Here is a 60,948-nt window from a genome sequence, read left to right as displayed (position 1 = left end):
ATGCATCTCATTCTCCTCCCAGATCCTTGTTTTGCATGTTGATATCTCCCTCATAATAGACCAGGCCCATTCCCACTTGGACTGATCCCCAATTAGATCCCTTTATATGAACAGAAGACCACCTAATGAATAGCACGCTGCTACTAGCCTGTTGTTCTCTCTTAAGAGGGGTGCGTATTGTGTGTGTTAGGGGGGCTGATGCCTGTTAATTGGCTGGTCTGTCCTGCTGTGAGCCACACCGCATTCCAACAGCTTGGGTAATGGAGCCCCTTCCTTTACAACTCCATAGTGAGGACCGTTGGGGCAGAGGGTGGCTGAATGTGTTTTTCTATTTAAACATTCGTTATTGTACCCAAGGTTGAGAACTTCTTTGAGGCTGTTGGAGTTGAGACGATGAGATGATTTGAGTTGGTGAATGGTCTTCATTGAACAGACCTAGCTACTATGACTGTGTTTTTAGTAAAGCTGCAGTACAATATATTTTTATTTCTTTTTTTATTTCACCTTTATTTAATAACCAGGTAGGCTAGCTGAGAACAAGTTCTCATTTACAACTGCGACCTGGCCAAGATAAAGCATAGCAGTATATGCTTCCCCTTCTCATCATCAAGAATCCATTTTTTTAGGGGAGAAAAAAAACACCAAACATGATGACATTACCTATGTTGTTATTTCATGTTAAATGTTCTTACTTCACTACCTGTATGGGTGACACTTTACTTGACGCCCAGTGCCATAACACGTTATGACACGGGCATAAGGATGTCATAATATGGTCATAACACTGTCATGACCCATATATTTACACCTGTTGTGACATATATTGTGTTATTTTACGGCTGGTTTTGACACCTACGTACAGTGAGAGTTTTTTCCTTTGCTAACAAGTTTCCTTTCGTTTGAAAGTTTGTTTCTTAAATGCTTTGTTGTTGTTGTGATGAATTCTTCACAGTGATGCTTTTTTCATCATATTTTAAATAGCTTGTAGAAAACACACTTTATGACACTGTCATGAAGCATTATGACTGTCCTGTGTCACTTTACTTTGACCAAGAAAATACACTTTATGACACTGTCATGAAGCATTATGACTGTCCTGTGTCACTTTACTTTGACCAAGAAAATACACTTTATGACACTGTCAAGAAGCATTATTATTTTGCCGTACATGGCCTTATGTCAATCAGTCTTCAGTCAAAAATCGTGTGTCTTGTCCTGCTCCTGATATTTGCTCCTGCATTCATCCCAGTCATCAGCAACAGAGCTTTGGGATACATGCATGTCTGACATCAATGTGTGTGCAATTACAATGATCATTTAACACCGTCAATTTAACATTATACAACATAAACATACTGTTGAAATGTAGGTTAGGGTTTAATGGAATGTTTTGCCTTGTGTGGTAGGTTTTGTGGGTTTTTGCACTCTTAATGTAGGTGTTATAACCAGACAATAATACAATATACAGTACTGTGCAAAAGTTTTAGGCAGGTGTGAAAAAATGCTGTAAAGTAAGAATGCTTTCAAAAATAGACATGTTAATAGTTTATATTTATCAATTAACAAAATGCAAAGTGAGTGAACAGGAGAAAAATCTAAATCAAATCCATATTTGGTGTGACCACCCCTTGCCTTCAAAACAGCATCAATTCTTCTAGGTTCACTTGCACACAGTTTTTGAAGGAACTCGGCAAGTAGGTTGTCCCAACATCTTGGAGAACTAATCATGGTTATTCTATGGATTTAGACAGCCTCAGATGCTTCTCTCTCTTCATGTAATCCCAGACAGACTTGATGATGTTGAGATCAGGGCTCTGTGGGGGCCATACCATCACTTCCAGGACTCTTTATTCTTCTTTACGCTGAGATAGTTCTTTATGACTTTCGCTGTATGTTTGGGGTCGTTGTCATGCTGCAGAATACATTTGGGGCCAATCAGATGCCTCCCTGATGGTATTGCATGATGGATAAGTATCTGCCTGTACTTCTCAGCATTGAGGATTAATTGACCATTAATTCTGACCAAATCCCCAACTCCATTTGCAGAAATGCAACCAAAACTTACAAGGAACCTCCCCCGTGCTTCAGTGTTGCCTGCCGACACTTATTTGTGTACCGCTCTCCAGCCCTTCAGTGAACAAACTGCCTTCTGCTAGAGCCAAATATTTCCAAATTTGACTCATCTGTCCAGAGCACCTGCTGCCATATTTCTGCAACCCAGTTCCTATGTTTTTGTGCATAGTTGAGTCGCTTGGCCTTGTTTCCATGTCGGAGGTATGGCTTTTTGGCCGCAAGTCTTCCATGAAGGCCACTTCTGACCAGACTTCTCTGGACAGTAGATGGGTGTACCAGGTTCCCACTGTTTTCTGCCAATTCTGAGCTGATGGCACTGCTGGACATCTCATGATTGCGAACGGAAGTAAGCATGATGTGTCTTTCATCTGCAGAAGTAAGTTTCCTTGGCCGACCACTGCGTTTACGATCCTCAACGTTGTCTGTTTCTTTGTGCCTCGATCCTGACTAGTCTCCCAGTCCCTGCCGCTGAAAAACATCCACACAGCATTATTCTGCCACCACCATGCTTCACCGTAGGGATGGTTCCAGGTTTCCTCCAGATGTGACGCTTGGCATTCAGGCCAAAGAGTTCAATCTTGGTTTCATCAGACCAGAGAATCTTGTTTCTCATGGTCTGAGAGTCCTTTAGGTGACTTTTGTCAAACTCCAGGCAGGCTGTCATGTGCCTTTTACTGAGGAGTGGCTTCAGTCTGGCCACTCTACCATAAAGGCCTGATTGGTGGAGTGCTGGAGAGATGGTTGTCCTTCTGGAAGGTTCTCCCATCTCCACAGAGGAACTCTAGAGTTCTGTCAGAGTGACCATCGAGTTCTTGGTCACCTCCCTGACCAAGGCCCTTCTCCCCCGATTGCTCAGTTTGGCCGGGCGGCCAGCTCTATGAAGAGTTTTGGTGGTTCCAAACTTCTTTCATTGAAGAATGATGGAAGCCACTGTGTTCTTGGGGACCTTCAAGGCTGCAGAAATGTGCTGGTACCTTTCCCCAGATCGATGTCTCGACACAATCCTGCCTCGGCGCTCTACCAACAATTCCTTTGATTGCTCTGACATGCTCTGTCAACTGTGGAACCTTAAATAGACAGGTGTATGCCTTTCCAAATCATGTATAATCAATTGAATTTACCACAGGTGGACTCCAATCAAGTTGTAGAAACATCTCTAGGATGATCCATGGAAACAGGCTGCACCTGAGCTCAATTTTGTATCTCATAGCAAGGGTCTGAATATTTATGTAAATAAGGTAATTTCTGTTTTTTACATTTTTAATACATTTGCATACATTTCTAAACCTGTTTTCGCTTTCTCATTATTGAGTATTGTGTGGAAATTGATGAGGAACATTTTTTATTTAATCATTTTTAGAATAAAGCTGTAACGTAATAAAATGTGGAAAAGTCAAGGGGTCTAAATACTTTCTGAATGCACTGTATATATATATTTTTTTTTACAGATGCTCACAATGTAATTTGGAAAGTGGTTACTGGAGTACCAGTAACATTGTCATTGCCAGCACCTCCACAACTGACAGCAATAACCACTATAACAGCATTAAAGTGTATGTATAGAGTTGTAGGTTGACAATATAATGATGATGACCTGCATATTAAGACAACATTTGGTTTTTGGAGCTTCTATATAGCAGGTCCCCTCAAGTGATGCTTTGGGGTGCAGAAGGGGCCACCCCTTTTGACTGGCCCCCATCCTGCCATTGGCTCGTTTACATGCCCCAGTCTCCGCTGGCCAGTTCTATTGTTGTATCAGTGTCCATTCATTGACCGGGATGTCAGCGGGGACAACAATACCTTACGCATAACTAATAGCCCCAGAACCCCGCGAGGGCCCTTCTACAATAGCAAACGGGACATTCTCAAAGCAGTCTTGAACGCGTCCAGAAGCCAGCCGTTCGCTGGACAGTGGAACTTAAACTGCGGAAATGATTTTTTGAGATTTTGTTGGGATTTTATTTAATACATTTTAAGGAGTGAAGCTCGCTATTAAAACGTTGCTATAATAGTTAGACCTCAAACTAAAAGGGATTAATACTAAAACATGTACCAGACGAGGATTTTTCTGCTTTCTCTATTGGTGGTCATATCTTCAGGTAATGCTTTGCATATTTAAACGGATAAGTGTTCGAGCTTTGAATGGGTAACGGTAGTAAACGTCAAGTAAATGTACTCAATGCGGAACCCACTGAATGTCTTGCTACTTGCATGTGACTTTGAAATGATTTTAGCATGCAGCCTCACTATCTCCTGTATTTGAGGTGAACGTGAAGCCATGCGTCTTTAGTGTGCACCCGACTCTCTAGCCTATTGCAGTGCGTAAAAGCTATTTTTCCTTTCTTGTCGACTCCTTCTCGTCTGTGTATGTCTTCCATAAAGTCATTGGTGTCGATTAGGGGACATGTGTAGTTTGCAGCCTCTGGGATACCATGGGTGTAATGAGAGAAATCAATGGGGGCTGTTAAGGCGCGCGTAAAGATGAATGGCCAAGTTGGAACCGTTAGGATATTTACAACTGTGTCTTTGGAGGGAAGCTTTTGAACTTCAACATACATGTCTATAGTGTTAATATTTATATTATGCGTGGAAATCAGAATGGAGAGCCTTCAAAAAATAAACGTTGTTATTGATTCGGGTAAGGTGAAATACAGGAGCATTAGGTACTTATTTTAAACGTTTTTCATTCCAATTTGTTTCATTAATTGTGTGTTATCAGCACAAAAGTTGACATGTTTGATCATAGATTTCAACGGTGTGCTAGTATGATGCACCATTCAGCCGATGCGTAAAGATACTAGCCTTTTCTCTCTCCTTTTACGCACAAGTTTACTTCTCTATAAGGCAATTTGGGGACAGGAACTCATGGTGCTTTATCATGTCAGGCTTCATGTTATTAACTTTAGTCAGCTCCCACACTATTTTCTCTGATTACACCACTTAATACCAATTAATGACCCGGAAGGTTGCAAGTTCAAACCCCCGAGCTGACAAGGTACAAATCTGTCGTTCTGCCCCTGAACAGGCAGTTAACCCACTGTTTCTAGGCCGTCATTGAAAATAAGAATTTGTTCTTAACTGACTTGCCTAGTTAAATAAAGGTTAAAAAATAAAATAAAAATGGCTATCCATCAAACAAACTTCACATAATCATCACAACAATAATCCAATACAACTTTTCAATACTAATCTTGAACATGCTAGTAAATTTGACTCATCCTCTGAACCTGACTATTGCCTCTCATGCATTTATTCCTTAATCAGGTATTGGCTGTTCAAGTCTCCATCTGATCCAAAACACTGTATCATCTTTAACCAAGATGTGCAGTTTGTAACTGTTTCCATAAGAACCATGTTTACACTTCTCATAAAATAGTGTTAAACTCAGGCAAAGAACATATCTGTAAATCCAATAACTATAGGATGGGAAATGGCAATGTTTTGGCTATCTCTTGTGTATTGAAATCTCAGGGATATTTGGTCAGGGATATTTGGTCAGATCAGACTCATCTACCCTTCATGGCCATGGTCAGACACAGGGCAGCCAGGTGGACTGAACACTGGGGTCAAACAATGATTGACGACCTCACACCTTAATTTACATAAAACAGACAGACCCTCTCTGTCTGCCTCCCACCCCACACCTCATTTGGGGTTATGGTGGTGTGTGGGATTGGGTGTTCAGTAATCCCCCTGCAGCCGCCTTACTAGACATCCCCTAAAACCTAGGCAAACACGCACACACACAAACATTCTCCCCCAGCCTGCACAGACAGTGTTCTCCTACTCTCAACCAGACACCCTTCTGACTGGGGGTGTTAATCCCAAAGATCTACAATGAGGTAGAATCAGGGCCAAGGCGCTACTCTGCCATGAGGCTCAAAAGCTTGGCCTTAGTTCCTTCAGACATATTTGCTCTCTGTGCCATAGCCTTCCCTGTTGGCCTCCCCACTTCTTCACCTCTTATGTGGCTGGACCCACCCTGGGTTCATATATAACAAATAAGACTGATGTTGGTGCATAGAAACAGTGCTGCTGGCTGTTATTGCTGTGTGTAAGAGGGATAAGAAAGTGGGTTAATTACATGCTTAGACCAAATAAGAAAAGCAGGTATTCAACCCTATTTGACAGCAGTTATGAATGACATATAGTTTTTAGGTATGCACTTCAATATGTATGACATTTTATAGGACTTTAAGCAAAAGACCTAAAGGCAACACTGGCCATTGTTTTGATGCAATATTGCAGAGCAATGTTGCCAGTAATGGTTACCGAAACTTTTTCCATTGTAAATGAGAATCGTTTTAATACCTGGGGAAATTTAATCGGCAGGGCCACCTAGTCAATAAGATTAATATTGCCAAAACAAATTGCCTGTGTATCATGGGCTTGGTGAAAGAACAATTTACACCACGAGTCTCATACATTGAGAGCATAATTCTCCCAAGGCCCTTTGAGGTGGGATGTATAGAGACTGAAAATAACATTGTGTTCACTATACAATGAAACCTTTTATAAGAGAAAGACACACTGAGGTTTATTAACCTCAAGAAAGAAAGTTATCAAGAAAGTGTGTAAAAGTGAATTTTAAGGACAGTATTGGAAAACATGTCCATCTCTATCTATCAGTTTAATTGAAACAATACCGATGCCACTTTTACTGAATAGAAACATGGAACAACCTTCGTTCTGGAATTGTTTTCGATTAAAGATAAACTAGACTTCCTGTTCTTAAAAGTGAAATCCATTCAATCAACTGCTGGTGGTCAATGAGACCTGATGTTGACTTCTTGACAGAAGCCACTTTCACAAGCAGCAGTACAAGATGACATAGGCCATTTCTGTCCAACAATGTCAATACATTTTGGTCATCCTGATTCGGTGTTGCAATTACTTTGACCAAATGCGCTCCACTGCATCTCTTTAACATGTTTCTGAGGAACTCAGGCTGAGGCAAAGGGAAAGCAAAGTTGGTTAGTTTAGGATCTGTCTTATTTTGATTGTGCTGTTTTTACATGGCCACAGAGTGCTGAACGAAGTATAGGCCTATCCCACTTACAGAAAACTGGGGCTGAGAAAAATTGAGGAAAGTGATTTTCGCTTTAATACAGACTCTGGCCAAAATATTTAAAAAATATGCTTGGAGCATATTCTAAGTAGTTAGTGTTAAAATACTTTTAACAAGTGTTAAAATACTGATGAATTCATTATCACAGTGTGTTGTCATTAGAATGTATTGTCATTAACTAGGCCATTAATGGTTGTTGAATGATGAATGACAGACAAGCTAAATATGTTATCTCAAAACGTTGCATAATGGATGCTTGGTCTGTTGCCAACATTGCCCACATTCCTACAATGCCACCCCTTGTAATTGGTCCTTAAATGCCCCCTACACTTGCTGAACGAACCCATGGGTGTGTATGGAAGTGCTTGTAGGCGGAAGTGAATTAATTCGCGCAATGGGAAAAGGGTCTCGTGTTCACACACACACTAATGCCAAATTGGCTGGCAATTAATGAAGAAGTGGCTGTTTAAACAATAGGAGAGGAGCTATGCTGGGAGCAGATCTGCTGGTGCACCATCACCAGCCATAAAGAAGAGCGTGCCACGCAGCTAGTCAAGGTTGGGGCTGGGAGAGGGGTAGAGAGGGGAGTTTAACTCCTATTAGTGGGACAATAGGCCCAGCCCAGCCCAGCGACGTCAGACCCCAAATCCACAGCCCCTGCCCCAGCACCCCCAATCCTCAATCCCAGCTGGGCCTAGGAGTCAGACCCCAATACTTATACAGGCCTTTCTACCCCCCTCCCTTCCATCCGTTATGCCTGCCTGCATGGGCCTAATTCAGTAGACATCATCTGTGCCTATCCCTCTGCTGTGATGAAGAGTGAAGGAGGCTAGTGAAGGAAAAGGTGAAAGGAGAGAGGGAGAGCTGCTGGCTATAGCAATATCCACTGGTAATAAGACATGTTTAAGCCTATACCAGAGGGTCTGCCTGTGGTGTGACTTGAGCTGATAATACAACTAAGCCTGTAGAATTCTATGCTTATTATAGCATGGTCATTGATCTTATCCATTTCACCTAATGGAGCTTATCAACACTGTAAACATTCAGGAAAGCACATAAAGTGAAGAGCACATAAAAGACGTTCATTTTCACTATGGCATCCTTCTATCTCCAAAGTCGGCCTCTCCCCTTCATACAGGGGTTCCCAGGGTCAGGGAGAGGGGATAGTATGGGACGAGTCAATTAAGGATTCAGCGACAGACTTGCAACTTGCAACTCACTAGCAGCCCCCCCCCCCTCCACTCACACACACACAAAAAACATACAAACCCACACAGGGAAAAATATAGAGGACGCAACCAATGAAGGGATTTACTTGTGTTTGCCTTCTCTGCCTCGACCCTGAACCCCCTTTTCATGGTCCTGGGGGGCTTAGCCACCTTCACGCCACAGAGTCACAATGGAAACTGTGAAGTTCACTGCCAAGTCTGAGGCGACAATAAACAATGAAGGGACTGGGGTAGGGGGCTGCTTTGGTGACCGAATGCAAGCTGTCCTCCACCCGGCCCCCTCAGTCCCCTCAGCCAACTCTCTCATGACCTTTTAGGGTTCTGGGGTCACAGTCTGGGGCTGAGGGGTGGAGATTTGGGATTTTGGTGGGGTGGAGTGTGAGGGAAAGCTGGGGGATGGGGCCGGGGGACCCTGTCCTCAGTGTTCTGGATAGCCCCCCTTCTGCTTATTATGAGCACCCAGATGGGTGGCGAATTTATCCCTAAACTTAACACTTAATCACACTCCGTGGCACAGGGGCGAATGCAGGGCTGCAGTGGTAAAGATGGGCTTTGCATTTTGACTGTGTGGAATACGGCTGGGAAGTTATAAGGCAGCTAGGCTGCTTTTATATGACATACATACATGTAGATGATAAATAATATCATAATTCGCTTTATGCCTCTGATTTCAAGTACAAATGAATGATTAAGGTTTCCTTATTGAGCAACCCAAAAATAATGGACTGATTACAGCGCTCTCACCCCTCAAAGCCTCAATCAACACAATTTGACATCAGTCTTAACTGTGCACTTAACTGTTTCCCTCATAGTCCCTTCTTGCATTACACTCTCCCTCTATCCCCAGCATGGAAGTCCCCAGATATCTCTAATCCAATATGTCCCCACAGAAGATTTGACATGCAGCTAATCCTTAGTTACCGTGACCGACATCTCACTCTCTTTACATCCCCAGCATAGCATCCCAGGTATTCCATTATCCACTGCTACCCCTTACATCAGATGTTAAGCTTGACTGAGTGTCTCTGGGTAGTGCAAGCAGTCGTTCTGAACTACAAAGACCTGGGGCCCAAGCTTCCCAGCTGTGTCAGGCAGTGTGACTTGGGGCCTGTTCTAAGACTCCATGCCAGAGTGACTTGGGGCCTGTTCTAAGACGCCAGGCCAGAGTGACTTGGGGCCTGTTCTAAAACGCCAGGCCAGAGTGACTTGGGGCCTGTTCTAAGACTCCAGGCCAGAGTGACTTGGGGCTTGTTCTAAGACGCCAGGCCAGAGTGACTTGGGGCCTGTTCTAAAACGCCAGGCCAGAGTGACTTGGGGCCTGTTCTAAGAGTCCAGGCCAGAGTGACTTGGGGCCTGTTCTAAGACTCCAGGCCAGAGTGACTTAAGCTTCGACCTGGTCCTGGGTCATAGTATTGAAATCCAGAATTTATATATTTTGCAGAGCAGATATGAAGGAGATTGTAAAATAAGTTTGAAGGGTTTAAGATTCCTTGTACTGTGGCTGCTTGTTTGGCAGCATCCATGTGTGCATTGATTGCGTAAATTATGGAGTTTTACCCTGAATGGCCCAAGCACTCATATAATATATAGTTGTTGGAAGGTGCAGGGGATTGAGAATAATTGTATATCAGTGATTGAAAGGTGTATAACCCGAATCTAAATGTAATGATCAGGTATCTACTGGAGCGAGAAGATATCTTCATTTAGATTAAGATGCTTTAAGGATCAGTCCTGTGGATGTGCAGCTATGCTGTGAATAGACTGTAGTTTCTGGTTAGTTGTTATTTGTTACAGAGGGAGTCAATGGAGGTGGATTAATGGGAAAAGGGGGAGGGATTAAATGGAGTAAAGGGAGGCTAATTGGACAAACAAAAAAACAACTGGAGGCAGTGGAGATTACACAGCATGTGTTGGAGCAGAGCCAAGAGCTGGAGTTTAGACTGGGTCTCCCAGAATGGGCTGATGTGGGGGAGAGGGGGCTATGGGAGAGGACTATGGCGAGGATGGGAAGACTATGGATGGATGGGGGGAAGGAGTTGGGAAAGAAAGAGCAGCTGTCTGGCGTGTTTTTGGTGGGATGTTTGACGGTTGCAGAGGTTTGCTGTGGTCGGCCGTGTTGATGTAGGAGGGGGTTTGTTGTGTCTGGGTAGTGTGTATTGTTGTTCTTCAGAAGGGTCACAGGGTCAGGGGATCCAGACGTCACACGCTACAATTCCACAGCTCGCCATATAAACATAAGAGACCGAAAATGAATTGAACCTTTTCTTCTTCTCAGCATCTCTCCTTTTTTTAAATCTTGAACATCTGGGAAAGGTGGATTGGACTTTAGAATGGGCCAGGGGAAAGGGAGAGGGTTAAAAATCAGGGGGAACAGAAGGGGTATCGCCAAATGGTGCGTATAATGGGGCGACGGGCGTGTCGACGGAATCGGTGACGGGGTTCGGCGAAGTGTGAGCGATGGGGGTGGCATGGGAAAGTCACCTCCAAGTTCAAGTTAAAAAGGGGAGAGGGGGACAGGGGGGTGCAGTAGAGTGGCTGGCGAGAGGGGGGCAGATGTTCTCATCTGAGTGGGCGATGACTAAAGGGGACAGAGGGGAAAAGGGGAAAGGGGGTGTGTGGGGGGCTCTCACTAGTCACCCACCCAGACTTCATTGAAGTCATCCAAACTTGACCCCTAACCCCTCTCCCTCTCCCCCCTTCTTCCCCACTTCTTGCATTGTTCAGGCCCTCTCTTGCTTCAATGGCTCCATGGCATTCGGCACTATTGTAAGGCAGTTTTGGGAATTAATTGTGTTTGCGTGTGGGGGAAGGAGTGGGGGGGCACTGTGAAAGGCAGAATAGGATGGGGGGTGGAGGTGACTAACAGAGCTATCAATCAGGCTGGAGGAAAGTCAAGTGCAAGTTCACCCTTCTGAAAACTACCCAAACAGACTCCTCTGAAGACATTATCTTTGCTCCCCTCCCTCTGCGCTGTTGTTTCTCACTTTTTCAGTCCAATACCCCCCCCCCCTCTCTCTCTCTCACACTCACACTCACACTCACACACACCCCCGTCTGGAGAATGAAGCTGTCACCAGTGCACACTGTGTGTGGGGCACACCACTGAGAGAGGCAGTCTCACTTTTCACAGGGTCTCATTGTGGGGAAAGAGTTAGGGCTTCAGGCTGTCTGCTCTTGCTCAATGAAACTGGCCATTTATCAGTGTGTGATTCCCAGCCTAGCGCTATAAACCCAGCCAAGGAGTAATCCAGCGTCCTCTTTTTCCCCTATTAATCTCTCATTAACAACCCTGTTATTCAGCGGTAATTAAGGTGTTATTAAGAACACAAGGGCCTGGATTATGTCCAACATCTAGTTGGGCAGAGATTGGTTTACATAGAGCCCTGGAAAAGTTTTAACAGACACACGGTTTATTTGTTATAAATCAATCCACCAAGAAAGGTGCTTCAATATATTTCCCCAGAACCACATGGCCATATATTGTCGGTATTGGAAGCTCCTAAACTTGCTAACTATATAGGAGCTATATTTTACAATGGTGATATAACACAGTGTGATATGTGCTTAAGGCACTACACGAAACCAATAGATAGGTCGTTAACAGAGAATCATTTACGAAAAAAGTCCACTTAGATCGATGACATCAGCACTTGGATGGCTTCATCAGCCATCTTTCAGTGGAGAGTTTCAACCTCTGGCCCTCTGATGGCTCTGTACTGGAATCACTGATTGATTGGTGTAGTAGTGTAATAGTAGGTGATAGGTCATATTCCTGATGTCAGTTCAGCTTTAAGTGTCTTTTGCGTGTGTGTGTGTCCGTGTGTGTGTGTGTGTGTGTGTGTCATCATTATTATCATCCTCATTCTCATCTTCATCATTGTCATTTTTCAACAGCCCTCTTACTTCCATCATTGTCCTCTTCTTCATCATCAACTCCACCACCACCATCATCATCATCAGATGCTCCATTCTGTCCTGAGGATGTCCCTTGTCATCTACATCAGCCCTCTTACATCCATCATCATCATCCTTATCATCATCTGAATGGAGGAGAACTTCAGCAGTACCTGATCTCCCATGCTCCTCTTCTCTCACCCAGTGTTGGGCAGAGCCTCTGAGCTGGCCTTCTTGAAGGAGCCCAATGATGTCATCGCCGTGCGTGATCGGCCCCTGATGCTGGACTGCCAGGTTGAAGGGGAGGGGCCTATCTCTGTGATGTGGCGGCGCAACGGAGTGTCCGTTCCCACCGGACTGAAGGCTAGCGTGTTGGCCAACGGAACTCTCCTGATCAAGAGCTTCCAGAAGAGGAAAGAGAGCAATGAGACGGACGCTGGGGAGTATGACTGTGCTGCCCAGAACCACTATGGCATGTTGATCAGCCGCAAGGCCAGGGTTCAGCTGGCATGTAAGTTACACACACCACAGACACGCGCAGGCACATATACATATTGGAGTGCTCACACACACATTAGTAGTCATACATAAGGCAGATGATACACATACTGTATACTGTAAGAGTCATGTGTGACACATTACATGGCATGCAGCAGTTATATGTAAACTCTTTGAATTGGCTAGCAAGCCATTGAAGTGAACATAACATCTCACATAAACCGGCTCCCATGCTGGTCAAGACATTCTTTATGTGTGTTCATTCATTTGATACTGCACATTGTGCCTTTAAATCATACCTGACTGCTTTAATCCTTCCTTCCCACCCCTTCCTCCATTATCTGTCCCCAGTTGGGACTGAACATTAATAACCACAGCACCTCCCCCCACTCTAAACGCCCCACTGAGTGGACAACCTTTCATTCACTCAATCCCCTGACCCCTCCCTCTGGCCAAATAAAACCAGAAGTGGGTGGTTGGGGGTTGGGAGGTGCAGGGGATTTTGGGTAAACCAGCAGAATTATGGCTATTGGAAGGATTGGTGGTTCTCCCCTTAGGGAAAGGGGTTACCATGGTGATTCACTTTCATTTAAGAAAAATGCAGTTGCTCTAAGCCTATCAGAAAGACCTGTCTCCAGGGACTTTGTTGTTTTTTGGGTTCTAGGACATTGAAAACCGTCTTGGACATGACTATTTTCTCTCACACACAGCTCTCCCTAAGTTCCACACACACCCGGAGTCCAAGTCGGTGGATGAGGGTGGCGTTGCCAGACTGACCTGCCAGGTGAACGGAATCCCAGAGGCCAGCATCTCCTGGGAGAAAAACAGAACCGCTGTGAATACTGATGATAACAGGTAACGCATGGGTACACACACACACACACACACACACACACACACACACACACACACACACACACACACACACACACACACACACACTATAATTCTCCTTTCCTGCATTCAGGTACACCATCCTGCCCACAGGGATCCTGCAGATAACTGGTGTAAGGTGGGCTGACAGTGGTGTGTATCGCTGCGTAGCCACCAACATCGCTAACACTCGCTACAGTCACGAGGCCCAGCTCACTGTCACTGGTAAGAGATAAGAGAAGCTGTCCTCTCTGAGTATGTATGTGTCAGAGATCATATCTGCTAATAACAAATATCTGTTTGTGTATTTACTGATATCTGTATTTTTACTTTGTCACCATTTCCTATCTTCTCTCTCTCTCTTTTTGTCTCTACAGTGGCAGCTCCACGGATCTACAAGGAGCCAGTGATTCTGTCGGGTCCTCAGAACCTGACCATCACTGTGCACCAGACTGCCATCTTGGAGTGCATCGCCACTGGCAACCCTCGACCCATCGTGTCCTGGAGTCGGCTGGGTAGGGTTCTGCTCCCTCTCACTCTACATCCCTCTCACACAACCTACATCACTGTCCAAACCCAAGACCAAATGATTCTACCACAGAGAGTATTGTCTCGTAACATCAATTTGTTATCGCTAACCGGCGCCGACAGAGATGGCCGCCTCGCTTCGCGTTCCTAGGAAACTATGCAGTTTTTTGTTTTTTTACGTGTTATTTCTTACATTAGTACCCCAGGTCATCTTAGGTTTCATTACATACAGTCGAGAAGAACTACTGAATATAAGATCAGCGTCAACTCACCATCAGTACGACCAAGAATATGTTTTCCGCGACGCGGATCCTGTGTTCTGCCTTACAAACAGGACAACGGAATGGATCGCATGCAGCGACCCAAGAAAACGACTCCGAAAAAGAGGGAAACGTAGCGGTCTTCTGGTCAGACTCCGGACAAGGGCACATCGCGCACCACTCCCCAGCATTCTTCTTGCCAATGTCCAGTCTCTTGACAACAAGGTTGATGAAATCCGAGCAAGGGTAGCATTCCAGAGGGACATCAGAGAGTGCAACGTTCTCTGCTTCACGGAAACATGGCTTACTGGGAAGACGCTATCCGATGCGGTGCAGCCAACGGGTTTCTCCACGCATCGCGCCGACAGAAACAAACATCTTTCTGGTAAGAAGAGTGGCGGGGGCGTATGCCTCATGACTAACGAGACATGGTGTGATGAAGGAAACATACAGGAACTCAAATCCTTCTGTTCACCTGATTTAGAATTCCTCACAATCAAATGTAGACCGCATTATCTTCCAAGAGAATTCACTTCAATTATAATCACAGCCGTATATATCCCCCCCCCAAGCAGACACATCGATGGCTCTGAACGAACTTTATTTAACTCTTTGAAAACTGGAAACCATTTATCCGGAGGCTGCATTCATTGTAGCTGGGGATTTTAACAAAGCTAATCTGAAAACAAGACTCCCTAAATTTTATCAGCATATCGATTGCGCAACCAGGGGTGGTAAAACCTTGGATCATTGTTACTCTAACTTCCGCGACGCATATAAGGCCCTGCCCCGCCCCCCTTTCGGAAAAGCTGACCACGACTCCATTTTGTTGATCCCTGCCTACAGGCAGAAACTTAAACAAGAGGCTCCCACGCTGAGGTCTGTCCAACGCTGGTCAGACCAAGCTGAGGAATACGCTGATTCGGTGTGCGAGTTCATTAGAACGTGCGTTGAAGATGTCGTTCCCATAGCAACGATAAAAACATTCCCTAACCAGAAACCGTGGATTGATGGCAGCATTCGCGTGAAACTGAAAGCGCGAACCACTGCTTTTAATCAGGGCAAGGTGTCTGGCAACATGACCGAATACAAACAGTGCAGCTATTCCCTCCGCAAGGCTATTAAACAAGCTAAGCGTCAGTACAGAGACAAAGTAGAATCTCAATTCAACGGCTCAGACACAAGAGGCATGTGGCAGGGTCTACAGTCAATCACGGACTACAAGAAGAAACCCAGCCCAGTCACGGACCAGGATGTCTTGCTCCCAGGCAGACTAAATAACTTTTTTGCCCGCTTTGAGGACAATACAGTGCCACTGACACGGCCTGCAATGAAAACATGCGGTCTCTCCTTCACTGCAGCCGAGGTGAGTAAGACATTTAAACGTGTTAACCCTCGCAAGGCTGCAGGCCCAGACGGCATCCCCAGCCGCGCCCTCAGAGCATGCGCAGACCAGCTGGCCGGTGTGTTTACGGACATATTCAATCAATCCCTATACCAGTCTGCTGTTCCCACATGCTTCAAGAGGGCCACCATTGTTCCTGTTCCCAAGAAAGCTAAGGTAACTGAGCTAAACGACTACCGCCCGTAGCACTCACTTCCGTCATCATGAAGTGCTTTGAGAGACTAGTCAAGGACCATATCACCTCCACCCTACCTGACACCCTAGACCCACTCCAATTTGCTTACCGCCCAAATAGGTCCACAGACGATGCAATCTCAACCACACTGCACACTGCCCTAACCCACCTGGACAAGAGGAATACCTATGTGAGAATGCTGTTCATCGACTACAGCTCGGCATTCAACACCATAGTACCCTCCAAGCTCGTCATCAAGCTCGAGACCCTGGGTCTCGACCCCGCCCTGTGCAACTGGGTACTGGACTTCCTGACGGGCCGCCCCCAGGTGGTGAGGGTAGGCAACAACATCTCCTCCCCGCTGATCCTCAACACGGGGCCCCACAAGGGTGCGTTCTGAGCCCTCTCCTGTACTCCCTGTTCACCCACGACTGCGTGGCCACGCACGCCTCCAACTCAATCATCAAGTTTGCGGACGACACAACAGTGGTAGGCTTGATTACCAACAACGACGAGACGGCCTACAGGGAGGAGGTGAGGGCCCTCGGAGTCACACTCAACGTCAACAAAACTAAGGAGATGATTGTGGACTTCAGGAAACAGCAGAGGGAACACCCCTATCCACATCGATGGAACAGTAGTGGAGAGGGTAGCAAGTTTTAAGTTCCTCGGCATACACATCACAGACAAACTGAATTGGTCCACTCACACTGACAGCGTTGTGAAGAAGGCGCAGCAGCGCCTCTTCAACCTCAGGAGGCTGAAGAAATTCGGCTTGTCACCAAAAGCACTCACAAACTTCTACAGATGCACAATCGAGAGCATCCTGGCGGGCTGTATCACCGCCTGGTACGGCAACTGCTCCGTCCTCAACCGTAAGGCTCTCCAGAGGGTAGTGAGGTCTGCACAACGCATCACCGGGGCAAACTACCTGCCCTCCAGGACACCTACACCACCCGATGTTACAGGAAGGCCATAAAGATCATCAAGGACATCAACCACCGAACCACTGCCTGTTCACCCCGCTATCATCCAGAAGGCGAGGTCAGTACAGGTGCATCAAAGCTGGGACCGAGAGACTGAAAAACAGCTTCTATCTCAAGGCCATCAGACTGTTAAACAGCCACCACTAACATTGAGTGGCTGTTGCCAACACACTGTCATTGACACTGACCCAACTCCAGCCACTTTAATAATGGGAATTGATGGGAAATGATGTAAATATATCACTAGCCACTTTAAACAATGCTACCTTATATAATGTTACTTACCCTACATTATTCATCTCATATGCATACGTATATCCTGTACTCTACATCATCGACTGAATCCTTATGTAATACATGTATCACTAGCCACTTTAACTATGCCACTTTGTTTACTTTGTCTACATACTCATCTCATATGTATATACTGTACTCGATACCATCTACTGTATGCTGCTCTGTACCATCACTCATTCATATATCCTTATGTACATATTCTTTATCCCCTTACACTGTGTATAAGACAGTAGTTTTGGAATTGTTAGTTAGATTACTTGTTGGTTATCACTGCATTGTCGGAACTAGAAGCACAAGCATTTCGCTACACTCGCATTAACATCTGCTAACCATGTGTATGTGACAAATAAAATTTGATTTGATTTGTTATTGTCACTTTTCTGACACCTATTCGGGTTACAGAAGTAACAGCAAACATACACATGATATAAGACGTGTGGCCTTGGTAGTTGAACATTGACTGAATGCTGCCTTAATGCTGCCTTAATATTGTTGAGTATTTCTGTGCTAAATAGATCATCCATGTTTGCTACAGATGAGACTTTCAGCTCTCTAACTCTCCCCTTTTTGCATTATCTCTCTCTTCTCCTCCAGACGGGCGCTCCATCGGGGTGGAGGGTATCCAGGTGCTGGGTACGGGGAACCTGATGATCTCAGATGCCAACCTGCAACACTCTGGGGTGTACGTGTGCTCTGCCAACCGCCCTGGGACCAGAATGAGGCGTACTGCGCTGGGCAGACTGGTGGTGCAGGGTGAGTCGTGGTACCCATCAATCTCACACCAAACACACTAGTATTAACCCTCAAACCCCAAATACACACAATGCAATATTGGCTTTGTTGATACAGCACTTTTCAGATCTCCCACCCACCATTACCAGCCTCCAGGAAACCACTCAACCATCACCTCAATAGACCGGTGCCTCCCAGGCCTATGCTAAATGCCCCCTAGCCCCTACCCAGAAAACACTTCTGTAGATCTGAAATGAGTGGATAGGTAGAAAAAACATGTCAGACATTCCACCCAGCCACTCAAGAGACAAGGTGATGCTATTAGCATATTTTTGAAACCTATGTGGTCTTTCCAGATCTACAGAAGAGCCTGAGGGAGTTGGGTCTGGGGGTCCATTTGGAAATTCATCTCAAGTCTCCCTCAGGGGAGCACCTGGCTCTCCCAGGTCTCTGTTTTTGGGGGTAAAGATAGAGGGGTGTGGGGGAGGGATGGGGAGATGGAGGGAGAGAGGTAATAAGCAGGATGGAGGATGGTGGGGATGCTGGGGTTATTTTAGGAAGGTTAGAATATATTAACCTTTGGTAGATTTGACCATGACCTTAAGGGTGAACTGACATCCCCCAACTCTTCTGGTCACCTTTGACCTCCTGGCACGGGGCCTTAGTGTTCTGCTGTTGGCCAACATGTTCTATTGGCATTGGGCTCCAGCTGGACAAAGATGAAGGAGGAGATACCGTTTATTGCTGAAATGACCCTCCCTCTACTTCAACGAGGCTTTATGTGTAATTCTACCTCTCTGCTCTACCTATTTTAGCTCATAATACCTTGTTTTATACTATAGCATCTTAATGGTGGTTCATCCCATGGATTAAACTCACAATTATGCCTACATAAATATAAACTCAGACTAACACTCAAACACAAACACACTCAAATTTGAGTTTCAGAGTGAGTGTGTGTATGTGTTCATAGTTGGAGTGTTTAGTCCGGTGATACTTTCCTGTACGTCAGTAATACACTGCCAAATGGCACGATAGTACACACATTTGTAAATGTATACTGGTAGCTGGTGTTAATGGCTGAGTTTGTCTGCTTGTCCTCGCCACCCAACTCAATCAATCAATATCTGCTTTCTGTGTCTTTCAAAATCAGTATCTGGCTAGCACCCTTATTGTGCTTGGTGAATGTATTCATTCATTTATCGATTGACGTTGGAAAAGGCACAAAGAGCATAGCTTCATTTGAAAATAAAGAGGTCAAACCATCAATAGGTTTGGAGGAGTACAACTGCAGTCAGCGTTCATATACAGATATGAATCGGTTTAGTTTCCCTTGCTTTTTCATGACTTGATCAACACATGTGTGTATGTTACAGTGTGGATAAACTTGCTGCTCTTTCTAAAACCACTCATACAGTTAATGTGGGGGGTAGATAACAAAAATCCAGTCCATAATGTTAACACCATCTATACCAAGGACTCAGGCTATACCCAAATCTAACATCAATAAAAATACTATATTAATTCTAGTTTACTCAATCCCTTGATATCTCATGTCAAATACCATATGCCTCAATGTGCCTGAAAATCTCCTAAGTTCACTGATTCTACTTGAACTTGACCAGCCTTTACCTTCTGCAGACCTTTTCGGTCTTATGAAGTCTGGTCTGGCTTTGCATATTATGGGATGCCTTTTCAGACCTCATCTCCCTGGTTGCATCTGCCTCCTGCCCCCCACCCCCAAACTAATTTGGGGTGCTGGCTGCTGGGGGTCATAAATTGGCTGCACCAGGGGACCACCTGACCAGGACAGATGCAGGCCACAGTCAGACAATGGCTGCATAATCACCATCTGTGGGGAAGAGAAAGAGACAGAGAGAGAGAGAAAGATGGAAAAATATAGAGATAGTGGGACATGTACACATACACTAAACACAAGAGATAAGGGAAACAAAGGTATACAGAAATGGAGTATTGCAGTATATTGTACACATTCATAGACAGCAAGGAGAGATATATTGTACACACTCATAGACAGCAAGGAGAGATATATTGTACACACTCATAGACAGCAAGGAGAGATATACTGTACACACTCATAGACAGCAAGGGGAGATATACTGTACACACTCATAGACAGCAAGGGGAGATATACTGTACACACTCATAGACAGCAAGGGGAGATATACTGTACACACTCATAGACAGCAAGGAGAGATATACTGTACACACTCATAGACAGCAAGGGGAGATATACTGTACACACTCATAGACAGCAAGAAGAGATATACTGTACACACTCATAGACAGCAAGGGAGATATACTGTACACACTCATAGACAGCAAGGGAGATATACTGTACACACTCATAGACAGCAAGGAGAGATATACTGTACACACTCATAGACAGCAAGGGAGATATACTGTACACACTCATAGACAGCAAGGAGAGATATACTGTACACACTCATAGACAGCAAGGAGAGATATACTGTACACACTCATAGACAGCAAGGAGAGATATACTGTACACACTCATAGACAGCAAGGAGAGATATACTGTACACACTCATAGACAGCACGGAGAGATATACTGTACACACTCATAGACAGCAAGGAGAGATATACTGTACACACTCATAGACAGCAAGGATAGATATACTGTACACACTCATAGACAGCAAGGAGAGATATACTGTACATACTCATAGACAGCAAGGAGAGATATACTGTACACACTCATAGACAGCAAGGAGAGATATACTGTACACACTCATAGACAGCAAGGAGAGATATACTGTACACACTCATAGACAGCAAGGAGAGATATACTGTACACACTCATAGACAGCAAGGAGAGATATACTGTACACACTCATAGACAGCAACGGAGAGAGATATACTGTACACACTCATAGACAGCAAGGAGAGATATACTGTACACACTCATAGACAGCAAGGAGAGATATACTGTACACACTCATAGACAGCAAGGGAGATATACTGTACACACTCATAGACAGCAAGGAGAGATATACTGTACACACTCATAGACAGCAAGGAGAGATATACTGTACACACTCATAGACAGCAAGGGAGATATACTGTACACACTCATAGACAGCAAGGAGAGATATACTGTACACACTCATAGACAGCAAGGAGAGATAACTGTACACACTCATAGACAGAGAGAGATATACACACTCATAGACAGCAAGGAGAGATATACTGTACACACTCATAGACAGCAAGGAGAGATATACTGTACACACTCATAGACAGCAAGGAGAGATATACTGTACACACTCATAGACAGCAAGGAGAGATATACTGTACACACTCATAGACAGCAAGGGGAGATATACTGTACACACTCATAGACAGCAAGGAGAGATATACTGTACACACTCATAGACAGCAAGGGGAGATATACTGTACACACTCATAGACAGAGATATACTGTACACACTCATAGACAGCAAGGAGAGATATACTGTACACACTCATAGACAGCAAGGAGAGATATACTGTACACACTCATAGACAGCAAGGAGAGATATACTGTACACACTCATAGACAGCAAGGAGAGATATACTGTACACACTCATAGACAGCAAGGAGAGATATACTGTACACACTCATAGACAGCAAGGAGAGATATACTGTACACACTCATAGACAGCACGGAGAGATATACTGTACACACTCATAGACAGCAAGGAGAGATATACTGTACACACTCATAGACACAGGAGAGATATACTGTACACACTCGGAGAGATATACTGTACACACTCATAGACAGCAAGGAGAGATATACTGTACACACTCATAGACAGCAAGGAGAGATATACTGTACACACTCATAGACAGCAAGGAGAGATATACTGTACACACTCATAGACAGCAAGGAGAGATATACTGTACACACTCATAGACAGCAAGGGGAGATATACTGTACACACTCATAGACAGCAAGGAGAGATATACTGTACACACTCATAGACAGCAAGGAGAGATATACTGTACCCACTCATAGACAGCAAATAGAGATATACTGTACACACTCATAGACAGCAAGGAGAGATATACTGTACACACTCATAGACAGCAAGGAGAGATATACTGTACACACTCATAGACAGCAAGGAGAGATATACTGTACCCACTCATAGACAGACAGCAAGGAGAGATATACTGTAACACTCATAGACAGCAAGGAGAGATATACTGTACACACTCATAGACAGCAAGGAGAGATATACTGTACACACTCATAGACAGCAAGGAGAGATATACTGTACACACTCATAGACAGCAAGGAGAGATATACTAGACAGCAAGGAGAGATATACTGTACACACTCATAGACAGCAAATAGAGATATACTGTACCCACTCATAGACAGCAAATAGAGATATACTGTACACACTCATAGACAGCAAGGAGAGATATACTGTACCCACTCAAGGGAGATATACTGACACTCATAGACATAGAGATATACTGTACACACTCATAGACAGCACGGAGAGATATACTGTACACACTCATAGACAGCAAGGGGAGATATACTGTACACACTCATAGACAGCACGGAGAGATATACTGTACACACTCATAGACAGTAAGGGGAGATATAATGTACAGGGAAGCAGAGAGAGGTAGAGTAAGGGACGATTAAAATAATAAATTAGAAAACAGACAGTGACAAATACAGATGTAGGATCTTAATTCGAGACAGTTTGCTACAGAAGGAAAATAATGCTTTAGCAACAAGAAATGTGAATTACTATGTGGATTAGAATTAATGGACATTTTTGCAGGGCTTGATAATAAAAAAGGGGGGGAAATCAAGTCTGAAATATTGAAGTGGAACTTCAATGCACTACAAGTGCATTTCAGGAAGGTTTTTGTGCAACATGGTGCTCATATTAAGATCCTAAGATTGACCAAGAGATTGAGGTTGACCGAGAGAAAAAGAGAGATATAGGGAGAACAGATTCAGAAGAAATTGTAAAACAGAGAACTGAAAAAAGATAACAAGATATAGAAACAGACAGTGCTAGCAAAGCCCAAGTGCAGGAGGAGGGGGAGGAGAGTAATCGTGCCAGAGTGAGGGATCACCTCTGATCTCTCACCCCTGACCCTCTCCCTGCAGGCCCTAAGGAAATTATGCGTGAGATGGTTGGGGGTGGGGTTTTAGTTTTCGTGGTAGGGGGTGGGGCTTTGATGGGGTTTTTGTCGTTATAGGCCTATGATTGGCAGGCCTTGATAGAGCAGCGAGACGGTCCTCGCTCCACCTCCCTGGCCTGTGGGGACACTTGTCTTTGTCACAGCTGCAGGCGACAGACACAGGCAAGGCCAAGTTCAGGGGACAGAGGCCACGAGTGCCAGTCAGACATACAGAAGGGCTCAGGACACAAAGGGACACGACAACCATTGTGTGTTTGCAAAACAGCTTATTCTAAGGGACATCTATGTGTATGCCTACACGCCATTCCCATGGCTTTTGGTTAGCATCCTCATGCATAGGGAAAGCTGAGAGTTACTTTTCATTCACACCTTCTGAAAATGTGCATAATATTCCAGGGAAGATAGGACAATTCACAATTGCCATGAGGTTTTTGATTGGGACCTATGTGTCGTGAACTTTGTCCTGATGGAAGTTGTGTTCGATTTTAGCCATGGTCATGGTCAACTCATTGTATTGCTCTGATGACACTGCAATCAGGTTTACAGAGAGGGAAGCACATTCAGTATATTTCTGGATAGTTCAATATATTTCGGTATAGTTCTGTATGAGAAATGATGTGAAACAGTTGAAAACCAATCTACGACCGTGATTGGTTTTCATGATTGAGGACCTAAATGTGTGTGTGACCAGAATGCTGAAGTCTGCTGTATACAATAAGAGTCACAGCAACGTACAGGAACACAGAAAACTCTAGATAGTCCAGCCACACCTTTGGTAGGCAAACACCTAGACTGAGGGACAGGCAGACCCAAAGAAAAGCATTCACTGCAGGTTTCTCCTCTAGTTCACTGAAACAAAAGGAACCACTAACCCTCATTGAAATAACAGGGCTTGGATGCATCTCTACTCTAAATAAATGGCCTCGCCCAAGTGTGAAGTGCACTCTAGCACAGGAGAGAGGGATGCTAGAGGGTAGATTCATTACCCGTCCTTCCCCCAAATGCAGTAGTATGGAGCAGCCCCCATTCACTCTCACAATGGGAGTCATCTTTTTTGCTCTCAAATGAGCAAACCAGCAAACCTGCACCCTAACCACAGTCTCCCTTTTCCACCTCTTCTCTACCCCCTCGGTCCCTTCTGCAGAGGGGCAGGCTGGGACAGCTGGGGAGCTCTCTCTGCAAACAGAATGACAATGACCCTGACTGCCGTTCTGTCACCAGGCTCTCACACACATCCAGCATTGATCCACCATTACTCAAACTCAATTTCAGCTCTCCACACTGCTGGAGCTGAAGTGAAATACACACTTATTAAACACTTATTCTAGACTGTTTGGAGTACTCCTGTCAGTCTAGGCATAAGGAATTGGACAATTCGTTGCTGATGGATATGTCTACAGGGCCATTTATGGCAGCTTACTGTTTCAACTTTCCTTAAACCAATATTTGGCCCTATGCTTTGCTCTCAGGTGGATTTCTGTTAGGGAGACGACAGAAAAAAAAACAGTTAGGGAGACTAAACGTGTTCCTGTGGTTATATAAAAATGTTTAGCACAATTTGTTGTCATATCCAAGTTCTGCTACCCTGGGAACCCTAACAGATATATATCTCCTCAATATCCTCAAATCTCCAGAAGATTAAACCAAGCATTTCTGTTTATCTTTTCGGTACAAAAGCTTTAGAGGCCCAGCTTGTATGTCATCTTTTATTTTCCTGTCCCTTGTTAATGCAAAGAGATTGAGGCCCAGCGCCCTGGTTAGAAATAAAATCCAACCCTGCCATTGATTGATGGCCGCCCCAACCCCCATGCCCCCAGCCCCTTCACCCCTACACCCCCAACCCCACCTCCCTCTCCTCTTGGTCCGCTTTTCCCAGAGTCCTGACAATGGATTTGTGAACAAGCTAATTTTTACGAGGGGGGTGGGGGAAGTAGTAGATCAATGAGATGCGTGTGGAGGGGGGTGAGGCCTCAGGTTTTTGCACACAGACATTATGCCATTGTGGCCGAGAGACTGCTTCTGTGCCCCTCTCTGTCTCCCTCTCCACTCGGGTGTCACAAGAGGGACGGACAGGGGTGCCGCTTTAATTTGGGGACGAGATGCTGCTGTCATGGATAATGAACTTGATTTTGGACTCCTTGTTTTGGCATATGCTCAGTTGGAGTCTGAGTCTAGACCTTAATGTTCTTATCTCGTTGGAGATGTGGTGGCTCTTCTTGTTTGTGGATTATTTGTGGATTTGGATTCAGAGGCAAACACTCATCCTGACCACATAAAACACAGAACAGAATGACATTTCATCCTTTTCAAGTTCTTTGAGTAACATTCGACACCTAAACTATATTAAATTGAGCACAAACAGGGCATATAACATATTGAGTAAACCCTAGAATTTAAATCAAGATTGTATCTCTCGTACACTGTCCATTATCCAAAACATAATTTTGGCAAGTTTATCTTATTCTCATTTTAGTCTCACAACCAGAATGGTCAGAATAATATCAAGTCCATCTGTGTCAACTGCGTTGCTGAAACATCTATCCTGCCCTCTACTGTGCTTTATAGTAATTGCAAGACATAGGCAACACTGCACAGTCAAAGCAGCCACTGAGCCCTGTAATAGCACGCAGTATCTCATCCCCTATCCATCTCCCTCCCCAACTCCTCTCATTTAAATTAAATTGAAATAAACTACATAATGTAGATATTGCCAAGCAGACTTTGAGACAATAGAAGATGGTGGAACATTTCATCACATACATTCATTACAGAGCACGTAGTGAAATAGGAGACGCTCACTCTCTTTCTTTTTCTTTCTCTCTATTCCCAGCTCCTCCTGAGTTTTTGCAGTGGCCGCAGTCTGTCTCCAGACCAGCAGGGAGCAGTGCAGTGTTCACCTGTATGGCCCAGGGAGTTCCCGAGCCTCACCTCATCTGGCTGAAGAACGGCAAAATCCTGACACCTGGTGACAACGTCAAACTCACCAACAATAACAGGTACAGTAGTTAGTATGCTTTAACTCATCGAGATTTACTTTTAGATCTGCAAATATAAGATTCAAATGAAACATGAAGTAATGTTATTAATATATCCATTACACCATCATTATTAGTCACTACAACTCTTAACAATACCCCTCCCCCACACACACCTCCCCCACCCCCCCTCTACAGTACGCTGGCGGTGACGCGAATCACCACGGAAGACGAGGCCATCTACCAGTGTATTGCTGAGAACAGCGCTGGCACCAACCAGGCCAGTGCCCGCCTGGCCCTCACCCAGTCCACGGAGTTGCCCGAGGCCCCCCAGGACCTGACTGCCACGGCCCTGTCCCCCACTACCCTACAGCTCACCTGGGTCCAGCCCGCTCCAGAGGTCACCGACGGCATAATCGGATATGTGCTGCACATCCGCATGTTGGGCGGTAAGGAGGCTGTTATAATATAATACAACTTCATTGTCCAAAGTGAATCTTATATTTTAGCTGTTTCATGGAATTCATATGAAGAATTGAAGATATTTTTTTGCTGACACTTATGTATCTAGTACTCCAGTAGTACACAAGACTGCCTCTTTTTAATACCTTCCTGTCGTAAGATGCAAAGATGATGACCTCACTTCCTGTTTCCTGTCCCTTCCAGAGCCAGACAGCAGAGAGCTGCAGGAAGCTGTCAGTAAGACCACCTTCCAGCATGAGTTCACCACCCTGGAGCCTGCCACCACCTACTCCATCTACCTCAAGGCTTACTCCCCTCTGGGAGCCAGCCAGCAGTCCAGCACTGTGGTGGCTACAACACTAGGGGGCGGTACGTCATTTAGACATCACGAAATGAGAGGAGATAAGCAGTTGCATATCAGAGTGTCTAATTTCTCATGTTCCTCGATCACACCTATATTTTTATTTGTCCAACTCTTTAATTTTTCTCACTTTTCTATCTTTTCCTGTTTCTGTAAAATCTCCTTGTTTTAGTTTTTCACATTTTGTTTGTTTATCCGAAGCCTCACTCATCTCTTTCCCTTTTCTCTATCTGTCTTCTCATGTTTGGAATTCAATTTGTATGTTAATCCACTCATCTTCTCTGTCCCTCCCCTCTTTCCCCTCACAGTACCCATTTCTCCCAGTTTCTTCACCAAGGTGCTGAACAAGACGGCCATGCAGGTGTTCTGGGAGCTGCCAAGTAAGTCGGGCAAGGTAGAGGGCTTCAAGCTGTCCTACCGCGAGGTCCCCCAGCCCAACTTCCAGGGGCAGGAAGCGTTTCCCGGCCACATCAACACCCACACCATCTCCCATCTAGGTCAGTGATGAGACAGAATACTACTAACCACTGTCACTGCAGGGTCTCAGATTGCAATGACTCACACAAAGCAGACATTTTCACAATGCAGAGTGCCGGTACTGGTACCGTAGTGACCTTTGAAATGGAATGAATGCTGTGTATTAGGGTGTTGCTTTCTATGGTTGGTTTTCCAAACTGGCCATCTCTGTTTCAGAACCCGCTGCTGTGTATGAGATCCAATTGGTGGCCTACAACGGCAATGGGGACGGTGCTGCCAACAAGCATCTGGTTTCACTGGCTGAGAGTGGTACCAGCGCCAAGACCAGCTCCGGTGAGACACAAACACAGACCTTTAAGCTGATTTAGGATCAGGACCCTATGTGTAACTGTCAGTGTAAAATGGTACTGTCTAACATACTACACCAGGTGGCAATGTGGAGCAATGATGCTGTCTAGTCAGTATGTGTCAGGGGGTACATTTTTTTATTTTAATAATTTATCCAGAGCAATTAGGGTTCAGTGCTTTGCTCAAGGGCACATCGACAGATTTTTCACCTAGTCGGCTCTGGGATTCAAACCAGCGACCTTTCAGTTACTGGCCCAACACTCTTAACCGCTAGGCTACCTGCTGCCCTGTAGGGTTGCAAAGGGAGGGTATACTACTGGAAACTTTTAAAGTTTACCAGTTACCTACAAGAATTTTGGTAACTTTCAAGAATTGTATGTAATTTATAAAAAGACATCCAGTGGCCCTATTGGGTACGTTAGATTATCACAGATGTCTGTAGTTATCGGTGGCCCTCTCTCTGGCAATATCACATGTAAAATAATGAAGGTGATTTTAAAAAACAACAACTATTGAATGACAAAGCTGTAAAACATTATCCTAAATATAAATCATCAACTTAGTGAATACCATTAGTGTTTAATATGAAACATCCTTTATATATTTTTTTACACACTTCTATTTATTTTACTATTTCAATATGTATTTGCTGTCAATGTTTTGGCGTCAGTCTGGTGCCAGATGTGAAAAAAGTCAATGTTGGAAGAAAAAATAATTATTTGAAAATAATGCCATTACTGATTAGATGCTTTTTTCATTCATTCAGCTATTTTCTCTTGAACCATATGGCCTATCTACAATGAAATCATGGACAATATGGACACAGATATAATAAATTAATACTATACATTCATATATATTTTTGTAAGCTATTGAAGTATACAGTAAATTACCAAATTTAACATAGATTGGCACATATTTTCTGTTAATTACCAAATTTACATTGGTAAATTACAAGTAGATTTGCAACCCTAGTCAGACTATATATATGTAAAAACATATACTCATCCTGGATAAGTGCGTCAGCTATATTATGAAAAGGTAAATGTAATGTAAATCTCTTTAGTTAATCTTTCAGATCACAGAAAGAACATCTCAGTGTGTGTCTGCACAGATGTTTGCCAAGTCCACAATAACAGGGAATGTGTTTTTTGTGTACTTTTGTTTTCAACTCTTTCTGGGTTTAATAACATATACTCATCCTGGATAAGTGTGCCAGCTATATTATGAAAAGGTAAATGTAATGTAAATCTGTTTAGTTAATCTTTCAGATCACAGAAAGAACATCTCAGTGTGTGTCTGCACAGATGTTTGCCAAGTCCACAAGAACAGGGAATGTGTTTTTGTGTACTTTTGTTTTCAACTCTTTCTGGGTGTAATTAGTGTACAATATTTGCCTCATTATATTAGAATTAAAGCAGATCGTTATATTTACACCACAGATGGTGTGAGTCGTGGCACTTATGCGTGTCTGTGCGAGCATTTGTGAGTGTGTATGTGTATCCCTCTATTGTTTTTCCACTAACAAAACCCATTTTTGTGTGTGTTTGTCCAGGTGGGCAGAGCCCATGTAACTGCAAGCAGGATGACGAGGGGTCCATGACTGGCATTGTGGTGGGAATCCACACTGGCATGGCATGTATCCTCTTCTGTGTTCTGTTCCTCATGTTTGGCTACCGCCGCAGGTAAGCAAGCACTTTTTGGTCAAATGTAATATGGTAGCAGAATAAGTTTTGAATATGGTTTTAGTTACATTGCTTTATTTATTATTGCCTGGATATTGAGTCACTTTGACTCGAGGACACGGGTCTCATTCCATGTTTGAATGCTTCTCTCCCCAGCTTCTTCTGCAGGAAAGGGACCCAAGATGGCTGGTCAGGGCCCCGAGGAGGAGACAGGAACCAGCGGGCTAGCCCACCTAAAGAGGGGGTGATCCGCATGCCCGAGGTTATTGAATTAGTGCCTCAGGTAAGGAGCTGTAATATGCACAAATCTACACCATACACACTCACAGTTCTAGCTTTCTGTGTCCTATGGAGTGGTTAGTCTAATAATAACCATCCTTCTCTTTTCTGCCTGTAGAGATGTGACTCTATCACTGCTCCAGTGATGGTTGTTAAGGGTCAAGCCCCCCCAGCGCAGTGCCAAGTCCTCATCGAGCAACCCCCACCATGCCAGCCTGGCACAGGCACCGGCTAAAGCACCCAAACACCACTCCACTTACCCCCCCCCCCCCCAAGCCCAGTCCCCTTAGCCTGAGAAATGAATGGCTGTTTTATGGTTCCTCCACCTCACCTGCCCACCAACGCCTTAGCCATAGTCTGCCTATTGCAGCGTCCAGCCGTAGTTCTAGCAGTGAATGAGAGAGAGAGATTGAGAATGAAACTGAGAGTAAGAGATGATGTGTTGAGGACTTCTGTTGAATGTCCAATACCACAAACGAAAAAAGGTATTTTATAATAGCTTCAAGTAAAAGTAGTACCAATGTAGTCATGAGTAACTATTGAGATTTTAACCCCATGTCTTTTACACCAAAGCTGAAAGCCTTATTTTGGCATTTTATTTTTAGTTCCATGGAAATGTATTGGTAGCCATAGAGGAAATGGGCACAGACCATTTATTATTCAAAATGACTCATTAGGTAAAATGCTGCTGGCTCATCTCTGAAGATAACTGCAATATGACTATATTCCTTATATTTTCTATGTGGTATTGGACATTGTGCATCTTCTTAAAACCAAAACCCATAAATAGCTTCATTTTATGTCATTTTAAGTTAATGGCCAATGGTGCCATTTTCAGGTTAGATATAGATATATTGAGGCCTTTTACCAGTTTGAACAGTAAACGTGGCTCTCAGATAATTAGATGTTGAGCTTGAGTCAATGGATGAGATAGAAAGTCTATCAGTCTTACATTGAGGCCAGTACCAAAGTGATTTCTCTGTTCAGCTTGTGAAACAGTAGATATAGTGACTGTTTTCAGTTGATAGGTGTTCTCTGGTTAGCTCCACAAGATTGTACCTCAGGGCTACGTAACGTGGTCTGCTTTAGCCTTGCTAATTGATTGTTGTCTCACCATGTTAGCCTTGAGGCGGTCTGGTGTCGAGTGATCACAGATTCAGCCATTTCTGTTCAACCCCCTATCCCAAACTCTTTGTTAACTTTCTGCTCCCCCACCAAAACGTTTTACCTCCAAAGATAGCTACCTCAGCCTGACGAGAACGTCAGAGCTATCAAGGTAACCATTTTGCCTGTCGTGCTGCTGGTCAAGCATACCTACCTCAACCAAAAGGGTACTTCTGTGCCCCCTTTTCCTTTTCTTTTTGGGTGCCAATGCCAGTCCTGTGCCAGCTGCCACTCCTTGTGTTCAGAGGGTGGTACACTCTTTCTATTCCTTCGTGTCAAGAAAAGCAGGAGGCCTTGGATTGTGGTTGAATGTCACTAGGCCCCTCTTCTACCCAGAATGTAACTGGTTGGATCTGTGGGTTTGCCAGTTCACATATGTTGTTTGACATTGTATGATTCCTGATCGCCTATTCTCTGCAAGAATCGCCTACCAGCTTCCAACCCCACAATTGGGACTCAACACCATGTCCAAATCCTGAACGTCTGCCTTAATTTAAAGCGGTTCATTCAGAGTTGGGTCACTTCAGCTACTGACATGCAGTATGGAAGCACATGGCTATGCTTCAAGTACATATTCTACCTCAGACTCATCAGCTTCACAAATGGGTGATGGAGAGACAACCATCATTGATGATGTCACAACAAGCTGTCTCGGAGCCCAGCTGTGGAGCACTACAAGAACAACAGACATGTCTCCTCAGTCAAACAGGAAAAGCGAGATGAATGTCTCTTTATTAAGGCATCACCTGCTGCTGCCAAACACCATCTCGTCTCGCTGGAGGAAGACATGACTCAGAAACGTGGAACAGGAAACAAAGTTGGAAGCCTGACCGAAAGTGAGCGATAAACATGAACGCACAGCATTTTTTCAACTTTGAACATTGCATGAAAGTATGGACATTAAGGAATATAAAGCCCAAGTTTCACCATTCTGTTATGGATGAATTTGCTGACTTTTTTGCCCTTTCCTGCAGAATTCCAAAATGTAATTAGAAATGTATATTGTTGCTGAGACGGCCATTTTCAGGAAGCTTTCTGTCACCAACTAAAGGTGATTGCTTTGCAGTGCCTCAAATACCTTTGTTGTCATGGGAACCTTCTGTTCAGCAGACCATGGTTAACTTTCTTGAGTGACTAATTTGTTTAGTATTTTGTCTTCATGTCTATTCATATTCAATTCTTACCTCACACTTACCGCACAAATGACACTAGCTTTTACCGTAGATCGCTGTTTCAACAAAACTTTCCAAATATTCTATGAAAACCAAGTCGAACGATATCCAAAGATGTATGATTGTTACGGTTTTCAGTCTTTCCTCGATGAACCTTTTCGTAAAAAAGTTGTTTTCAGGTGGGTTCCTGTTTTAAGGGGCTGCCATTAGCCAATGACGAGACAAACTAAGAAACATAAACAGCTTACATAAACCAAAAACACTCATTACAAAGATAATTCAAGAAACCACCTGTAACACTGTAAAATGTTCGCAGGTTGTTTTCCATGTATCTCACTGGCAGACCACTTGAGGCATGGAATTCCACATATTTTCAGTTTCCAAAAATGGGATATTTTCATATATTGTTACAAGGATGGAGTTGAAATGGCCAAATAACTGTCCTTTGAATTATATAAATACTATGACCAATACTATGACCATATTCTAAAATGTTCAATCATTTCTGTTCCATTTATTAATGACCTAACCACATGAATATCCGTGGTGTGATAGAGCACCGCCTATCCCCTTTTTGTAACTACTGAATAAAATCCCAGTCAATTTGCTGGAGATACTTGAGAAAGTCTCCAACGAGCATAAGAGGATTCCATTTAAGTACATTTGTTTTCAGATCCTCCAAATGAATTGTGTTGTAACTGTTTGAATGGCTGTGAAAAACTTAGCCTCACTACAAGTTTATGTCTCTGTTTTGTGTGGAGATCCGTCTTTCATTGCCAGTTTCTGAATCTAGTATTCTGTGCAGAATTGGATTAGCTACCGCCACATACCCTAATAAAGTCACATAGTGCCACTGTCCTCAAGGTTTTAGATCAACTGTTTACTCCAGGTATCACTGATACCTTCCTTTTTATTATTGTTTACTGTGAATACCTTATCTACCATTTCTGTTTATTGGAGTATGCTAAAATAAGTGTGATACCAAAAGGAACAATTTTAAAACATTATGGTCAATATTTTATTATTTGAATAACAAGACATAAGTTGACCCAATATTTCTTTGAACAAAACAAAAGAAGAATGAAAAAAAGATGATATGCTTTTCTTTTTATAGAACTTTTCTTATTCTTTCATTTTATAAATGTTCCCTCTCAAGGCTGTCCTGCTGTGTATGGGAAATCTTGCCAAAATGAAGACGTTTCCTTTTAAAATGTTATTATTGTTATTAATATTATAATTATTGCCATTTTTGGATTCACTCCCTTTCATTTGGATTTTCATATTGGTTGGCTCGTTTTGTTTCTGTTTTATTTGTAGTTGAAGGATGTGAACATGTTTGATAGAAATGTGAGAATTCTAAATAGAACGGTGTGTTGTCAGAAAAAGGTTGTGTAAAAAACTGTATTTTGACATTGAAGGAACGATACCTCAAACTGTCTGGTATTCTCCAAATGGATATTTCCTCTCTTAACTCCTTTAGCAGCAGCTCAGCCACAACCATGTTAAGTTCATTTGCAAAGATGGACACTTGCCATACTAAAGTAAGCCATATAGGAGTTTTCCTAAGCCATAATTTACACTACTGTCGTGTATTACAGTCCATACTTTGATATCAGGTTACTGAATTGTAACCTATCAACTGAGTACAGTAGTTCTTGATGCCAGACGCACAACCTACCTGTTGCTAAACATCTACACATAACAGAAAACAGCTGAAACGTAGAGAAGTAGTGAATGAATTCTAGAACCGATGAAAAAAGAAATGCTTTAATGTTCATACTTTTCTTTTCTCTCAAAAAATATGTTTGTGTGTTTCATAAGAACCCCCACAAAGCTTTAAACTGCTTTGAAACTAGTTACAGACCAGATGAAAGAGAGGAAGACGTGTATGTGTACCATTATAGCATAACTAGAGACGTAACATTTTTTTCTACTGTACAAATGGATGGTTGTTTGGTTATTAATTGAATTGAACTAACGCAGAGTAAGATCACATTGTGGTGGTTTTTGTCCCTGACCTTTGAACCGTAGGTCTCTGGTTGATATGACTGTTTGAATATGTCAACTGTTTCTTTAAGTTTCTCCTTCTTTCAACTGAAATGACACCTGTACGCCAAATACAACTAAGATCATTATGTAGACATCAGTCTTCCTGGAGAGTTCATTTATAATGCTGCTGATACCCTTAAAATGAATGAAAGTTTAAATGTATTAAAACGATTCAAATGTTCATAGCTTCCAAGCACTTTATTGATGATTCAAATATGTTAATTGTAGACTTTTATCAAAAAGCTATACGCCAGACCTGAACCAGCTCAAATTTGAATATTATAATGAAATGGTTCATGTTAAAACTGATTTCATTTAAAATAAGTGTTGCCTGGTTTCAACCAGTCAACCCTGTAGAGACGCCTAGTTTAAAGTTGATAGGCCACTGTGGAGTGGATTTAAAGTGGTTTAAATGGACACATAAAGTCTTATTTTTGATTTGTCAATAACTCAGACATATTTTGACCAATCCCAAATGTACCAATTGTACCATGGGCCTACATTACAAAGGTGGTGTCTTTAGGTTCTATGGTTCATGAAAATAAGATTTTGAAGTATTGTTAGCAGCATCTACTGGTATATTGTGGCCATCTTTGAATGAATCAATGTTATCTTCTCAAACTCTTTAGGGACTATTATGATGAGTCCAACAACCAAATCTGGAGTGAATCTACGTTTAGCCCATGAGAAGAAGATTTTTAAAGATTATTTGACCGCTTGTGCGCGTGCGCCCGCATGCGCCATCGTGCGCATGTGGATTTTGTCCACACACACCAGATGCGATCAGGACATGCAGGTCAAAATATCAAAACGAACTCTGAACCAACTATATTAATTTGGAGACAGGTTGAAAAGCATTAAACATTTATGGCAATTTAGCTAGCTAGCTAGCTTGCTGCTGCTAGCTAATTTGTCCTGGGATATAAACATTGGGTTGTTATTTTACCTGAAATGCACAAGGTCCTCTACTCCGACAAGTAATCCACAGATAAAAGGGTAAACCGAGTTAGTTTCTAGTAATCGCTCCTCATTCAGGCATCTTCTTCTTTGGACTTTATATGGCGGTTGGCAACCACCTATAAGGTGCAATAACACTACCAACTGGACTGGAGTGTGAACCTCAGTTCATCTTTCAATCACCCACGGGGGTGTATGCCCCTTAAAGCCAATGAGGAGATGGGAGAGGCGGGATTTGCTGCATGGTAAGTGTCACAAATAGAACCATGTTCTATTTAAGCATCTGGCTACGTGGACGCTCATTGACGCGTGCGAGCAGTGTGGGTGCAATGATTGAATAACATGTATGTGTACATTTATTTTTGCAATGCTCAGGCATGCGACGTGAGCGGCGTGGTCAGCAAATCAGCATTGCATAGTCAAACAAGTTTATTGTTAATAGTTTCCTTATTATTTAGGATATCAATGCCAAACGTAACATGGTTCATCATGTTAATGTCTTTGATGACCCTAAAATGTTTTGACTTGATAGGCCATTGTGAAGTGAATTTACAAAGGATTTAAATGGACACGTAAAATCTGATCTCCTGATTTCCTATCAATACCTCAGCAATATTTTTGACCAATCCCTTAGCTTTCTCAAACAAATTTAAGACGTACCATGGGCCTACATTCTGTGTCATTTGGTCTTATGGTTACGTATGACCAGTACTCTCTGTGTGCCAAATTGGAAAAATATTTTCCAATTTATGCTTGAGTTATTTGATAATCTAAGAATAACAATAGGTTTCACAGCTTTGCTGTAAACACCTAATTATATGTACGGAACTCGAAAACTATCAGATGCTGCTACAGTGTAGAGTGTACCAGCCTACTCAGCTCTGCATAAAGTAGATGTGTGTTTATGTATGGCCTGCTGTCCCTACACTCTTCCCAGGGAGTCCAGGCTACTGCCAGCCCCAACACCTGCTGAGAACCCGATTAGGCCTGATGCCAGGTAGAGGAGAGAGAAGCTCTTGCCAAGGTGAACATTGAGTCAGCATTTAGCAATTAGATTTACCAAGGGACTGAAGAAAGTTTTTCAGATTGGTTAAAATACTTGTTTAAAAGTGTTTTTCTTCTGTTGGTTTGCAGTTTAATGTCTCTGTAGACTCAGCAAGGGGAGAGAGAGCATTTCTTCAAAAGTGTTTTGGGGTTTGTATAAGGCCTTAGAAAATCATGAAATGGATAGAGCTCATTTTGTGGTGGCAAGTAGCCTAGTGGTTAGAGCGTTGGACCAGTAACCGAAAGGTCGAATCCCCGAGCTGACTAGGTAAAAATTGGTCTTTCTTCCCCTGAACAAGGCAAGTTAACCCACTGTTCCTAGGCCGTCATTGTAAATAAGAGTTTGTTCTTAACAGACTTGCCCAAGATAAATACATTTAAAAATCTGATAGTGCTGTGTGATGAAGAAATCTGCTTAACCTGTGAAAAAATTGTCATTTAACTATAGTATACTGTACAGGGGACAAATGCCATTTAATGCCCTTAAGTCATATATGACCAGGTGATCCCAACATGTATAGTGTCATCTTCACCGTTGCAAAATCAGTCTAGAAAAGTCCAGCCCTGTGTATGGTAGTATTCAGTGCTAATGTGATGCAGACAGCAGTTTGAGCAAACTGCCTCCAACAACCTGCTTTATCAGAAATATTAGAAACATTTTCAAGATAATTAGCGGTCTTAATGTTGACATCTGCAAGCTGGAAAATGTCTCCATGGGGAAATAGATAAATAGATAGATAGATAGATAGATAGATAGATAGATAGATGTTTCACTCCCTGTATCTGCTTCGTCTGTCCAGCATCAATGACTTGTGACAGAGGCTTCTGCATTCTGTCACATAGATGACGCTGGAGAGAGGAAGCAGTTACGGGGAGTATAACATCTAATAAAGAAGAGACATGGAACGAGACAGGAACCGCATCAGAAAACTAATAATACAGACAAAAAAAGTATTAATCCAGAAGCGGGGCACAGAGCTGAGGAACTGACCAATATAGGGGAGGTAATAACAGGTGATGAGTGAGTCCAGGTTAGTCCAATATCACTGATGCGCGTGACGAGGGAAGGCAGGCGTGCATAATGGATGATAGGAGTACGTGATGCGGGAGCAGATGAGATAGATAGATAGATAGATAGATAGATAGATAGATAGATAGATAGATAGATAGATAGATAGATAGATAGATAGATAGATAGATAGATAGATAGATACATGGGGAAAGGAAAGGAAAGCTAATTTGACCATTATCTGTAATGCTTATGATCGTTTCACCAGGCATGTTCTCACCTGTGTGTGTAATTGACAGGATATAACTTTGCTCAGAGAATAATGACCATCCACAGTGTGTGAATCCTCATGTGTATTTATAGCCATTATGAATAATAGATATGATTCTTAAAAAGGAGAGAGAAAAAGAGGAAGGGGTGAGCTTAGGTGACACAAAAGTGGCAAGCTTAAAGAGACGTCACTGAGATATTAACGAGACCCATGAGAGGCATAAAGCCGTCTACACGCTCTTGATGTCCGGCTGAATCCCTCTCTCTTGTTCTCGGCAGAACTAAAGTTAATGAGATGCTCAATGCACATTGCTTACCTCACAATCAGGAATAGCGTATTTATTTGAAGATGTCTCTCAGGAGATGTTCCTCCACACTGGGATTTCTTTCATTAAGTTTACTGTGGGTTTGAATCCTTTCATGACTTTCAGACAGTTAACTGAAAATGTCTACCTTTAACATTGTTAGTGTTCCTGCTGGACTACTGTATTTGAGTACCACATTTTTGTGGTTGCAGTTTTATAATGCTATTCTTGTCATGAGGGTAATAAAGATAATTTCCTGCAATTCTACACTTTTGCCATGGGTCATAGAGAAAATGTTGCAGTTTTAAAGCTAATTTCCTGCTATTGTTCCCATTTTGCGATGAGGCTGAGAGAGAATTTTGTAGTTTTAAAGCTAATTTCCTGCTATTCTACACATTTTGCTATCATATGCTATCTGGGGGGTTGGGGGGTGCCTGTAGGTCGGGGGCCCCAGGGCCCGTTTCGTAATCCAGATACTCATGGAGCTAACTTAATATTTGTATACTACGAGCAGCGATGTGACTATTGGAAAGAAAAAGGGGGAAAGATATGAGAACATTCCTCTCCTTTCCTTTCCTTTCTGAAATGATGTGAACGAACTGGATAGGTGAAAGTTAACTCCTGGTAGTCATCATTTGTCTGTTCTTTCATGTCAATGCAGTAAGGAAAGGAGATGAGGAGCCATGTTAGAGTGAGATGCACCCACTTTCTCTTTGGAGTTTATTTTGTTGTTTTGTCTGGTATTGAAATCCTGCTGGTGATAAAATGTAGAGTCTCATTTTGGATTACAGGCCATTTACCATTTCAATCATCCTCCAATGAGCTTAATGTCATAACAGGTTAATGGCCAGTCTGACTATTAGCACTATTAGCCCAGCATGGCACTTCATATCCTCATCTCCCATGGACACAACTGGGGACAGTTTTTTAGAATGTGTAATTCAGATCAAAATGATCCTGCCATGCCCATGTTATACTGACGTTGTCAAATAAGGTTACCAAAACTTCAAATCAAAATTCATTTTGAAGGTCGATAACCACCATCTGAAAACCATCAATCATGTTGTAGTGCAGTGGTGGCGTCTTTCGACATGACAACCATCTGTGGCAGGGAGAGGTGAGGGGAGTGGTTATTGAGGGGAGATATTTTGCAGCCCCCCTGGCTCCACCCCCAAGCCTTATATGGACATCCTGCCACAACGAGGCGAGGCTGTGGGTCATTAAGCCAGGGAGTGCCTGGTGATAAAGGAAGAGGCAGCCTGCACAAAGGTGCAGAGAGCGCGGGAGAAGAGAGCGCGGGAGAAGAGAGCGCAATATCTGTATGATTACCCGTTGTGACCTGGACTGTTTGATTGTGTACCAAACCGGATTGTCTGAGGACCCGAGTTTTAGGATTACACCTGGAAAATGGAACGGACAACGAGACTGGTTTGTGAACTGTGAAATAGTTGGTGAATTCCCCCCTTTTCCCCAGTGTACAAAAACCCCTTATAAACTCTCCATTTGCATTCTAGTGATGCTACTGGGGCGTGCTTTGTTATTGAACTTGGTGACTGTGGAAACCCCACACCCTTGAGCCTGCTACACATCAAACATTTAAATATATTATTACTGTTCCCGACACAACAACAAACAAAATCAAATCCAAGTTATCTTAAGCCTGTCTCATGTCAGTGGAATCTTCCATCTAATTTTCCATAGGACTAGGAACAGGGATTTCTGGTAGTGTCTGTTGTCACATGTTGGGTTGTGTGGGGAATACATATGTTTTCATCCATTTGCCCCTTGACCCCACAGAAATAGACTGTCATTTCATATTCAGGACCCACTGCAGCTTCTGGCCCAGGGAGCCCTCAGGGAATTGCGTTCAGTTTACCCCAGAGCATACAGTACTGAAGAAGACAGGACAGTACTGTATGAGTGCTTGAAGTTGCACAGCTATATGTAGGCTCTTTGGCAACTGTTCCCATTTTTTATACTGAGTTCACGCTCTGGGTTTATATGTTAATACTATGGTCATCAAACCTCATACTGAAAGTATGAGAACAGGAAGCTGTTTGTGTGTGTACTGTTTTACCAACTTTTGTGGCACAGCAATTTTTCTTACACAAGATAAGACATTTCTTGCTCTGTTGTAACAGACCTATGACAAACAGGAATGACAGAGCTATTTTGGAGGATCGTCAGATGATTAACCTAGGTTAATTATTAGTCATAGAGAGTGGAACAAAATATGATGAGCAAATACTTGTCATTTCGCCTTTCTCATCATCCTCATTTTGAGAAAGACACAAAGATGTCCTCCTACCTGACTAGCAGAGAAGTAGGCATAATGAGCAAGCTCACTTTAGTTGCAGGTAAAAACACTTAAATATGTTCATGTATGTTATGTTTGTGTAATGTGCAACATATCTTTATTGACTCTAAATCTGTGCTCCTGAAGGTTTGTTCTTGGCTCTGTGCCACTTGGGTGAGTTTCCATTCTTTCCCACGCAGATTAAATCAACATGAGACATGTTTTATTCAAATTGTCACTCAATATTTATCAAGATGATGAAGTTGATTTAGTTCCATAATACTTTGCATTTCCAACAAACTCAGATCTAGGGGCTATATTCAATACGTATCTTGTAAGATTAAGGTCACTATTGGTCACTCGCACACAAGGTCCAACTGAAACTTGACCTCTGCTTTTAACCCATCCCCTCCTACAGGTTTTGGAGAGACTTGGCGCCCCCCTATTGTTAGGGGTTAAGTGCCTTGATCAATGGCAGGCAAATGCCTCAAGGATTTGATACCAGCAATAACCCTCCAGTTGTCAGCTCACTTCCTGTCAGATTTTTTCCGTCGGACCCAGGATTCAAACTGGCAACCCGCAGTTGCTGGCGCTCCTCTAACCACGAGGCTACCTGCTGGCCCCGTAGCGTGTTCATGTAATTTCTGAATGAGCCGACATGAATGTGGGAACACTTCCTTCATTTCAATTGTGCTATTAGTGTGGATATTCCGCCATGCGGCTTGTATCTATGCCCTAATTGCTATTCCTCAACCTTTCAGACCAAACTGATCACAAATCCCCCGCCCTTTCGTCAGCAAAGCATGCGCAAGATTAAACATTTCTGGTTTATGTAATCTGACTCCGGTACACCCTATGTAGGTGGTGGTAACAAGTCTTTTTTAAAGACAGTAAAGAGCTATTTGATCCTCCTTTCCTGTTAGGAAGTTTACCTTTAGTTGACTTGACAGTGTGTATGGAACGTTTTGGGAGTCTGCTGTGACATGGTATTGATTTAAATGTTTCAGTCTCATCTCTAGAGGGTCATTATGTTATACAGGCCTAACCATGGAAACAACCTGCAGATAACACACAATTACAGTCCTGGAATGGAAGGACTTCTTCTTGGTGTGCCCCTGTAGTTGTAATCGCGTTCGCAAACTTCCAACTTAATAATTACAAGCAATAATTGCATCTGTACAGCTGCACATTTGAATTTCACACGCTCAGACTGTTGGCAGTGTTTTAGCGCCCTACCATGACAAAAAGATTTGTAGATGTCCAAACAGGAATTTGCAAGCAAGGAGAGATAGAGCTAGAGCTCTGGGAGGGGGGACCTGTTTCTTCTAACCAATCAGATGAGATTTTCATAGACTAGCATACTCTACACTGGTTGGTTGGTGACAGCTCACATGCATCGGCCTCGTTGTCTGACGCAACCACCTGTCAAGGCCGCTTGGATGCGAGTAGGCTAGTGGAAGATGGTGGAAAAGGAAATAAGGAAGAAAGTAATTGATGAATTAACATGGAGTGGGGGATTGCACAGGCCTTCTGACAGATCTGGTGAAGGAGAAGATGGACAATAAAAAAAAGAGACATGGAATATTTTTTGATTGAATATGGAATGGAGGATCACACAACTTTTGGAAGAGCTTCAGGAGGAAATGGAACATGACGAGAGTGAAGATGAATTAAAAGTGGTGGCAGGTGCAGTGATGATTGCTGAGAAGAAGTTGAGTGTAGAGGGAAGTAGTAAGGGGAGGAAGGTGGGTGTCAAGTGCAAAAACAAGGAAATGTGCTCCAGTAGTTCAGAGACGGAGTTGAGAGTGAGGGTGAAGTACCTACGGCTTTCGGGCCTCATCCCAAGGATGATAAAGAGGATTTTGTTGGAGTGAGATTTGTAGAGAATGGATCCTTGCTGTTTGGTTGATCCATATGTGGTGTCAGGTTTGGTGGAGGCGAGGTTGGGGACTGTTGAGATGGTGAAGGTAACTCTGAGTGGACTCGTGATGATTTATTGTGTTTCCTCCACCCAGAGGGAGAGGGCGCGCCAGATTATGAGATTAGGGACAAGAATTGTGACATGCTTTGCTCTATGGAGCAGGGCGCCGTTGAGAGGAGTGATAATGGGTGTGGCATTACAGTAGGTGTTAAGGAGGAGCAGTTGAAATTGACGATCCCGGTGTCTGACGCCCGCCGCTTGATGAGACGTAGATCTGGTGGGAAACTGAGAAGACATTATCTGTCATGCTGAGTTTTGATGCAGAATCATTACCAGATAAGGTCAAGGTAGGAAGTGTCAGTTATCCTGTTAGAGTTTATGTTCTGAGAATATTAAAGTGTTTTAGGTGTCAAGGTTATGGCCATATTGTAGCAGTGTGTAGGAGGGCATGAGACTAAGGAATGTGTGGTATGGGTGGAGAAAGTTGTGTGTTAGTTGTGGGGTTGATCATGGGGCTTATAGATCAGAGGTGTCCAGAGAGAGAAAGGCAGCTTGAGGTTCCCAGGGTTAGAGAAGTACAAAAGGTATTATATGCCAAAGCAGTGACGAGTGTACTAGAGGAAGATGGGTACAGGGTGAGGGAACCTGAAAGGATTCCTGTGAGTAGGCAGAGATCAAGAGAGAGTGAAGAAAATGTGCTTCAGTAAGGTAGGCTTTTTAGCATTCACAGCCATGGTTGTTAACTGTACTGCAGAAATGAATCGAAAAACTGAAAATAGAGGTTGTAGTGGCAGCGGCAGAGAAGAACTTGGGATTGCGAGGATTTACTGCAGAACAGTGGCAGGAGGTGTTGAGTGGTAGTGTTATGTCCTCTCAGACTGTTTGTCTGGAGTAGGACTAGGTAGGGTTAAATAGTGGAATGTGTGGTGTTTTTTTAGAGAGGGCTAACAGGTGGTAGGGTCATTTTCCTTTCTCCCCTATCACGATGTGCACAACCAGGTTACAGCTGAGATTGATTGCACAATGTCCACCAAAGAAGCCCAGCTATTAGCTCTCATGGCTGGTAAGTTTTAATGTCTTTCTTTTATGGCTAGGTAGCATTATTTGTTTCTTATTTTTAATGTTTTGGGAAACTATTGTCCAAGTCATTGTAATTAAGAGTTTGTAACTAACATTGGAGTCTGATGCTAGCTACTGAAATTGACTAGGTAAAGTTATGGAGCCATAGCTAGCTACAGTAGCTAGCATCAGCAACTGACAGAATACCATCCAGTTAGATCTGGAGTTTAAGTAGAAGCATGACTGAAGGAAGAAATCTATTTGTTTATCTTTGACATTGGTTACATTCTGGGAATGTGCACTGCCCTTTGATTAATGTAAAACCCTATCTAAACCATTTACAATTGTGTGTCCCAACTCTCCTATTATATATTTATTGCAATTCGATACTGATTTTATTGCATTCCAAACATAATTCTCACCATATTGTTTTCTGCAGAGAGCCATATGAAAATGAGTTTTGATCAGTCTTGGAAATGCTGAATTTTTTTCTCCCTATTTTACAAAAAGATGGGGGGAAATATTGCAATTTTGTGTAGGTACAGCCAACTAGCGCAAAATAATATTACGATTTTCTCAAAACGATACGATTTATTATCAAAAATAATAACCCGATATGTATATTTTTATTTTATGTACTCTATCACTAATCAGTGATATCTGGGCACTAATCCAAACTATCTACCTAGCTGTCTACATACCACCACAGACCGATGCTGGCATTAAAACCGCACTCAATGAGCTCAATACCCCCATAAGCAAACAGGAAAACACTCATCCAGAGGCAGTGCTCCTAGTGGCCGGGGACTTTAATGCAGGGAAATTTCAGCATGTTAAACGTGCAACCAGAGGGGAAAAAACTTGAGACCACCTTTACTCTACACACAGAGACACGTACAAAGCTCTCCCTCACCCTCAATTTGGCAAATCTGACCATAATTCTATCCTTCTGATTCCAAGTAAAAATTCAAGCAGGAAACACCAGTGACTCAGTCATTAAAAAGTTCCTTCACACTCTTCACTCACACTGCTGCTACTCTCTGTTTATTATCTATGCATAGTCACTACCCCTACCTACATGTACATATTACCTTAATTACCTTGACTACTCTGTAACCCTGCACATTGACTCGGTGCCGGTACCTCTTGTACTTAGCCTTGTTATTGTTATTTTTATTGTGTTACTCATTTTCCTTTAGTTTAACACATTTTTCTTACTTACTTTTTTAAATACTCTGCATTGTTGGTTATTAAGGACTCGTAAGTAAACATTTCAGGGGTAAGGTTGTATTCGGCGCATGTGACAAATAAAATTGAATTTGATTAGGCCTAACTACTTGACCTGAACAAAGAAGGCCGACTGTGGTAAAACGTGTTTTTATTTTCTACACTATTACTTCCTGTCACGTTCTGACCTTTATTTCCTTTGTTTTGTATTCATTATTTAGTATGGTCAGGGCGTCTATGTTTGATTTTCTATGATTTGGGGATTTCTATGTTTCGGCCTAGTATGGTTCTCTGCTTTTTTTTTTACCCCTTTTTCTCCCCAATTTCGTGGTATCCAATTGTTGTAGTAGCTACTATCTTGTCTCATCACTACAACTCCCGTACGGGCTCGGAAGAGACGAAGGTTGAAAGTCATGCGTCCTCCAATACACAACCCAACCAGCCGCACTGCTTCTTAACACAGCGCACATCCAACCCGGAAGCCAGCCGCACCAATGTGCCGGAGGAAACACTGTGTACCTGGAAACCTTGGTTAGCGCGCACTGCGCCCGTCCCGCCACAGGAGTCGCTGGTGCGCAATGAGACAAGGACATCCCTACCGACCAAGCCCTCCCTAACCCGGACGACGCTAGGCCAATTGTGCGTCGCCCCACGGACCTCCCGGTCGCGGCCGGTTACGACAGAGCCTGGGCGCGAACCCAGAGTCTCTGATGGCCCTTAACCACTGCGCCACCCGGGAGGCCCTAGTATGGTTCTCAATCAGAGGCAGGTGTCATTAGTTGTCTCTGATTGAGAATCATACTTAGGTAGCCTGGGTTGCACTGTTTGTTTGTGGGTGATTGTCTATGTTGATTGCTTGTTTCGGCACAGTTCTCACGGTTGTTATTTAGTTTATTGTAGAAGCACAGCCGAGAGCTGCCCAGTGACACAAGCCTACCAGACGAGCTAAATAACTTCTATGCTCGCTTCGAGGCAAATAACACTGAAACATGCATGAGAGCATAAGCTGTTCCGGACGACTATGTGATCACGCTCTCCGCAGCCAATGTGAGTAGGACCTTCAAACACGTCAACATTCACAAGGCCGTAGGGCCAGACGGATTACCAGGACATGTACTCTGAGCATGCGCTGACCAACTGGCAAGTGTTTTCACTGATATTTTCAACCTCTCCCTGTCTGAGTCTGTAATATCAACATGTTTCAATCATGCGATGCAATCTATATTGCACTCCACACTGTCCTTTCCAAAAGGAACACCTATGTGAGAATGCTATTCATTGACTAGAGCTCAGTGTTCAATACCATAGCACCCTCAAAGCTCATCACTATGCTACTAAACACCTCCCTCTGCAACTGGATCCTGGACTTCCTGACGGGCCGCCCCCAGGTGGTAAGGGTAGGTAACAACACATCTGCCACGCTGATCTTCCACATGGGGGCCCCAAAGGGGTGCGTGCTGAGTCCCCTCCTGTACTCCCTGTTCACTCATGACTGCAAGACAACGATGAGACAGCCTATAGGGAGGAGGTCAGAGACCTGACCGTGTGGTGCAAGGACAACAACCTCTCCCTCAACGTGATCAAGACAAAGGAGATGATTGTGGACTACAGGAAAAGGATGGCCGGGCACACCCCCATTCTCATCGATGGGGCTGTAGTGGAGCAGGTTGAGAGCTTCAAGTTCCTTGGCGTCCACATCACCAACATACTAACATGGTCCAAGCACACCAAGATAGTTGTGAAGAGGGCATGACAAAACATATTCCCCCTCAGGAGACTGAAAAGATTCGGCATGGGTCCTCAGATCCTCAAAAGGTTGTACAGCTGGAGCATCGATAGCATCCTGACGTGTTGTATCACTTCCTGGTATGGCAACTGCTCAGCCTCCGACTGCAAGGCACTACAGAGGGTAACGAGTATGGCCCAGTACATCACCAGGGCCAAGCTTCCTGCCATCCAAGACTACTATACCAGGCGGTGTCAGAGGAAGGCCCTAAAAGTTGTCAAAGACTCCAGCCACCCTAGTCATAGGCTGTTCTCTGTTACCGCACAGCAAGTGGTACCGGAGCGCAAAATCTAGGTCCAAGAGGCTTCTAAACAGCTTCTACCCCCAAGCCATGAAACTCCTGAACATCTTAACAAATGGCTACCCAGATTATTTGCATTGCAAGTAACCATTTCACTGTAAGGTCTACACCTGTTGAATTCTGTGCATGTGACAAATACAATTTAATTTAATTTGTTATTGTGCATCTAGTTCCAACCACTGTCAGAAACATTAGAATAGAAAGGTATGATTGGACTGCTGCCCATATCACTGATGCTACATGAATCATAGAGAGCACAGTACAGACTTACTTTTGTAAATATGAATTGAGGACCCAGGTGAAGCGGTACACAAACCTTTTGGCCGTCAGGTCCTCTGTAGTCAGTTCCTGCACCCTCACGGACACAGTTTTGTGGATCGAGCTTGAAGAACCTTTCCAGGTGTTGTAATGTGTTGGGAAGCCTTGTCCATGGCGCACTGCAGCACTAACCACAGTTGCTTGACCAGGTCGCCCAACAGGCTCTCCACCCTGCCAAAGTAGTTTTGAATGAGCTTCATGTTGTGTGTGTTCTTGCTGCACATGTGGTACTGATCATACATGAGGTCATTCCATGAGCACTCCAGGTTCATCGGCTTGTGGTGGCCCTCCAGTAGCCCGGTTTGCTCTATCATTAACCTCAGTCACTGCACAGGAAAGTATGAGAAATATTACTACACAAATACATTGTAATTGTACAATGTCACATAAAATGTTATGCAAGCCAACAATAATAGTTCCCAATCAAGTGGCATGTTTGCAGCTGAACATATCTGAAAATATATTCTTCAGATTCGCCACGACTGAGGCTAGCTGACTGTTGCATATTTTACATCCTTCAGGTTCTCAATGGTGTTGATGCTTTGCCTCCAGTCATTGCCAATGTCTCCCAGGGAGAGCTGAATGTCTTTCACATCCCCCAGGGCATTGTGGAGCTGACGGAGGCCTGAATGGACCCTGTCTAACTGGTAGTGGATTGCAGCCTGGAAATTGTGGACAGACAATTGGTAAATGGTTTAGAGAGGGTTTTACATTTATCAAAGGGTAGTACAGATTCACAGAATGCAGCCAATGTCAAAGCTAAACAAATTATTTTCTACCTTCAGTCCCAAACAGGTCCCACCTCCCAGAGCTTCTTCTCTCACACACAGAAATCACTGTTTGCAGATCTACAAATATTTCTGTCCCAGTAGGGCCACTGTCTTTGATACGGCGCTAAAGCCCTGACAAAAGTCTGAGTGCGTGAAATTGACATGTGCAGTTGTACAGATGCAATTAATGCTGGCAAATATTAGAATTGGATTACAACTACAAACTCATCAGTTACATGTGTGAGAATGTGCTTACAACTACAAACTCATCAGTTACATGTGTGAGAATGTGCTTACAACTACAAACTCATCAGTTACATGTGTGAGAATGTGCTTACAACTACAAACTCATCAGTTACATGTGTGAGAATGTGCTTACAACTACAAACTCATCAGTTACATGTGTGAGAATGTGCTTACAACTACAAACTCATCAGTTACATGTGTGAGAATGTGCTTACAACTACAAACTCATCAGTTACATGTGTGAGAATGTGATTACAACTACAAACTCATCAGTTACATGTGTGAGAATGTGATTACAACTACAAACTCATCAGTTACATGTGTGAGAATGTGCTTACAACTACAAACTCATCAGTTACATGTGTGAGAATGTGCTTACAACTACAAACTCATCAGTTACATGTGTGAGAATGTGATTACAACTACAAACTCATCAGTTACATGTGTGAGAATGTGCTTACAACTACAAACTCATCAGTTACATGTGTGAGAATGTGATTACAACTACAAACTCATCAGTTACATGTGTGAGAATGTGCTTACAACTACAAACTCATCAGTTACATGTGTGAGAATGTGCTTACAACTACAAATTCATTAGTTACATGTGTGAGAATGTGCTTACAACTACAAACTCATCAGTTACATGCGTGAGAATGTGCTTACAACTACAAACTCATCAGTTACATGTGTGAGAATGTGATTACAACTACAAACTCATCAGTTACATGTGTGAGAATGTGCTTACAACTACAAACTCATCAGTTACATGTGTGAGAATGTGCTTGCAACTACAAACTCATCAGTTACATGTGTGAGAATGTGCTTACAACTACAAACTCATCAGTTACATGTGTGAGAATGTGCTTACAACTACAGATTATTATTTAATGTTCACAAATGATCAGTTACACACTGGCAAATTGTGCTTACGACTACACACTCAAATCATCATGCCAATGATTTACTTTCAATGTTCTCTGTTTTCCACACCAAGTGTCCTTCTGAAGGACAGTTCCCTCTGTGTGGATGTGTGTGTCCTGCCTATTGTCATGCCTTGCCTCAAAATAGCCCTGTTAGACAGCCAGAGATTCATATCTCTCATCTACCTTTCAGCCAGGAAGATTGCACGCTGAAAAAACACTCCCCTTTGGAGTGTCCTTGTTAGCGTCAAACATTGTTTTTTTCCCCTCCACACTCCAGGATATTCCCTGTATAGCTCATTTAAAAGGAATGAAAGCATTCAAGTGTTCAAAACATTCAAATGAAGCACTGTGCGTAGTGAAGCAATTCATAGTCAAACAATGCCAGCAAAGAGATCATTTCTAGAGCCTGTTTATTCGGTAGGACAACTGCTGCTTTGATGTTACATTTGTATATTTCTTTAATCCATTTCTCTTAAAATCAAAAGGCATACTTGGATACATCTTCATTTTGGAGAGATCTTTTTATTTTTCCCCTTTATATTCAGCTATCAAGACAATACATTTGAAGGCTGTCATATAGGATCCAGTAGTCTCTGAATGACATTTCTTCTCCATATCGCTGTCTCTTCACTAATAAGAGCTGTGCTTATGCAGCATTGCCCTGAGAACAGTCTTGGTTTTATTGGTAGTCTGTCCTGAGCCTCTTGTTATCTTTCAATTAAGTATCAACCAGGAAGGACATCAAAGAAATATGTAAAGATCCAATTAGTATTCATGGCTCTGAACTCTGGATTTTAAGGGTTGTTTTACCTCCTAGTCCAGGGTTTGTGAAAGTACGGAGGTTAAGCAGTGTGTCCTCAAGAGTAGGGTAGAATAGGCTGGCGATTGACTGTGGTGTTTTACACATCATGATGCTGTATCATGGTGAAGGTCTTGGCCGGTGTAATACATCTCTCTGTTGCTGCTCAGGTATTAAGCATGAGCCCATATTGGTTCTTTTCAGCATGTGTTGGATAAATAGGAATAGAAGACAGCCTCAAACAGATCACCCTTAATAGTACAGTATATGCCTTATAGGGAATGGAATGGATATTTCCAATGTCCCTAGCTTTTTGGATTTGGGAGTAGAGGTCTTCTCGGGTGCAAAATACTTGTCCTCGGGTCCATCAGACCCCGAACCGACTTGATAGTTTTTAATATAGGGGGACCCGGACAGACCCTGAGAACAATCAGACCCCAACCCGAATGGACCTGACAACAACCAGACCTAGACCTGAGACCTACCCTAACCAGTACCTGATTGGATGCGAGTGACAAAAACAATGATGTTAATCAGAAGTTGCTATTCTGGTTAACAAATAGGTCTTCATATGTTGGCTAGGCCTTCTGTAAGTCAATAAATTATTAGTGTAAAATAAATATGCTATAGGCTGTGCAGAGCTGTGGTCGGGTCCACTCAGGTCCATCAGCTGTAGTTACGTAGACCCGAGACCAGATAACACTCAAACAGGACCCGACCCGGACCTGAAAATAATTTTGGACCTTGACCCTCTCGGGTATTCGGGTTTGGGTGGACCCGTGAAGACCTCTAGTTGGGAGCAAACCACTTAAGTGTTCTGTTGCTTCAAATTAGTTTTCAAGGACAGAACTCCATAATAACATGTTAGGGCGTTAGATGCTTTAACAACCCGCTAGATTAAGAATATTATCTTGAGCACTAATGTTTGGGGCATTTTAAACTCTGTTGAGGAATTAAAAACAGGATTGATGTGGCAAATCCTCAGAACCTAAAGCCTGGAAAAGGATGCCATGGAATCAAGAAAAGCAACAGGGGAGAAACCTTGATGGTACTTGCTTAATTATCAAGACGGAGCTCGACGTGTGTGTGTTCGCTAATGTAATGCATCATTGTTATTTACCCAATGTGAATCCTTGTGTGTGTTCGCTAATGTAATGCATCATTGTTATTTACCCAATGTGAATCCTTGTGTGTGTTCGCTAATGTAATGCATCATTGTTATTTACCCAATGTGAATCCTTGTGTGTGTTCGCTAATGTAATGCATCATTGTTATTTACCCAATGTGAATCCTTGTGTGTGTTCGCTAATGTAATGCATCATTGTTATTTTCCTAATGTGAATCCTTGCGTCTAATCACTCGGCAGGGTGTTGTATGAGAGTCTGTTTCTTCTAAAGCACAGCCTGGCCTTCCACACTCTGCCTTCTTCAGCACCGAGCATCAATCAAACTCAACAGCAAGTATTGTGAATGTACATGTTGTTCCTACAACCTCCTCCAACGGCAGACAGTGCACTTTTCTAGCCTGTAAGTGCAAGACTGCTGTCAATCTCTTCCTTACTGTATGCACAGTGCTTGATTGGGACATAGTCTGTCACTCACACCTACACTTTTTTGTCACCATTTTGTTTTAGATAGTAGTATGGAAAGTATGAAAAAAGATAGTATTCTTCCTATGAAAGATCTTAGCACATGTTTCTTATGTGTGTCAGACGGTATGATGAATCCTTCTCATGGCATGTAGTAATGATTCCTTTCGTCTCCATGTTCACACTTTAATGTTTTCACTTCCCACTGGGCAAAAAACGTGTTGAATCAACTTTGTTTCCACGTCATTTCAACAGAAACATTCAATGTGATGGCCTTGAATCAACTTTGTTTCCACGTCATTTCAACAGAAACATTCAATGTGATGGCCTTGAATCAACTTTGTTTCCACGTCATTTCAACAGAAACATTCAATGTGATGGCCTTGAATCAACTTTGTTTCCACGTCATTTCAACAGAAACATTCAATGTGATGGCCTTGAATCAACGTGGAAAACTGGATTTGTAAAAAGTCATCAAAACAAAAGGGAAATTTGTATTTTTTTTCACCCAACTTTGAACCTAAATCCAATGACATGTTGACATTTTTTGTTGATTTCAAGTTGAATTCACATTACAACTCAACCAAATGTAAATCAAAAATGGACATTGAAATGATGTCTGTGACCAGTAGGTTATTACCCATAACTAGCTGGGAAGGAGGAGGCATTTCATATTCCGGTATTCCAGGACAGTCTTCCAAGCCTCTGGGAGAGTCTCTCTGCACATCCCCTGAGCCTGGTGCTCTCTTCCCTTCTTGGAATATAATAATCAAGAGACAACAAAAAGCACACACACGCTCGTGCTTGCACATGCACACACTCACCACCTGCCCTTTTTAATGAGCAGCCTCATCCTGATGTCAGCACTGTGTGAAGGTGTATGCTTGTGTGTGTGTGAATGAAGTCAAGTCTGACAGTATGGCTCTTTTTTTTTACCCCTCTTATTTCCCCAATTTCATGGTATCCAATTGGTAGTTACAGTCTTGTCTCATCGCTGCAACTCCTGTACAGACTCGGGAGAGGTGAACACAACCCAACCAAGCCTCACTGCTTCTTGACACAATGCCCATCCAACCCGGAAGCCAGCCGCACCAATATGTCGGAGGAAACACCGTACACCTAGCTACCTGGTCAGCATGCACTGCGCCGGCCCGCCAAAGGAGTCGAAGTGCACGATGAGACAAGGATATCCCTACCGGCCAAACCCTCCCTAACCTGGATGACGCTGGGCCAATTGTGCGCCAGCACATGGGCCTACAGTATGGCTCTTTGAACTGTATGGGGAGCCATTATGGAGACCTTCCAGTAGATAAGAGGGCTGTTCTGTTCCTGGTTAACTAAACCCAGTCAGCTCAGCAACCTCTTCTGCCTCTATGGACCACAGGATGGTTGTTACCCCCACATGTCACTAACACTGGCAGCTATGATAGATTCATTGATTTATAATTTACACTGGTTTCCTCCTCCATCTCTTCCTTTATCTCTCTCAAGCTCTATTTTCACGGTGATTATTCATGACGCGATTCATTAATATCGAACACATGGAGCATTCAATAAATGTGCAACTTCTGTGACTTCTGGAAGATTTGAACCCACTTAACCCCTGACTTCTCCATGTTTTCACGATCATTGTAAAGCCCTAGATTATTATTTATTTAATGTGATTTAGTATTCAATTAAAGTATGTATGGCCATCATTTTAAGGTCAATCTTGTTACGTGAACTGAACTCTCGTTTTAATATAGTGAAACAAATTTTTTTAAATAAATGAACATTGTACATTAATAGTCAAATCAGCGTAAAAGCAGGTGGGAAACTGAGTGTGTCGAGCATAACACGTCAACTCTGTTACCCATAGACAGAAAGGCTAGAAATGTTTAAACAAATGTTTTTATTTCATTTTTTAGCTTGCATTCAGTTGCCACTCCTTGTTGAACACACAGAACAAGCTTCCATTCCCCCTGTCACAAGGGGATTTGTGGCTGATTTTAATACTGCACACAGAACAAGCTTCCATTCCCCCTGTCACAAGGGGATTTGTGGCTGATTTTAATACTGCACACTGCTTCCATTCCCCTGTCACAAGGGGATTTGTGGCTGATTTTAATACTGCACACAGAACAAGCTTCCATTCCCCCTGTCACAAGGGGATTTGTGGCTGATTTTAATACTGCACACAGAACAAGCTTCCATTCCCCCTGTCACAAGGGGATTTGTGGCTGATTTTAATACTGCACACAGAACAAGCTTCCATTCCCCCTGTCACAAGGGGATTTGTGGCTGATTTTAATACTGCACACAGAACAAGCTTCCATTCCCCCTGTCACAAGGGGATTTGTGGCTGATTTTAATACTGCACACAGAACAAGCTTCCATTCCCCCTGTCACAAGGGGATTTGTGGCTGATTTTAAGATGCAGTCATCAACAGTAAACAGCAAATACTGCACACTGAACATTACAATCATTCCAATGCCTTACACAGACGTACATTGTGTAGTGATTCTAAATGCATTTACACACCTTGTTATCTTGCTTTATCTTGCTATCCTGCTTCATAAACAACGTCAGTTACTTGAAGTGGGTAAAAACAATTGTGTCGACATTAGTATAATTGTCTTTTTTTGTATAATTTGGCAAATGTCTGTTCAAGGCAAATCTCAAATCAAATCCAATTTTATTTGTCACATACAGATGCAGACCTTACCATGAAATGCTTACTTACAAGGCCTTAACCAACACTGCAGTTCAAGAAAGAGTTAAGAAAAGATATACTAAATAAACTAAAGTAAAAAATATTGAATAAAAAGTCACACAAAATAACAATAACGGGGCTATATACATGGTACCGGTACCGAGTCAGTGTGCGGGGGTACAGGTTAGTCAAGGTCATTTGTACATGTAGTTAAGGGTAAAGTGACTATGCATAAATATTAAACAGCGAGTAGCAGCAGTGTAAAAACAAAGGGGGGGGGTTCAATGTAAATGGTCCGGGTGGCCATTTGATTAATTATTCAGCCTTCAGCCTTCAGTCTTATGGCTTGGGGGTAGAAGCTGTTAAGGAGCCTCTTGGATCTAGACTTGGTACTTCGGTACTGCTTGCCGTGCAGTAGCAGAGAGAATAATCTATGACTTAGGTGACTGGAGTCTTTGACAATTTTTTGGGCCTTCCTCTGACAAGGCCTATTATATAGGTCCTGGATGGCAGGAAGCTTGGCCCCAGTGATGTACTGGGCCATACGCACTACCCTCTGTAGCGCCTTATGGTCGGATGCCGAGCAGTTTCCATACCAGGTGGTGATGCAACCGGTCAGGATGCTATCGATGGTGCAGCTGTAGAACCTTTTGAGGATCTGGGGACCGATGCCAAATCTTTTCAGTCTCCTGAAGGGGAAAACATTTTGTTGTGCCCTCTTCACGACTGTCTTGGTATGATTGGACCATGAAAGTTCATTGTTGATGTGGACACCAAAGAACTTGAAACTCTCCACCTGTTCCACTACAGCCCCGTCGATGTTAAGGGGGCCTGTTCGGACCTCCTTTTCCTGTAGTCCACGATCAGCTCCTTTGTCTTGCTCACGTTGAGGGAGAGGTTGTTGCATACTCTCCCTTTACGAGAACGCTTAACAGCTCAGGAACATACAGATTTTGGGTGGGATGGAACAACCCCCCCATACCTCTCTGTATATGATATTCCGAACATTCCATAAGAAGGTGGGTATACCGTATGTGTACTGTGTATGCTCCCAGGACAGACATCCCATGATATTCTTCTTACATGACCATCAATCTGGCTGCCTCAAGCCTCAGAGCACACCGTAGCTACAGGAGAATTGATTTGTTTTGCGTAATGACTATGGCTTAGCCCACTACTTGTGACCCTACTAACAAGTATCTTCTTGGCCCTTTAGCACAATGGTAAGATTAATGGGCTTGATGCGTTATTGATTCCACCTGTCTGCTCTCTGCTGCCATATACAGTGAGTGTACAAAACACTGCTCTTTCCATGACATAGACTGACCAGGTGAATCCAGGTGAAAGCTATGATCCCTTATTGATGTCACCTGTTAAATCTACCTCAATCAGTGTAGATGAAGGGGAAGAGATGGGTTAAATAATGTTTTTTAAGCCTTAAGACATTTGAGACATCGATTGTGAATGGACAAGGTAAAATCAAATCAAAGTTTATTTGTCATGTGCGCCGAATACAACCTTACAGTGAAATGCTTACTTACAGGCTCTAACCAATGGTGCGGGAAAAAAAGGTGTGTGTGTGTGTGTGTGTGTGTGTGTGTGTAGGTAAGTAATGAAATAAAACAGTAAAAATACATTTGAGAAAAGAGTAGCAAGGCTATATACAGACACCTGTTAGTCAGGCTTATTGAGGTAGTATGTACATGTAGGTATCGTTAAAGTGACTATGCATATATGATGAACAGAGAGTAGCAGAAGCGTAAACAGAGGAGTTGGCGGGCAGTGGGACACAGTGCAGATAGCCCGGTTAGCCAATGTGCGGAAGCACTGGTTGGCTGGGCCATTTAGGTAGTATGTACAGTACATCAATGTATAGTTAAAGTGACTATGCATATAAGAAACAGAGAGTAGCAGCAGCGTAAAAGAGGGGTTGGGGGGGGCACACAATGCAAATAGTCCGGGTAACCATTGGTGAGGAGACTCCTGTTCAGGGGTCTTATGGCTTGGGGGTAAAAACTGTTGAGAAGCCTTTTTGTCCTAGACTTGGCACTCCGGTACCGCTTGCCATGCGGTAGTAGAGAGAACAGTCTATGACTGGGGTGGCTAGGGTCTTTGACAATTTTTAGGGCCTTCCTCTGACACCGCCTGGTGTAGAGGTCCTGGATGGGAGGCAGCTTTGCCCCAGTGATGTACTGGGCCGTACGCACTACCCTCTGTAGTGCCTTGCGGTCGGAGGCCAAGCAATTGCTGTACCAGGCAGTGCTCGGTGCTCCTTTTCCTGTAGTCCACAATCATCTCCTTAGTCTTGGTTACGTTGAGGGATAGGTTGTTATTCTGGCACCACCCGGCCAAGTCTCTGACCTCCTCCATACAGGCTGTCTCGTCGTTGTCGGTGATGTACTGGGCCGTGTCGTCAGCAAACTTAATTATGGTGTTGGAGTTGTGCCTGGCCATGCAGTCGTGGGTGAACAGGGAGTACAGGAGGGGACTGAGCACGCACCCCTGGAGAGCTCTAGTGTTGAGGATCAGCGTGGCAGATGTGTTGCTACCTACCCTCACCACCTGGGGGCGGCCTGTCAGGAAGTCCAGGATCCAGTTGCAGAGGGAGGTGTTTAGTCCCAGCATCCTTAGCTTGTTGATGAGCTTTGAGGGTACTATGGTGTTGAACGCTGAGCTGTAGTCAATGAACAGGTGTTCCTTTCACATAGGTGTTCCTTTTATCCAGATGGGAAAGGGCAGTGTGGAGTGCAATAGAGATTGCATCATCTGTGGATCTGTTTGGGCGGTATGCAAATTGGAGTGGGTCTAGGGTTTCTGGGATAATGGTGTTGATGTGAGCCATTACCAGCCTACCAAAGCACTTCATGGCTATGGACGTGAGTGCTACGGGTCTGTAATCATTTAGGCAGGTTGCCTTTGTGTTCTTGGGCACAGGGACTATGGTGGTCTGCTTGAAGCATGTTGGTATTACAGACTCGATCAGGGACATGTTTAAAATGTCAGTGAAGGGCCTCCCGGGTGGCGCAGTGGTTAAGGGCGCTGTACTGCAGCGCCAACTGTGCCATCAGAGACTCTGGGTTCGCGCCCAGGCTCTGTCGTAACCGGCCGCGACCGAGAGGTCCGTGGGGCAACGCGCAATTGGCCTAGCGTCGTCTGGGTTAGGGAGGGCTTGGCCGGTAGAGATGTCCTCGTCTCATCGCGCACCAGCGACTCCTGTGGTGGGCCGGGCGCAGTGCGCGCTAACCAAGGTTGCCAGGTGCACGGTGTTTCCTCCAACACATTGGCTGGCTTCCGGGTTGGATGCGCACTGTGTTAAGAAGCAGTGCGGCTTGGTTGGGTTGTGTATCGGAGGACGCATGACTTTCAACCTTCGTCTCTCCCGAGCCCGTACAGGAGTTGTAGCGATGAGACAAGATAGTAGCTACTAAAAACAATTGGATACCATGAAAAAGGGGTAAAATAATATTTTTTTAAATTAAAAAAATTAAATGTCAGTGAAGACACCTGCCAGTTGTTCAGCACATGCCCGGAGCACACGTCCTGGCAATCCGTCTGGCCCCGCAGCCTTGTGAATGTTGACCTGTTTAAAGGTCTTACTCACGTCAGCTACGGAGAGCGTGATCACACAGTCGTCTGGAACAGCTGATGCTCTCATGCATGCCTCAGTGGTGCTTGCCTCGATGCGAGCATGGAAGTGATTTAGCTCGTCTGGTAGGCTCGTGTCACTGGGCAGCTCGCGGCTGTGCTTCCCTTTGTATTCTGTAATAGTTTGCAAGCTCTGCCACATCCGACGAGCGTCGGAGCCGGTGTAGTATGATTCAATCTTAGCCCTGTTTGATGGTTCGACGCAGGGCATAGCGGGATTTCTTGTAAGCTTCCGGGTTAGAGTATATTTAAGTGCCTTTGAAGGGGGTACAGTAGTCGGTGCCAGGCGCACCAGTTTGAGTGTGTCAAGAACTGCAACGCTGCTGGGTTTTTCAGGCTCAGTTTCTCTCTCGTGTGTATCAAGAATGGTCAACCACCCAAAGGACATCCAGCCAACGGCAGGCCAGTGGTCGAAAAAGGGTCATTGATGAAAGAGGACAGAGGAGGCTGACACAAATTGTGTAGAGCAGCAACAGACGGGCTACAGTTAGTCATGTTTTCGTGGCGCACATTGGGCCCATTGATAAAAGTGGAGCAAGTTTTGAACGCCACAGGATATCTGAACATCATTACCAATCAGATGCATCCATGCAAGGCAGCAGTGTATGACTCATGGCACAAGGCTAGGATTGTCCAGGAATGGTTCCACAAACACGACAGAGACTGCAGTAGCTGAATTGTCTTGCACAGTCACCAGATTTCAATCCAATTGAGCATCTGTGGGATGAGATGATCTATTCAGAGTAGAGATCCTCTACCAGCCAACATAACACAACTGTGGGAAGCATTGGAGTCAACATTGGCCAGCATCCCTGTGGAACACTTTTGAAACCTTGTAGAGTTCATGCCCCGACAAACTGAGGCTGTTCTGAGGACAAAACGGGGTACAACTCAATATTAGGAAGGTGTTCCTAATGTTTTGTATACTCAATGTGTTATAATATACTGTAGTTGTGCTTTGGTTTTCAAGCCTGAATGGCTGAAGTGAATGCATGAATAGTAAATACAGTACAAATTATGTTGTTCTCCATGACATGCACTGAATGTGACAGTTCTCTGAACTGTTTGTCCTCCGAGTGAAACGGCCAACCATTTTATTGTACCATCAAATGCATTTGTAAATTTGTTTGTAATTTGACAGTTCTGTATAGTGATGTGTGGTTATGGAGATCATCTCATGCCTGGCATTGTAAAGACAGTGTTGCATGGAAAAGCAACCTGTAGGCAGACAGCGAGCAGTGTGACATACTGTAAGCAGCATGGTGAATATATATATATATATATATATATATATATATATATATATATCAGGGGACAGCCAAGGGTTTTAATGATTCTTAGAAAGTTGTGGAACGGCCATTAAAATGAGTTTGCCTTTCCATGTGATAGTAATTGAAATAGAATGGCATGTGCTTAACTGTTGCTGTATAACTGGATATCCAACGTTGGCAGAAACGTGTTGCAGCCCAGTGGGTTCTGTTCTGCCTCCCTCTGGACCTCTTGGAAACAACGAACCATTCATGTAAGTTCACAAGATCAGGGTGGCTCCTAAGTCTACGTCTGACCTGCCTTAGCCATGGTGCTTAACGCTGTAGATTAGGCCCAGAAAACATGTATTTTCTGGGGAAAGTAATCCTGAAGGATTTGAACCCTTCAACCCTTGACTTCCAATATAGTTTTGTCTCTTTATCCATCTATCCCCTTTCATCTCAGGTTGGGCTTGACCCCTAACTCAAGTGCCTCTTCCCATACTTCAACAATGTCCTCAAAATGTCAAAGATGGGCGTATAATCAGAGGGGAGATATTCTGGTGGTGCTGTTTAGCCTGTCACTGTCTTCACCTCACAGAATAAGTAGATCGGTCTATATACTCCTTAGTAGCGCTCATTTCCAGGTCTGCTCTCCCTCAGCTCTCCAACCTTACAGATGTACTTACTGTCAGCGCCAGTCATCTACCGTCACCTCCAGTCTCTTTGGTCTGTTCCACACCGGGGGCGTCAGAGTCCTGCTCTCCACTGTGGGGGCCCTGGTGGGTGGACAGGCGGTCCAGAGACCTGGGCGACATATTAATGTCCCTTCTTCTATAGCACCAGCACATGGCCAGGTCGGCCCGGAACGAGGGCGTGTAGAAGCCATAGATGACCGGGTCAAAACATGTGTTCAGGTTGCCGAAGACAAACAAGGCGTGGTGGATGTATTCAGGCGTGACCTGCAGCATCTCCGGCTGGAACCAGTACCAGATACCCAGGAGGTAGTAGGGTGTCCAGCAGACCACGAAGGACATCACAATGATGATGGTCATCTTTAGAGTCTTCATTCGTGCTTTGGGGATCATGTCTGTGCCACTGCGTCTCAGGCAGGACTCGCCAGCTGGAAATGTATGGCACTGGTTAGTAGCTTCCTAAAGCTAATGTATCTATCATATCTCGCCTAAACATTGTCAATGTATAATTCATGTTGGAACAGCATACAGGCCTACTGAGGTTGCCATTTTGGACATGCAAGTATTGTGGTTGCCAGATTGGAATAGCTAGCTTGTACCTTTGTTCCTGTGGAGTTGCTGATTGATCTCAATGAGGATGTGTGTGTAGCAGAAGCTCATGACCAGCAGGGGGAACACGTAGAGAGTGACGAAGTAGAACATGTTGTAGACCGTCTCCTGCCATCGCTCTTTGAAGCTGCCATGGGTCACACACTGGGTGAAGTCTACGCCCTCTGCCTTGATGGCCCGGAAGATGAACAGCTGGGGAACAGGAAGTCACTGAGTAACAACAACATCTAAGATGTATGACAATCCACCTACTGTAAATACAGAAGTACCTTTCACACAGGTATACACTGGGTTACTACAGTACTACTTTAGGTTGTGTTGAGGATCATCTACCTTCAAAGTATAAAACTCAGTTGAGGTCTTGGCTGCTATTTTGTGCTGGCGCACTGGCCAGAAATGGGTGGTTTAATGAGAAAATGCAGTGGCTGAGTCATGTCTGCAGTATTTTCTGATTAATGAATGCAGTGGTCAGTAGCATCACAATAGCTTTCAAGGTGGATCCATATTCTGCATTGGCTTTCAAAATAATTTGGGGACATAAATCACCATGACAGACGTATATAAATACTGAATTGATTTATGATTTTATACTTTCAGTTGTATCCAATCTGAGTTGTTAGCCTTTTGCAACAATGCAATTTTACTGGTTTTCCAATCCCCACTGTATTAATAACATGTTAGATTGTTTTCAGTGTTTAAATACTTGCTTTTACAACATCTCCCTCCTCCCTCTGCTGATGTTGCACATTCCTAATTCTCAGGAATATAATCACATTTCACACTCTGGGGGGCACAATTAACTAACTAATATCAGCATGCCAGGAATTTAAAGATTTCTCGCTGAAATGCCTCCTCATTTCCAGGAAGACTCCAGAAGGCATGTCCCTATCTGTCTATCTACCCCCTTGTCCTTGCCCCAGTGCTGCATAGGGGTGGTGATTACGTGGGATCTCAGACGGGTGGCACTGATACGTAAATCCTGTTGTGCCCCTCTGCTGCATAGGGGCGGCGATTACGTGGGATCTCAGACGGTGTGGCACTGATACG

At 43.5% G+C, this 60,948-nt stretch overlaps 1 protein-coding gene and 1 pseudogene across 1 annotated transcript; one reads left to right on the top strand and one right to left on the bottom strand.

Moving 5' to 3' along the window:
- Window positions 1-4,120: 4,120 nt before the first annotated feature.
- On the top strand, window positions 4,121-30,040 carry LOC115142044 (immunoglobulin superfamily DCC subclass member 3-like). Its single transcript, XM_065027119.1, has 14 exons — window positions 4,121-4,172; window positions 12,470-12,775; window positions 13,473-13,617; window positions 13,730-13,860; window positions 14,013-14,150; window positions 17,881-18,039; window positions 26,049-26,214; window positions 26,392-26,642; window positions 26,860-27,024; window positions 27,325-27,513; window positions 27,710-27,826; window positions 29,397-29,526; window positions 29,683-29,809; window positions 29,924-30,040. The coding sequence occupies exons 1-14, from the start codon at window positions 4,121-4,123 to the stop codon at window positions 30,038-30,040; spliced, it is 2,193 nt and encodes a 730-aa protein (XP_064883191.1).
- A 28,669-nt stretch (window positions 30,041-58,709) lies between these two features.
- The window catches only part of LOC115142043 (gonadotropin-releasing hormone II receptor-like), a 5,218-nt pseudogene continuing 2,979 nt past the window's right edge, over window positions 58,710-60,948 (bottom strand).

The sequence above is a fragment of the Oncorhynchus nerka genome, linkage group LG14 (genome assembly GCF_034236695.1).
Source record: "Oncorhynchus nerka isolate Pitt River linkage group LG14, Oner_Uvic_2.0, whole genome shotgun sequence".
In the NCBI taxonomy this organism is placed as follows: Eukaryota; Metazoa; Chordata; class Actinopteri; order Salmoniformes; family Salmonidae; genus Oncorhynchus; species Oncorhynchus nerka.
The sequence above is the reverse complement of the archived record's forward strand: the minus strand, read 5'-3'. Positions and strand labels throughout refer to the sequence as shown.

Coding starts and splice junctions, on each gene's coding strand:
- LOC115142044 (XM_065027119.1), top strand. CDS start 4,121: ATGTACCAGACGAGGATTTTTCTGCTTTCTCTATTGGTGGTCATATCT. Junction 26,643..26,859: donor GCACATCCGCATGTTGGGCG/GTAAGGAGGCTG, acceptor TGTCCCTTCCAG/AGCCAGACAGCAGAGAGCTG. Junction 27,514..27,709: donor CCACACCATCTCCCATCTAG/GTCAGTGATGAG, acceptor TCTCTGTTTCAG/AACCCGCTGCTGTGTATGAG.